General features: G+C 52.2%; 2 protein-coding genes across 3 annotated transcripts; one reads left to right on the forward strand and one right to left on the reverse strand.

The window, feature by feature from the left end:
- Positions 1-2081: 2081 nt before the first annotated feature.
- PRPF40B (pre-mRNA processing factor 40 homolog B) lies at positions 2082-22373 on the forward strand. The gene is made up of 26 exons (XM_080811060.1): positions 2082-2117; positions 8185-8265; positions 9034-9177; positions 9493-9558; positions 10225-10252; positions 10483-10508; positions 10646-10756; positions 11043-11163; positions 11248-11272; positions 11496-11699; positions 11927-12056; positions 12139-12203; positions 12724-12888; positions 12990-13098; positions 13487-13637; positions 14379-14512; positions 15159-15273; positions 15416-15507; positions 19626-19742; positions 19984-20121; positions 20330-20425; positions 20659-20745; positions 20977-21154; positions 21397-21458; positions 21572-21715; positions 21816-22373. Exons 1-26 carry the CDS (start codon positions 2115-2117, stop codon positions 21906-21908), a joined length of 2685 nt encoding a protein of 894 aa, XP_080667186.1. The 5' UTR covers positions 2082-2114; the 3' UTR covers positions 21909-22373.
- FMNL3 (formin like 3) lies at positions 22354-44487 on the reverse strand (the record flags this gene model as incomplete). 2 transcript variants are annotated; one of them, XM_080811058.1, is made up of 26 exons in its annotated part: positions 22354-23581; positions 24306-24422; positions 24554-24677; positions 24953-25045; positions 25380-25481; positions 25981-26141; positions 26711-26840; positions 26933-27013; positions 27115-27183; positions 27311-27545; positions 28307-28509; positions 28710-28834; positions 28920-28988; positions 29459-29738; positions 30971-31072; positions 31453-31599; positions 31918-32028; positions 32640-32714; positions 33800-33893; positions 34253-34329; positions 34493-34601; positions 35889-36041; positions 38754-38837; positions 41978-42054; positions 42336-42416; positions 44410-44487. In XM_080811058.1, the coding sequence occupies 25 exons, from the start codon at positions 44485-44487 to the stop codon at positions 24331-24333; spliced, it is 2952 nt and encodes a 983-aa protein (XP_080667184.1). In that variant the 3' UTR covers positions 22354-23581; positions 24306-24330. The 2 variants fall into 2 exon arrangements, with proteins under 2 accessions (XP_080667184.1, XP_080667183.1); XM_080811057.1 differs by lacking the exon at positions 24306-24422 and having other exon boundaries at positions 31453-31602.
- Positions 44488-69539: the final 25052 nt, after the last annotated feature.

The following is a 69539-nucleotide window of genomic DNA, read 5'->3' on the forward strand; positions in this document are numbered from 1 at the left end:
AAATTAGAATTTTTGGACTCCTCAGAGTCCATACTAGAAAATAGGAGCCCCCAGCCCCTGGATCTTGTCTTACTCCCTTCTCCTCTGCCCTTGCCTCTGTCCTACACTGAGAGAGCCTCACACAGGGTCCTGTGGAGACCCCAACTTGTGTTCTTGCCTCTCGCTGCAAATAACTGCTCCTTGGCTATCCCTCAAGCCTAGCGATGCCCATCAGCAAGGTCTTCCTGGGGAAGAGAGGTCCAAGGAGGCAAGCTGGGCAGGGAAATCCAGGGTCCTGGGTATTCAGAATATGGCTTATAAGGCGGTAAGTAGGCTTTGGATTGGCATATCCCCTTGGACTCATTACCCTGTGGGGAGGGATGCAGCTAGAGGAGGGCCAGGGTAATAAAAGTAAAATGCCAAAAGAAACAGCTTCAGGGATGCCTGGGTGGCTCAGTCATTTAAGCATCTGCCTTTGGCTGGGTCATGATCGCAAGGTCCTAGGATCAAGTCCCCACATGGGGCTCCCTGCTCAGCGGGGGGCCTGCTTTGCCCTCTGCCTGCCACTACCCTTGCTTGTACTCTCTCTCTCTGTCTCAAAAAGAAAAAACAGCTTCAAAGAGCTGAAAATGGCTGCCTCCAGGGAGGGAGAGATGATAGAGGCAGGGCTCTGCTGTTTATATTAACAAACCGTACACGATTATTTGACTCTTTAAAGTAGGTGCCTACCTAGGCTAAGAAATACTTCATTTGAAAAAAAAAAATTAAATGTGACTGGAAAAGTTTATGGAACCTCTGACCACTCCTGCTATGCCCAGAGGTCTTAGTAACAAAGTTTGAAAACCATAGGACTAGGCCTTCATTTGAGGCTATCTAGGTATTGTGAAGAAAACGACAGTGATCTACAATCGTCCCCAAGAACGAATCCCTCTTCCTTTCTCCCATTTGTTCCCTTTAATTCAGGAGTTCTGCTTTCTGCTGGTTGTTTTCCTACCTCTCTCCCGGTAGACACTAAGACCCTTGCAAGTAGGGACCCGTCTCACGGAGTTTTCAATCTCCAGCACATAGCATAGCACTAAGTACAGAGTACAGGCTCAACTGTTGATGAATAAAGAAAAAAGGAATCATCTTTATCCAGGCTTTGGAGAGAAGGTGCTCGATCCCTTTCTGCACCCTGCACCGGTATCAGGAGCCCTGTCAGTTACTAGTTCTGAAACCTTCGATATATTCATTAAATAATTTTGGGTTGTAATTCCCTTATCTGCACAACATAGTATTTAGCTCCTATCTCCAACGCCTACAAATGATTGGCTCGCTTTCACCGCTTGGTGGAAGCCAAATCTTAAAAAGAAGTTAACTTCGGGCTCACCTAAGAAGTACGTAAGCCTCCGAGAGCAGGGATTTCAGGAGCTCTCTCCGCTTTTTTTTTCGACTGCCATTTGTCCAGTGCCTGGAACAGTTTGAGGCATGTATCAGATGTTCAACAAATACCTGTTTAATGAGTGAACTTAAAAGTGCTAAAAAATAACTATGCAACCAATAAAAAAACTCTCAGTGAGGCGCAAAGATACCCCTACATTCTGAATGATCTTATGGGGCGTCCAGGGCTTCCAAAGGAAGCCAGCCCCATGGTCCAGCCCCTGGGTCCCGGGCGCGAGTGCGCGAGATCCAGGCGCTCCAAGCGCCCATGCGCGGCGGACGCGCCAGCTGATCCGCAAAGGTCGAGAAAGCGGGGGGCCCAGGTCTGGAGGCGGCCGGTGGGAAGGGCGGGAAGGCAGGAGAGTTGCAGACGCGCGGGGCCGGCCCCGGACGCGCGCTCTAGCCGCTTGGGGCTGCCAGGCTTCTGCGGCTCCGGCCGCCCGTCAAGAGCCCGGCAGCGCGCCCCGCCCCCCGTGGGCGGGCCCCGGACCTGGCGGCGCGGGGGCGGGGTCTGGCTGTCCGCGCCGGGGGCGGGGCCGGGCCCGGGCGCTCCGGGCCGGTGCAGGGCCCGGCTGGTCCGCGGGCGCGACCGGAGCCCCGGCCACCAAGGGGTGCGACCCCCCACTGGCCCCGCCTTCCCGGCTGCGGCTCGGCCAATCAGAGCGTCTTTTACTGGCGGGTGGGCCGAGCCGGCCCAGCTGCTCGGAGGCTCTGGCATGGTAACGTCCCCGCGCGGGGGTGGAGGGGCCCGGGGCGGTCCCACAGCGCCCCCGGCGGCCCGGGCCGGGGCCGGGGGGGCGGGGAGGCCGCCGGGGGTACCCGGGACCCCGGGGGAGGGCGAGGGGCATGAAGGGTTAGGAAAGGGAGCCCGGGAGGGGGAGGGGAGCGGGGATTTGGGGGAGAAGGGGCGGGGAGGCCATGATGGAGGATGGCGGGGGTGGGGGAGAGGGGGGTTGAGGGGAGCGAGAGTTGCGGGACTGGGTTGAGGAGGAGGAAGGGGAGAAGAGAAGGGTGGGTTTGTGAAGAAAGGTCAGGAAAGGAGAGGGGGCGGGAATGTGGGAACCGAGGGACAAGGGGAGAGCTGGGGGGCCAGTTTCCCCTTGTGGGGTATTTGGCGTGCAACACGCCCCTCCTCAGACCCAGTGCTTGTTTCCTTTGGAAGCCCTGGACGCCCCATAAGACCACTTGGAGACCCCCTCCTTCGTTTCCCCCTCATTGTGTCGTGAGGTGAGGAGAGGGCATTGTCTCCTGAGGAAAGAGAGGCTACGGTCCCCATCTAGTCCCGGATAGCCCAAGAAATGAGAAAACAGAGGACCCTTGATCCCAACCCTGGCTCTGCCATCAACAAACTGTGTTAACAACTCTGTGTGACCTTGGGCAAGTCATTACCTTTCTTTGGGCCTCAGATGCCCCACCGATTAAAAAAAAAACAGCAAGGAAAATGCATGAGAATGATACCACACACCCTTTCCAGCTTCGAAATGGGGTGACTTCTCAGGAGAGAGTTCAGGAGAATGGGTTCTAGGATGTGGGGAAGCAAGGGAAAGCAGGCTGACGATGGAGGGGAGGCCTTCAGCTGGGGCTGCAGAAAATCCCCAGGGATGTGGGGGATGGTAGGCACAAAGCCTGCAGGGCTGGAGCAGGCTAGCCAGCGCCTCTGGCATCCTATTGGAGGGATGGAAGAACTCTGGAAGTGGCCGAGGAGGTAGAGACCTAACCCAAGAAAACGAAGACCAGAATGAGGTCTTCGTTCTGAGGAGATGGCAGGACAGAGAGAAGCAGTGGAAGCTCTTTTCTAGTAAGACAGCCAATATCTTTGGGAAGAGGGAGGAATATACTAAGGCTGGTGTAGAGGAGTGGGGATTAGGATGGTCTTGAAAACGGAGGGCCTGGCACTATTTGGGGCAGCTGAAGTAGGGCAGCAAGTAAGGGTTGACTGCAGGGGAATTAGCTGGTCTCTTGACCTCCATGCTGTTTTTCTTTTTGATGACAGGTACCCTTTCTGTGAGGTACCTTCTCTCACCTTTCTGAGAAGTGTGCCTTCCAGCTTTCATTGTACCAACACAAATCCCTTTAGGGAATGAGTCAGACCAGACCATCCTTGGGATCACCTGGAGGAATTCAGGATAGTGTGTGGATTGGGGTGAAAAGAAAACAGGAGAGTCGGTTTGCGAGAAATAGCTGTGGCACCATCACCCTAGCTGGGAGACAGCTTTGTGGAGTAGTTGAAAGCTTTGGGGTCAGGCTGCGTGGATTCCAAACCTGCCTCTGCTGTTTAATCCTTTGGAACCTTGCTCAAGTTATTTAATCTCTCTGAATCTCACTTTCTTTATTTATAAAATGGGGACAATAATAACCTTTTAGATGGTTGCAAGGATTAAATGAGTGGCATGATATCTGGCTCATAATAAGCACTCAATAAATATTAGTTGTTAGCTATTCCCTCTTTCCTTGCTCTTTCTTCTGTCTCTCCATTCTTGTTCTTTTCCCCTTTTATTCTTTCTTCTGATTCTTTAGTCCTGAGCTGCAGCTTAGATGTAAAGGCTCAGAAGAATTGATTGCACCTTTGGTGGGGGGTGGGGGGGTTTGTGTCCTTCCACTGGTACAGGTGAGCTCATGATGATAAGATGATCAGTGGTTTCTTCGTCTCTCTCCAGGCCACAGATGTGTTTTTGTTCCAGGGAAGACATAGTATCTGCTCTTTCAGCCCATTTCCTGTATCCCTCTGTCACACGAGTTCAGTCTCGCCCCAAAGTGTAATGAGACCCGCACTTGTCCAGGCACTGCAGCAAGTGAGAGAGAGGCAGGGGTGTTTCAGGAAGAAAAGTATACACATTGCACAGGGGAAGCTTAGGGAAGGGAGGGCCACGGAAGTTCCATGGTAATTTATGTTCATTCCTTTGCTCTATCCTCTGCGGGAACTGTCCAAAACAGTCCAGCATCTGGATCCTGGCCAGGGGTCTCTATTCCAAGTTAAAGATGGTCAGTGCTTGCTTCGGCGGCACATACACCAAGTTAGAGATGCTCCTATACAGTTGAGTTTTTTACTATTTAGGTTTTCCCGTGCCAGTATTTGATTCCAGCTTTCTTTCCCCAGCTATACAGACAGCCTCTGGCGAGCTGTCCATCTCATTACAGGCTGCCTTTACCCAGAGAATTTTATACAACTGTACGTGGGCACACGGGTGCACCTGCACACATTTGCCTGTTCTGGGATATTCCAGGATGCAAAAATCGAATAAGGTCAAGGATGAGTCTGCATTCTATCACAGTACTTTGTATGCAGGGTCCTGACTAGACACTCAAGAGGAGGCTTAAAAGGAGAAAACATAATCCCCCAATATGGAGAAATCTCCTCCCAAGTAGGGAGACAGGTGGTCCTGTGGGAAACACCCAGAAAACATCCACAGAGTAGCATGTCATCAGTGCCTAGTAGTGCTGCATTTATGCCGAGGGGACACAAGGAGGTAGGAGTATGTGTATGTGTGGAGGATAATCATAAAGGTAATCTGAAGGGGGTAAATACTGGATCATCTTGAGCAAAGTGAGAGATAGTAGAGTAAGAGGAACACAGAGTGTAACCTAACAATTGCTGTGCAGAGAGGAGGAGGGAAGCCACTGAGTCAGGCTGAGCCAAGAGTAGACAGGTCTGTTGAAAGGCTTTGAATGTTAGGTGAGATTCTGTAGGGTGAGCGATAGGGAGCCACCACTAGTTCTCAAGGAAGGGTTTGGATCCTTGCTGATTTTACCACATGAGTAGCAGGGAATATGCTGAGTGAAAAAAACAGACCGCTTCCTTGTGGCAAGGACAGTGTTGAGGGTGACTGAAGAGCAGAATGGACCCAGTCCTGGCTCTGTCTGACCACGGTGGAGTCTGGGACTGATAATTTCCCTTAGTTTTCTCATCTGACAAAGGAAACTCCCTTGGGTGGTCGCCAGAGTCCCCTCCATCTCTGACATTCTGTGTTCTCTGAATAACTCCTAGGCCTTACCAGTGGCTGTGTTTTGTGGGACCTGCCAAGACCATCAAGTCAATAAATACTGACACCTTCTATGTTCCAGTCTGGGGCAGTGAGGAAAATACGGTGGGGCTAGGAGATCAGGGTGAGCCAAAACAGGCCAAGTCCCTGCCCCTTTAAATGTAAGATCTGGTGGAGGCAGCAGATATTTCATTGACCCTGAGACTCACATTTTAACATTTCTTGTCAAGACCTCTTAAAATCGTTGGAGTGTCATAATTTAAGTGGTGGCATTTGTTTTTTATGAGTGGCCACATAAAATAATGGGACAGTCAGCACCATGGGAGTAACTGTAAACTTCCAGTGGGTAATTGCTAAAGGGAAGGGTGCATGGTACATGAGCCTGTAAAAGAGGGCTCTGACTTAAGCCTAGACCACTGGCCTGGGAGGAAGCCTTTTCTGAGGAAGTAATGGCTGGTAGATGTGAGACCTGTAGGCTAGGTGTATAGGGTCGGCAGGAAGTTGTGGCAGGCAGAGATGAAGGCCGGAGGTGGGAGAACTGGGAGATGGTGAGTGTGGCCAGAGCACACACTCAGGAACTCAACATGGATGAAGCTGGCAAGGCAGTCTAGAAGCAGACCTCCCACAGCCTTCCAGGCCTTGGGGAGGAGTTTTGGTCTCTATCCTAAGGACAGTGGGAGCCATTGAAGAATTTTAAGCAGGGAGTAACATGATCTGAGGTGCATTTTGATGAGCTTGTGGATGTGGGGAGACTACTACAGAAGGTCAGATGAAAACGAGAGAGGGGTGGACGGATTCAAGAAATGTGTACAAGGTACAATTAGCAGGACTCAGTGACGTATTGACAAGAGGGAGGTGTGGAGAATGACTCACCAGTTTCTATCTTAGACAGCTGTATGGACTGTGGTGCCAGCCTCAGATGGGCAACTCTGGAATCTGGTAGGACCCAGAGATGGTTACGTAGCATCTGGGAGGTCAGAGAGGACCCTAAGGCAGCTTGAGGTGGGTAAGCATGGCACAGAGAATTGGATTTCCTCCCACACTGGTGAATTTCTGACTTTCCATGCTAAGGGCAGTTTCGGGCTGGGGCAGGTCTGAATACAGGGCTGGAGCAGATGTACCCTGAGAAAGGTGATTCTGGGTGGAATAGTGTGGCTTGCCCTTCTCTCCTTAGGACAAGATGGGTGGGAACAGAGGCAGGACAGATACTATGGGAGGTAGAGATTAGAAAGCATCTTTCAATGCCAAGCCTTCTCAGTGGAGGGGGTCACTGGGGAGGTAGGGAAGTTGGGCATCAGTGGGGTGTCTCCTTCTCAGCCAGCTACCACCTTTCTCTAGAACTCCTCCCCGATACCCTCTAACCATCAAGTGAAAGGAGGAAGGACAGGGCCTTTTAGCTGCATCTCGAAGCCTCAGTTTACTTAAAAAGATTTTTTTTTGAATGGGTAATATAGTCATATGGATGCATATTCAAAAGTTACAAAAGGGCATATGTACAGTGAGAAGGTTCCTTTCCCACCTCCGTCTCCCTTCTACTGATTTCTTTCTTGTATGTCCTCTTTTCTCTCCGGTTTTCATACAGATGATCACACTTTGCTGCACTTTGCATTTTTTTCCACTTGTTAATGGATCTTAGAGATTGTTCCTATCAAGACCATGAATGGCTTCATTCTTTTTTATGACTGCATAGTATTCCATTTTATGTTTGTGTATAATTTCACAGTTAGTGGTGGGTATATAGGCTGATGCCAGTCTTCTGTTTTTACAAATAATGCTGGACTGGAAACGTTGTATATGCATCATTCTGACCATATCTGTGGGATGAATTTGGCTATATTTATAGATGAGGTGTTAGAATTGGGAGTGTTTGGTCCTTTCTTTGTCCCTTCTTGCATTTATTCAATATTTATTGAGTACTCATTATGTGCCAGACACTGGGGCAGGTACCAGGAGTCCAGCTTTCAACAAGTCTGACACATCCCTGTCCTCATGGAATATTATTACACGTGTAAGGGGAAATGTAATAATTACGAAACTGTATATACCAGGAAACTAAGAAGGGCATCAGATAGAGAATAAATTCAGTGGTCGGAAAGGCTCTTGGGAGCACGTGGTATTTAAGGCAACAACTGCAGGATGGGATGTGGTGGCTAGTAGGTGTAGGGCAGGGAGACTAGGCTGTTCAAAGTCTCAGCCACAGGGAGAGGAGGTCAGGATCTGTAGGGGAAAGGGGTAAAGCTGCCGAGGAGCAGGTGATGGGGAGTGGGAGGTGTCAGAGTGAGCAAGGGAGTAAAGATGAGGCCAGTTGGGGGGTGCCTGCAGTGAAGAGAGAGGGAGGCTAGCGCTTAAGGTGTGGTGACTGTTTGGGCTTAGAGGGCTTTGTGGTTGACTCTAATGGTGAATTCAGGTAGGGGGACGGGAAAGGAGGTCACTTCCTCCCTTGCTACTTTAGGAATGAGAGACCTCTGTTTAAGGCTTAAGGGAGGCCCAGCCTTGCCCACAGATAGGAGAATGGATGCAAAGCCTTGGGAAAAGCCACACTGGGCCTGTAGTCCAGCCACCCTCATCTATTCTGGGGCTCTGGCGTGATAAAGACCATGTAGAAGGGGACTGGGCCTGGCTCTTGGCTGGTAGTAGAGAGCAGACTTAGCCAGGGCTCGGAGCTGGGTGTGGGCAGGAAACCGGGCCAGGAGACCCTTCCTCTGAACTTTGTGCTCCTTTTTCATCCTCATTGCTCTGCTTCCCTTTTGCAAAAGCCCATCTCTTTGCCCATCCTGGGTCCTATGACTTTTCTCTCCCTCAACAGTCGGTTCCCGATTCTGGTCCCCGGCCCCCAGCAGCGCCTGCCCCCTTCCCACCGGGGCCCCCCATGATGCCACCACCCTTCGTAAGTTTTATGTCTTCCCCTGGGCTTGGCTTTTCCAGCCTGCACCCCCATTTCCCCGGTCCCTAGCACTGCTGCATTGCCAGCACGGTTTTGTGTCCTGCTTCCTCTGCCACCCTTGAAAAAGGGGTGGTGTTGCTTGGGCGTGGGGGTGGGAGGAGCTGCTGTCAAGCTCCCTGTCCGTCAAGTTGACAGCTCCCCCTTTGTCTTTTTGTCCTTGGGACACTGGGGCTGGGGTAAGAGAAGTGGAAGGGAAGAGACCCTCTGTTAGTGTAAGGGCATGGTGGGGCTGCCTTTCTCTTTCACTACTCCTTCTCTGTTCTTTCAACGTGCCACTGAAGTCAGGCTGAAGTAGCAGCTGGTGGTCATTGAGCTGGAGAAAAAGGGATGGGAGGCAGGGGACTGGGGGGTCTGGGGACCTGGAATCCTGCCTCTGAGAGGCCTCTTTGGGGAGAGTTGCTCAAGGGATGGAGCCTTCCAGCCACGGTCTGGTGGCAGTTAGACGTTTCCCCTCTCCCTTCCCTACCTCTGAAGAAGCTGTGGTGCTTGCCTCTTAGACCCAGAAGATGCACCCCCCTCCAGTTTTCAGTCTTTTTCAGTGGTGGGGAGCAGGCAGTTTCATGCTTTGTGCTTCTTAAGCTAAAGCCTTGGAATTGCCTCAGAGCCAGGCGGTGCAGGGAGTTGAGAAGGGGGGGAGACAAGTGGATATTCCCTGACTGGTCCAAGGCGGGGTCTTCTCTGCTCAGTGTCCCTTCCTTTCCTCACTTCCAGATGCCCCCTCCAGGAATTCCCCCACCCTTTCCTCCGATGGGACTACCCCCCATGAGTCAGAGACCACCAGCCATCCCCCCGATGCCGCCTGGCATCATGCCCCCAATGCTTCCACCAATGGGGGCGCCACCACCACTCACACAGGTAATCCTCCCTCCTGCCCCAGTGCCTCAGAAGACCCCGTGAGTCCGGCTGGGGGTGGAGGGGAGAAGGGGCATCTGGACTTCAGGAAGTAGGGAGAGAAGGGAGGGAGCTTTGGCCAGGCCCATGTGGTATTGTCCACTGAGTGACGGGAGGAAACTCTCTGGTGGGGCTGAGAGCCTAGAACCTAGAGATTGTCTAAGGCGGGATGGGGGACCATGTGAAGGTCATGGCCCCAAAGGGTATCTCTAGGGAACCTGCCTTGCCTCTGCCTGCCCTCACCTCGGTAGTTGTTTTTTATCTTCTTTGTGTCCCCAGATACCAGGAATGGTACCTCCCATGATGCCGGGAATGCTGATGCCAGCGGTGCCTGTCACTGCAGCGGTAAGCACGAGAGGGGCTGGCAGGAAGCAGGCCCCGCAGCCCTGCGGGTCTGACTCGGAGGACAGGGATGCGGCCTCCATCCTTTCCCTCTTCTCTTTGGTTCCGTCCCGGTCCCAGCAGCACTCCCCACACTCAGGTCCTCCTCTCTGGCCACGTACTCTGCTCTTGTAGTTTCTCACTCACCCCCAAAGGCATGTTACTCTTGCTGGGCCCGGCTCCCTGAAGGAACACATTCATGGCTGACACTGCTTGCCCTCACAGAGCTGGCACTGCGGACACTTGAATACAGTCCCCCCTCACATCTTCTCTGTCTCTGGTGGAAGCAGCAGCACCTGGGGATCTCACCGGACCTTCTGGTGCCATTGCTCAGTGTAGTAGAGTCTGGGTAGGATGTAGTGGTTGGCATCCGCTGTGGAGGAGGGGCATCAGAGGTGGACTCGACAAAATACTCTCACTTGAGGAAAACCAAGAACAGCTGCTGTGCGATTCCCCTTAGGATCCTACAGCCTCAGCCCCAGAGGGTGGGGGATGCCTGTTAGGGGGCAGAGGTCCCTGGGAGCAGGACACACGGATCCTGGCCTGGCCTGCTTCTTCATCCCCCATGGCCTGGGTCCTGGGGGCCGCTGGGCTTGGCCCCAACCCTTCCCCCTCCTCTTTCTTCGGCAGACGGCTCCGGGTGCGGACACAGCCAGCTGTGAGTCTTCTGGGGGTCTGCTCCCCCCAGGCTCGGAGGTTGGGGGGTACAGGGGAGAGGGGACCGTGGACTAGAGCCCACCCTGGATCATGCCTGTTGGGATGCCAGGGAGCCTGGGATGTTGATGGGACCAGGGGATATTTATTGGGGATGGAGTAGGGGAGGAATAGGTGGGATAAAATGGGGATTGGGGCAAGGACTTAACATTTCCCTTGGCTTTTTTTTTCTAGCTGCTGTGCCTGGGACAGGCCCTCCGGTGAGTTCTTCCAGCTCAGGGGTCTCTGGGTAGAAAAGCTGAAAGTTGGGGAAGCTGATGGTTAAATCTTTGGGGTAAGGAGGAGAAGCTTTGGGGACGGGGCCTTGACCACCATTCTGTGCCCCCTCCCCTCCCAGAGGGCCCTGTGGAGTGAGCATGTGGCTCCGGACGGACGCGTCTACTACTACAATGCTGACGACAAGCAGTCTGTGTGGGAGAAGCCCAGCGCTCTCAAGTCCAAGGCAGAGGTCCTGAACAGAGCTGTTTGGCCCTTCCTTTCAGCTTCCCTGACCCTTCCAAGTCCTTGGCGTCCCCTGAGTCTTTAACCATACACATGGTTCCTCTGATCCCAAGATCCTTGACCATTGCCCCAGCCTCCCTAGGATCTCAGGAAGTCTGTCTTCCCCCATGTTGAGCCAGGCCAGGTGATAGCTAAAAACTCCCTGCTCACAGGATCCTCTTTGCTCCCCCGACTGTGCCTCCACTAGGGGGCATGCCCAGCCCACTGATGTCCTCTGACCCATCCTCTTGCAGTTGCTGCTGTCCCAGTGCCCCTGGAAAGAGTACAAGTCAGACACGGGCAAACCTTACTACTATAACAACCAGAGTAAGGAGTCTCGCTGGACCCGGCCCAAGGACCTGGATGACCTGGAGGGTGAGGAGTGGGTGGGGCCTGGGCTACGGTTCTGGGGGGTGGCCCTTGCCACCCTGTGACCATGTTATCTTTTTCCCATTGCAGCTCTAGTCAAACAAGAGGCTGCAGGGTGAGTGACCTGCCCACCTATCCCCCTATATGTGGGGCCAGCAGAGGGGTGGGAGTGGACCCTCTGTCTGTGGTCCCCACTCCGTGGAAGAGCCAGCTCTCAGTCTGTACATGGAGTGGCCTGCTCTGGCCCCAGTCCTTCACAGGACAGAGAGACCAGCTGGTCCCTGACTGTCCCACTCTCTGCTCCACTCCTGGACACTGCTCTTCCGGCCCGCCTGCAGGAAACAGCCGCAGCAGCCCCAGATCTTGCAGCCGCAGCCACCTCAGCCCCAGCCTGAGCCCCCACCTGGGCCGCCTGGTCCCACCCCTGTGCCCCTGGGCCTTCTAGAGCCTGAGCCAGGTGGGAGTGAAGATTGTGATATGTCAGAGGCCGCCCAGCCTGTGGAGCAGGGTTTTCTGCAGCAGCCGGAGGAGGGCCCCAGCAGGTGAGGGCTGCCCCTCTGAGGCATTCCAGATGCTGGCTTCGGGCTCCCTGCCTAGTTCAACCCTTGACTTCTGCCAGGCCTCTTGGGAAGGGTGTGAAGGTCTGGGCATAGCCTCTGGAGGGCAGAAGGGGGCTGCTCTGAGGAGCCAGGCTGTACTCCTGACTACATAGGCACTGAAAGCTGGGGGACCTGGGAGATGCTGTGGCTGAGTCCCCTTTGCCCCCCAGTGCTGCTGGACAGCATCAGCCGCCACAGCAGGAGGAAGAGGAATCAAAGCCAGAACCAGAGAGGTCTGGCCTCAGTTGGAGCAACCGGGAGAAGGCAAAGCAGGCCTTCAAGGAGCTGCTGAGGGACAAGGTGCGGGGGTGGGGCTCCCAGGGTAGGCCTGGAGGGGGCTGGAGGTGGGCAGGCCCCGTGACCCCTGCCTGCTCCATTCTAGGCTGTCCCCTCCAATGCCTCGTGGGAACAGGCCATGAAGATGGTGGTCACCGACCCCCGTTACAGGTAGGCCTGGGCAGAGGGAGCCAGGCCCTCCAGACTGTGTGTGAGCAGCTGGGCCAGGGCCTCCCTGAGAAGCCCCAGCTCAACACTCTGGCTCCAAGGGGGCCCGAGTCAGGAGAGTGATAGAAGGGCAAGGGCGCAAGGAAAAGAAGCTGGAGGGCCTCCGGGAGGAGGAGGGGAAAGGTATCTGATATGAGACATTCAATAAATGCTTGTTGAATTGAATTGATTCGAATTGAATTAATTGGGGTAAGGGGGCTGGATAGGGCGGAGGCCTGAATGCACCTTGAGAACCAACCCCAGAGCAAAAGAGCTCGGTGTTAGTGTCTTGGAGCCCCATCTTCCCCCTCACTGCCTCCCATCCTTCCCCTCATCCCAGAGACCCGTCTTGCCTCCCTGCAGCCTGCTGTTCCTATGCATGGACCCCTCACTCAGTTTTGTGTGCCGTGACCCTGCTTGGTGGGCTATGCAGGGTGACTCCTCTATTCCGCCCCCCCCCCAACTCCCACCCTCTCCACCCCAGTGCCTTGCCCAAACTGAGTGAGAAAAAGCAGGCATTCAATGCCTACAAGGCGCAGCGGGAGAAGGAGGAGAAGGAAGAGGCCCGGCTAAGGGCCAAGGAGGCCAAGCAGACCTTGCAGCATTTCCTGGAGCAGCACGAACGCATGACCTCTACCACCCGCTACCGGTCAGGGGGCCGGGCTGGGGTGGGGTCTGGGAACCCTGAGAACACATGGGCCCAGGGTCTCTGTCCCCTGCCCGCCTACCCATGACCCATATGCTCCACAGGCGGGCAGAACAGACCTTTGGGGAGCTGGAGGTGTGGGCTGTGGTCCCTGAGAGGGATCGAAAAGAGGTTTATGATGATGTCCTCTTCTTCCTGGCCAAGAAGGAGAAGGTAACATTCACTGGCTAGATCCGTCAGTCTGTCCTCAGGCTTTTCGTGTCTTTGTGTTCTTGTGGAGCCTGGCCATTCATTTCTCTGCTGCCCCAGGGTCTCAGCTCCTTCCTTGGAAGCTAGTGTGGCACTTGCACACCCCCTGCTTCTGCTCAGGAGTCAGGGCCTACAACCTAGTGTGGGAGGGCAGGAGGGCATCTGTGAGGGGCTGGTCTGTAACCCGTGCTCCTTCCCCTTTCTGGGGATGGGAAAGTCTTATGAATCTGGCCCTCCTAGGGTTCCGTAGCTGCCTGCTTTTCCCCAAATGTTCCTCTTCCCAGGCCCACCTGAGTAGCTCCAACCTGCCCTACCTCACCTTGACCCTGACCCTGACCCTGTGGCTCCCCAGGAACAGGCCAAGCAGCTCCGGCGCCGCAACATCCAGGCCCTGAAGAGCATCCTGGATGGGATGAGTAGTGTCAACTTCCAAACTACGTGGTCCCAGGCCCAGCAGTACCTCATGGATAACCCCAGCTTTGCTCAGGACCACCAGCTGCAGAGTAAGCCTGGGTCTCCACTGCCGCCCATTCCTTCCCTTTTCCTCACAGACCTGTGAGTAGGAGGAGCCCAGGGCCTGCCTCCTACTGCTCCCCTGCACTTACTGCCCTGTGGACGTCCGGGGCCCTCTGCATTCACTCCGTCCCTGTATCTCTCCAGAGTCTAGAGATGCTGGAATGCTGGGACACCCTTCCCCTCCCTCTGAGGTCCACTGTCGACCTGGACATTGTGTGTCCTTGGAGGAAGAGCTCTAGGATAGGCAACAGAGGACCGGGAGAGGATAATTTTTCCAACTCCTTTGAACATGGTCTTCAATTGTCTTGGTGCCAGGGGCCTCCACTGGTCATGTGTTGTCACGATGAGCTCTTGTTGGCCTGCAGTCACTGGCAATGTCAGAAATTGACCTTCTGAACTTGCGTCAAAGCCTGATCAATTCCCAGTTCCGTAAAACATAAAACCTCAGATCCCGAGATTGCTGGTTTTATACGATGCTTTCCAATAACTGAATTCACAAGAGCTGAATACTTGCTAGTTTTGTTCTCATGTATTAATGAACCCTCCCCCAGAACCACCATTTCAGTCTCCTCTCCCACAGAGGCTTCTGCTCCCTTGCCCCACCACCCAGGGTGACCCCGGCACCTACTGAGGCAGCACCCTCAAACACAGGGTAGGAGGGTGGGTGCTGGGGTCGGTGAGGGTGTCCCACTCCTGCAGCGCCTGCTGAGCCTCCTTTCTGTGCTTAGACATGGACAAGGAAGATGCACTAATCTGCTTTGAGGAGCACATCCGAGCTTTGGAGAGGGAGGAGGAGGAGGAGCGGGAGCGGGCCCGCCTTCGGGAGCGGCGTCAGCAACGCAAGAACCGGGAGGCCTTCCAGGTATCTTTGCTACCCGCTGGTTAGGTACTCATCTCCGGCGGGGCCCATAATCTCTTCGCTTGTGCCCTGCCTCCTCTTGGCTAGGCCTGTTGTTTCATCTCCACCCGGTCCTGTGCCACCTCCACGAGGCCGCTCTGCTTCTGCTGTGTCCCTTCAACCGGGGGCCATGCTCCTCTAGGGAGACTGGATGTATGCACCACCCAGAAACTGCCAGCAGAGAGCGCCCTAAAGGCACAGCTTAGCCGCTCGGCCAAGTTCATTTCCATTTGGTGGGGAGCCAGACAGGCAGAGCTCGATTGTCCCTCAGCTTGGAGGTGGCAGCAGTGGGGGTTCCTTAGCTCTAACACTTTGGGAAGCTGAGAGCAAACCCCGGGCAGGACATGCTGCAGACAAGTTCCTATTTCTCTGCCTTCCAGGCCAGCTGCTTGTCATGTTTGAGTCTATCCCTCTCTGTATTTACATTCCCTCTGTTTTCACTGCTCTCTGCCTCGCCATCTGTAGCTTTTCATCTCTGCCTCCTTCGCCTGCATTTCCTCAGGCGGGATTGTCCCGGCCTCTCCCTCCCATCCCCTCTTTTCCTCCCTAGTCACTGCCTCTGCCTCTCTCCGTGTTTCCCTCTCCCTATAATTGGCCTCTCCCCACTCAGACCTTCCTGGATGAGCTGCACGAGACAGGGCAGCTGCACTCTATGTCCACCTGGATGGAGCTGTACCCAGCGGTCAGCACTGATGTCCGCTTTGCCAACATGCTGGGCCAGCCGGGTAAGGCAGCCAGGCTCCCCCTTCTCTGGCCTGGCTTCCTGCCCTGCCAGCCTCTCTGCACCCCACTCCCTGTCCTCGACCCCTTCCCCAGGCCTCGGGAAGCTGCCGCCCGCCAGGCCCCCCCTCCCTCCCTCCCCCGCAGGCTCCACCCCTCTGGACTTGTTCAAGTTCTATGTGGAGGAGTTGAAGGCACGATTCCATGATGAAAAGAAGATCATTAAGGACATCCTTAAGGTGAGGGAGGCCCAGGGTTGTGGATGGATGCAGACTGGGTGCAGGGCGCCTCTCCGGACGGACTCCCTGCTAAGTCCTGTTTTGCAGAAGCAGTGTAGCTCCATTCAGCAGAGATCTGCTGTGATCCCTGACTGTGCACTGGGAACACACAAATAAGAAATATGAGGTTTCTGTCCGTAAAGAGCTCATGGCCTAATAGGAAGATAAATATGAGACCTGTTATAGAGAGGGGCAAATGCTATTAGAGACGAGAATCAACAGAATTGACACTTTGCACTATGCCTTTAAGAACGAGCAGATGGAGGAGGCTGACAGTCCAGGGTATGGGGTATTATAGGAGCAGAGACAAGGGTGTGGGAAGGGCATGGCAGGTCTGAGCAGTAAGGGGCACAGCTCCTCATAAGCTGGTGGCCCACAGATATTCCTTTTGGCCCGTACAGTGTCCTGGAAACATTTCAACTTTGTTGTTAACAAATTAAAATTAGGAGATTATACAGAAAAATCAGGGTCTTTTAGTTCTCCTAAAATTACGGCTTATCTAGCACCACTGGGCTGGTTTTGCAAAGCAGTCCAGGGCTTCAGACCGAGATGCCACTGCTTTTTAGAAGGGGCAGGCCATCCTTAACCTCACGCTCCCGCAACCCATCTGGTTTGGCAGCAAGTTCAGTTGCCCCTTACCGCTGAGCAGGCACCTTGCTTGTCTTAGACTGGAGAGAGAGTTCTCAACGTCTATGTCCATGAAAGGTGGAAAAGGGATTGCTGCACTAAGAGAGCCTTGTGTTTCAGAAGGAAAAAACAAAGAGAAAGCGTATTTCTTGGTGGAAGTGAAGAACGTGCAAAGGCTCTGGGGAGGCAGTACGCCCAGCAGTTAGGAGCAGCACTGTGGAGACAGACTGCTTGGGACACAAGTCCAGCTTAACCACTTACTAGTTGTGTCACCTTCGGCAGACTATTTAACCTTTCTGAGCCTCAGTTTCCTCATCTGAAAAATGGAGGATTTTCCACCAACCTACACTTAATTACCAAGGGCAGTAACTTGGTACTTGGGGCAAGAAGGGTCGAGAATAAAGCTAGGAATGGGCCACTGCACACAGAGCATTTCTTTGAAGTCCTGTATTTTGCTTTACAGATTCAGGTGTTGCATCTTCACACCCTATTACTTCTCTGTTTAATATAAATGTAATGTTTTAAAAGTCCTTACCATTAGGTAAGATGTGCCCTATTGTCCTGTGACTTCCTGTTTCTCTGAAAGGAAGAGCCCTAGATGTAAAATATCTTGAATGCTAAAATAAGAAGTTTGGGTTTTTATCTTGTAAGTAATGGGGAGCCAGGGAATGCTGTGGTCTTGGAAGAGCCACAGGGTAAGAGTATAGAGTAGCATCCCTCAGACTGAGTGCCTGTGTCCGTAGAGGTAGGTAGTTGGAGGACAGTTTTTGAAGCCTCAGGACACTGAAAAGTCACAGTGGCAAGTGATTCAAACAGATCTGGAGCTTGAGCTGTCCTCTTCTGAATCACCCCCAGGCTCTCTCCCCTGCTGTTAGGACCCTTTGGTAGGAAGGTCAGAGCAGCACAGGACTCTGGAGGACAGGTTAGAGGTACGGGAGGTGAGAAGGGAGGCCAGTTGGGAGGCAGTCTAGGTGGTGAACGAGCTTGGCGGAGGCAGCAGAGACAGCAGATGAGGGAGAGCTGTGCTCTAGCTGTGTTTTTCTGAGACCCCCACCTCCTCCCCCGAGTTTCCTCAGGGGAGCCTTGGGACAAGAAAGGGGGAAGCTACTGCTCCTTAGTCTGTTTTTAAGTATAGCAGCTTTTCTTTTATATACTGAGGTTCTCCGTAAGATTTTTGTGGAAAAAAAAGGTTTCTGCTGGTTTAAAAAAAAAAAAAAAGAGAACTTTAAAATCAGGAGGATGGAGTCACTCAGAAGTCAAGTGAGTTGAAGTTGGTGGAGGTAGGACAATGGTACCATTACTGAGGATTCGGCAGGAACAGGGCTAGAGAGAGAATAGAAATTCCATTTAGGGAATTAGTCTCAAAAGTAACCTGGGGCAGGGAGGAATACAGCAAAGACCACATTTTAAATAGGATATTTGTGTAAAGTATAAATATCTAATCCCAGGAGAGCTGTGTTTTATTGGATGCTTACATTTTAGCCACGGAGTGGCTGGTCCTGCCGACTGGCCTGCAGGAGTCTCATCCTTGCTGTGTCCTGTCTTTCCACATCTCCTGAGAAAGAAGCTTCTTTACACAGTTCCCCCACCACTCCCCCTTTTGGGCTCCTGCTTACAGAAGGCCGATGAGCCCAGGAGTCCCTGTAGCCATCTACTAGCCGGGCAGACTGTGAGGGCACCTCTCACCGCATAGGATAATGGCAAGAGCCTTGGACTTGGAACAGCTGGAAGCCAGAAGATCTGGGCCTGCGAGATCCATGGGAGTGGGGAGAGGGGTGGCTCACAGGGAATGAATTCTCTTGGGGTCTGCTGAATTTGAAATTTCTCTGAAATATCCAGCCTATTATGGGTCTGAAAATCAGGAGGGAAGTGGGGCTGAGGTCGCTAGGGACAATGTAGATTGAAAAGACAAAGTGCTATTCTCAGGGAGCAAGCACAGGCAAGAGAGGCAGTCAGAGAGGTCAGAGAGACCAAGAGGGCGGTTGTTGAAGGGAGCAGCATGTGTGCAAAGACCAGTCAAATGAGGACTGAGAAGGGGCCCGTGGAAGTTGTCTCTGAGCACATGAGCACTTCGAGGAAAGTAGCGTCTATAAAGAGGGTGGAATGGAGCCAGGTAACTCCTGGCTTAGACCTCTGCAAATCCTATCAAATTTGAGCCTCAGTTTCCTCATCTGTAGAATAGGAATAATTTACGCACATGGTTGTGGGAAGTGCTAATATTTGTAAAGTGCCGGGCTTATAGCAGGCTCACTAAATGTTGATTCGTTTTCCTTTGTGCTGCATTTAAAGATTTTGCACCAGAGGGAAAGCAGCACAAGTTGTTAGCTTGAAGAAGGTGAGAGCAAGGTGGACAGGCTGTTCCCAGTCAAGTGAGGTATGAGCTTGAGGGGAGTAGCCAGCAGAGAGGTGGGATGGATGCTTTCATTCTCCTGACAGAGACTGGGCTGTTTGAGAAGGGCTGGAGTGTGGGTTGAAGAAATGCTCTCGAAGATGACAAGAAGAGCACACTCCGCCACAGGCGGAAGGCTGGAGCAAGTTCGTGCTGTGTGGAGGGAGGGGAAGGGAACTGGGCCTGTGCCCCCACTGGCTCAAACTCCAGATTGACTTGGGCCCAGTGAGATACCTCTCCAAAGCCTCTGCTTTATTGAGGTGTTGGGAGGCATAGATGAGCAGCTCAGAGCCAGGCCCAAGGTGCTTCGAGAAGGAGGGGGGTATTTTTAAGTGTTCTGGAGTTGCACACCTGATGGCCTTGAATTCCCCGGAGGACTGAGGGATCTGCATGGGTGTATCTGCATTGCTTCAAACTATGGCTTTGGTGTTAGGACCCGGGTTAGAGTTCTCAGTCAACAACCAATTAGCTGTGAGACCGCGGGCAAGTGCGCAAGTTTCTCTAAACCTTGGTTTCTCCTTCCACATAAAATTAGGAGGCCAGGACCTATGCTTAAATTTCGATTCTGAGGATTAAAAGAAATAAGGTGTTTCGTGAAGCACTCAGCACAGTATCTGGCAGCCTAGTAAGCACCCAAGAACTAAGCCAAAGGATGGGACCAGCAGATGTTGACAGAATGCAAGGAAGTTACTGAGCAGCAGGAGGGCCTGACTGGGGCCCAGCCTTAAGCCAAAGGAACAAAGAATTACTTGTGGGAAGCTCAGGCGTCTGTCAGCAGACAAGGCACACGCACACGCCTCCTGCCCCCCCATGTGATCCAGTGCCCCCCTCCGCTCCCTGCGACAATCAGACCAAGGGTAGGCGTAGGAGGCTTAGGTGTCATATGGTAAGGACTTGGACAGTCTGGTTTCAGAAGTGCATCTGAGTCCTATGGGTCTCTTCTGGGGGCTGGGGGACTTCTCGAGCTTCCCATCCTGTAGTCCAACCCTCTGCCTGCCCCAGAGGCCGGCTTCAGGCCTCGGGCCCATGGTGGCCCCTGCTTCACACACTGCTGTGCCCACAGGACCGGGGCTTCTGCGTGGAGGTGAACACAGCCTTTGAGGACTTCGCCCACGTCATAAGCTTTGACAAGAGGGCTGCTGCGCTGGACGCGGGCAACATCAAGCTGACCTTCAATAGTGTGAGGGCCCGGGCAGGGCGGGGCTGCAGCCAGGGCTCCAGTCTCCAACTCATCCCCGCGTCTTATTCTGTCCCTTCTCACTCACTGCCCTGGTGTGACTGTACCCAGCGCCCCCGCTCTGTTCAGTGGGTGGCGGCAGGAGCCCCCAGACCCCAGCTTCCCATGTCCTGCAGTGTGCCTGAGTGGGGCCTGGGCACCCCCTCTCCTGGGTGACCCTGCTCTGCCTCCTTCCCGTCCTCAGCTGCTGGAGAAAGCAGAGGCGCGGGAGAGAGAGCGGGAGAAGGAGGAGGCGCGAAGGATGCGGCGCAGGGAAGCTGCCTTCCGAAGCATGCTGAGACAGGCCGTGCCTGCCCTGGAGCTGGGCACTGCCTGGGAAGAGGTCAGGGCTGCAGCCTGGCACCAGACACCACCCCCTCGGTCCTGAGGGCAGCGGTGCTTCTCCACCACCAGGGGCCCGCCCCAGTCATAGCGCAGCTCGCGGCCAGCTTCGGCCCCCTTCCTTCCTCTGCCCCAGCCCTGCCCTGTGCTCCTGGCGGTGTCCGTGACTGCCTGGGGCTGGTCTCATCAGCAGTGCTCTCCCGTTCAAGGTCCGTGAGCGCTTTGTGTGCGACTCAGCCTTTGAGCAGATCACCCTGGAGTCGGAGCGGATCCGGCTCTTCCGCGAGTTCCTGCAGGTACTGGAGGTGAGGCAGAGCTTCTGACCCCCTGTGTCTGTGCAGGGCCCATGAGCAGCCCGTCTGGCTCAACAGAGACCCCAGTGGCCGCCTACTCCCAGGGGCTGTCCTTGCCCTGAGGTCTGCTAGTGGCCTGGAGAGGCCTGAGGCCCTCATTTGAGGCAAAACCAGATTTTTGGGTGCCGGGTGCGTCCTGTGGCGAACCCTGGGGCCTTCCTTACCCCTCCCTCTGCCTCTACCAGACTGAATGCCAGCATCTCCACACCAAAGGCCGAAAACACGGCAGAAAGGGCAAGAAGCACCATCGGAAGCGTTCCCACTCGCCCTCAGTGAGTTGGTGGGCAGAAGGGATGCGGTGGCGGGGGGTGGGGGGGAGGCTGGACTGTCTTGGGGAAATAGAAACCATGTTGCTTGTTTTTTCCCTACACCGCTTCCCCTTGGAGCGAGATTTGAAAATTCCTTTGGCCCTGGATCCTCCTCTCTGTCCCCAGTTCCCAGACTTGAGGGCTTCTGGAGGCCAGAGAACCTGTACGCTGACATGTCTGTGCTGATCTGCCCAGGGCTCGGAGTCAGAAGAGGAGGAGCTGCCCCCGCCATCTCTCCGACCCCCAAAGCGGAGAAGGCGGAACCCCTCGGAGTCAGGCTCTGAGCCCTCTTCCTCACTTGATTCGGTTGAAAGTGGGGGTGCTGCCCTTGGAGGACGGGGCTCCCCATCTTCTCGCCTTCTCCTTGGATCAGGTGAGCCATTGGGAGTTGGAGTGGTTAACTTGGATGAGAGGAGACAGCGCCCTGAGGGTGGAGGGGATCAGGAGGTCTGTACCCATCGGAGTGGGAAGAACTTCCCTGCCCTGCTCTGGCAGAAACCGGGAGAAGGAAGGAAAACTACCAACAGAGACTTCCCCAGCTAGCTCCCTGTCTAAAGAATGAGCCACATCCCCTCCCCCCCGCCATGGGACTTACTGAGTATTTTCTATCTCCAGATCATGGCCTTCGGAAAGCCAAGAAACCAAAAAAGAAAACTAAGAAGAGAAGACACAAGTCGGTGCGTAGAGAAGGGACTGCTACTCAGGGCCCTGCTATGCTGAGAGAGCTCTTCAGCCGCCTCCCGGGCTATCCTTCACAGGAACTGAGCAGGCGGGCTCTGGGCTCTTACAGAACAGTCCTGAGAGCGAGACAGACCCTGAGGAGAAAGCTGGCAAGGAGAGTGATGAGAAAGAACCAGAACAGGACAAGGACAGGGAGCTGCGGCGGGTGGAACTCCCTAACCGCTCCCCAGGTTTTGGAATCAAGAAGGAGAAGGTGAGAGGCAGGCACCTGACCCCAGCCCAGTCTGCACCCTCCACAGGCCTCCGTGGCCCTCGGGGGAGGCTGTGGGTGAGCTGTGCCTTTGCTCCACCAGACGGGCTGGGACACGTCGGAAAGTGAGCTGAGCGAGGGTGAGCTGGAAAGGCGGCGGCGGACACTCCTGCAGCAGCTGGATGACCACCAGTGACCCGATGAGCCGCTCTGCCTCGGGTCTGTGTGAGGCCGTGGATCCTCGGTCACCCTCACTGTCTGCACTAGACTCCTTTCTTAGTCTGGTCTGTGTCCACTTTTCCTCAAGTAGCCCCGCCCCCAACGCCCCAACGCGCCACGGCTGGCACCTCCCTAGGTTGCTCGTGGTATTCCAGGGTCCTCCACTTCCCAGGCAACTAGTGCGGTCCTTGCCCTCAGCCCCAGACCAGAGATTGGGATGCCATGTGGAGCGGGTGGTGCCAGTAGAGAAAATGTGAGAAGGGGCCTCTAGGGAAGAATGACAGGTTGGTGACAGGCGGGGTCCTTAGCCTCTAGCATCAGTGCCTGCTCCTGCCTGCCTGGGCCCTCGGGCTCCACCACTCCTTCCTTCAGCCCCGGGACCCAGTGTATGTGTGTTTTGTTTTGTTTTGTTTTTGTTTTTTAAATAATATTTATAACATGGCCAGTGGCTCTTTTCTCTTCACCGTATCCTGCTGGGGCATGCTGGGGACTGGGCAGGTGCACACGTGGCCAGCAGAGAGCACTAGTGTCTCGTGGCAGGCCGGCCTCCCTTTGGTTGAAGTCCACCCAGCCTGGTTCCCCTTCCCCAGGCTCTTATGCTTACCTCCCCCAAGGAGACGGCAGGCTCCGTATGGCCTCCTTTCTGTCCCCATGGTTCAGGTCAGACTAAATGGCCACCCTAGGCACCCCGCCTCCACTCCCCCCGCAAAGAGGAGACAAAGTCAGGCCTGGTGCTTCAAGCCTTTGTTGGGAGAAGGAAGGTCTGGGATTTATGTACATGAGAGAAGGGAGGTGGTACATGTACAGAAAGAAGTGGGTTCCTGTATTCCCCTGCGGGGGCTGGGACAAACTTGCAAGAGACTCAGTAAACACCTAAGACCGCTGTGCCCCCGTCCCCTGCCAAAATACCCTAGTTGTGGAAAGGGGGTGAGGGTGCTGACGGTGCGCCCTTTCTCTAGCGATCCCGAGAGAACTTCTACCCCTCTGCCCACGCAACAAGGACAGAGTCAGCCTAGAGTGGAAGGGGCTAAGGGCAGTAAGCATGGTATCTCTCCTTTACCCTTATCACCAGGACCCAGCTGGGTGGGGACCAGGCTTAGGTGGGCCTTGCTCCTGGTAAAAGATGATCTGAGACTTGTAGGGTTCTGGGGTCCCCCGAGTCTGGATACTTCCAGACCACAGCTGACCATGAGCCTGCAAAAAGGAAGGGGGAAAAAAAAGAAGGGGTATCTGCATTCCCCTCTTGTCCCTCTGACCTAGTGACAAAGGGGGCTGTGGGCCCCTATACAGGTTAAAGCTAGAAGTGCCTTTTCCCAGCTCTGAGCTGACCCTTGGTGACCTTTCAGTTGGGAAATGAAGCTGAAGACCCTGGGGCCGAAGTGCAGTCCTGGAGGCACCAGGGAAGTGCCAGGCCCCAGGAGACCTCAGGCATGTGCAGCTTTGAGAGCTGGGGTGGACTCTGGGCAGAGAGCAGCACAGCCCTGCACTGCACCCTTGGCTAGTTCCAGGGCCCCAGGTCCAAAGGTTGGAGAGCTGAAGTGCTTCTGCCTTCAGGGGGTTCTTAGTGGGGGCCTGGAGCCCGCGGCGGGCCGCTGGGCGGTGCAGCACTCCTGGCTTGGTGGCGAACGACAATGGGCTGGTGGTGAAGGCCTGTGGGGAAGACAGAGGCCTGTGAACAGGCAAGGAGGCTGGGCCAGGCCCACCCTCTGTTAGAACATGCCCTTGAGGAGCAGCCCCATGGGCCGGGCCAAAGAAGAGCCAGTCATGAGGCCGAGGAAGGAGAAGCCTTAAGAGAGGCCAGAGGGAATGGTCAGGGAGCCTGCCGGGGCTCTGCATCTTCGGAGGACCAGGTTGGGGTGACTAGAGACTGCTGGGCAGCGCAGAGACAAAGTAGACTTGGCGATAGCCAGAAGCTGCGGAGAGCCCCCAGGTGGACTGAGTATCAGGAAACCAGTCAAGGGACATCAGTTGCCCCTGGGCAACAGCAACTGCCAGTATTCTTTATGGTGGGGGGTGGGGTGGGGTGGTGGTGGCACAAGTCACAAAAGATACCTAGGCCTGGGAATGGAGGGAGCCTCGGCCTCAGCAAGGAGAGGTGGTGTCCAGGTCCTGCCTGATGTGGAAGCTCCCTACCCCTCGGGGCTTAGTAGAAGCCAGGACAGCATTAGTGGGAGACACCAGTTCCCCAAAGGCACATGCAAGGGGACAAGCCATGCTTCTTGGAGTACTGGGCATGCAAGTGGAGAAGTACGTGCCCCCATCACCGTGAGGCTGCCAGAGGACGGTTCCAAGTCATGCAGGGGAGGAGGTGCCCGCGGGCCCAGGAGGAGCCCAGGGAGGTGGGCATGCAGAGGGCTGCTGTGGTGCCCGGTACCTGTCAAGAGCCCCAGCCTTGGGGGTTAACAGTTTGACTCATCATGGTGGGCTGCATCGCAGAAGAAGCGTGAGCCCCGCTTGGCAGTACGGGCCGTGAAAGGGACACTCTTCAACACTGTGGCCCAGGAAAGAGACACAGTGGTCAGGCCTCGTGGGGATGGGGTGGGAGGAGGGCCCAAAGGGGTGAGGTTGGAGTTGGGGAGCCAGGCCCAGTGGCCAAGCCCGAGGGAGGGACAAGGGCCCCACCTGTAATGATGTCCTCAATGGTACCATCCTTCCCCTCGTAAACAGGCCGATGCTCCTTGGCCTGGCGCCTCCTCAGCTCTGCGATTAGCTCCTGCTGTTGCCACTTGTTCCGCTGAGATGGGGTCTAGGGCCGAGCATTGAAGGGGAGGGGAGTCATCCCTACCTACCATGGCTGGTTCCTGCCCCAAGATGCGGTCTGAGGATGCCCTTGGTTATACACAGCAGCCCATCCCCCATCACTGCCTGGGAACCCCTTCCCAAAGCCCCTCTACCCATTGCTTCAGACTCCAGTCTCGGGCCCTTTGGGTGGTCTCTGGGCTCCAGTTTTCCATCTCTCGAGTTCTCCCTCCACCCCCTCCTAATCCTCTCCTCCAGGCCCCAGCTCTTGGTCCCACCCACCTTGGCATCCAGTTTCTTGGCTTCCTGAGCCAGCTGCTTTTCCCGCATTACCTCCTCCTGCTTCTTTCTAGCTTCATTCTCTTGTTCTGCTTCCTAAGAACCGTAGGGGGGTGGGACGGTGAGGCTCACACAGGCTGTGAGGGGCGGGGCTGCCACCGAGGGTGGAGAATGGGTGGCAGTGGGACCAGCAACCCCAGGTGGCCACCCTCTGGAGGGGCACTTCCTGCCCCAAACAATGACAGGAAGGGCCTGGGCCCCCACCCTGCCCACCAGTTCACAGCTGAGAGGCCTGTGGCCAGCTTCCATTGCTCCCTCCCAGGACTCCAAGGAGGAGACAGAAAAGGCCCAGACTTGGAGCCCAGCCCTCCCTCCCCCTACCAGTTTTCTCTCAGCTGGACTCCTTTGTAAAAGCCTCTATTCCGCTTACCTTGTAAGAACGAATGAATCGGACGAACACTGGGAAGAATACAGAAGGGGGTGTGGTCTTGGGACTCTCCCCGAAGTAGCGCACAACCGCATTATAGGCCTCCTGGAGAAGGGTTGGACAGAAGGAGTCGGTCTGGCAGAGCAGAACAAGCCTGGCTCTCCAGCAGGGACAGGAGGCCCACAGGAAACAGTGCTTGGGGCCAAAGGAGGAAAACCAGCAGCCCCCAGCCCCTGTGGAAGGGAAAAGAACCTGGGGCTCCCCAAAGTCCCCAGACGTGGCTGCTGGCCACCCTCAAATCCCCTCTCCCCCACATGCAGCCGGTCAACCACGTGAGAAATGTTCTTCAGTCCAGGGGCACATGGGTGGCACAGATCGTCATGTTCAGAGCGTGATCTCAGGGTCTACTTAAGACTCTCTCCCCCTCTCCCTCTGCCCCTCCTCCCTGCATGCACTTGTCCCCTCTCTCTGTCTCAAATAAATAAATCTTAAAAATAAATAAATAAAGTTGTTCTTTGGTCCAAGAAGCAGAACAAAGCCCATCTGGAGGGGCACAGGGCCTTGGCCCTCCCTGGCTGTTCGCCTGCCTCCACCCTTCGCCCACCTCGGCCGTCTTGGCGTCACGCTGGAGCTTATCCAGTTTGCCTTCGTTAGTGCTGAGGAAGTTCCGAAGGACGCTGTTGTCGTGGATGCCGCATTCCCGCCGAATCAGCTCCATGCCCCGGCCCAGCTCCTTCACGTCTAGCAGCACGTTCTCCAGGGACACTGTGGTCACCAGAGCCTGGGCTGAGGCCTGCTTGGCGGCAGCCTCGGGTTCTCTTGCCCCTGCTTCCTGAGCCACCTGGTGGCCACCGAGAACCATACACCCAGCTAACCAGGGCTTGCACAGAGGTAAGGGAAAGGAATGGGGGTTGTGAGCTCATGACCCCGAGGACAAGATAGCACAAGAAGGCAAGCCAGAGAGGCTGCTGGTCTCCAAAATGGAGCTGCCTCAGGCCTGGGGCAGACATATCAGCTGCCTTATGTCTGTGGGGACCTTATGATTTTTCTAAGCCCTTCACACATCACAGAGAAACAGAGTGTCTAGGGCCAGCCCAGGGGACTTGGGAGCAGAGAGCTGCTTCTGTCCCTCTGCCTGGGCCAGGCAGGGGCCTGCAGGAAGACTCCCTCTGGGGTGGTCCCTACCCATGGCCCCAGCGGAAAGCTTTGAAGGGGTCAGAAAGGAGATAACGAAAGCCAGAACCGAAGGGACCCAAGTGTTCCCTCTCCTGAGCTTCCTGGGATTGTCCTGGGCTAGACACGCAGGCAGGCTGGCCAGGCCAGGCTCCCCTCACCTGCCGCGGCCTTCTCCACGAAGTGTAGCTCATGCCAGAAGTTGGCCAGGTCTGGATACTTCTCCTTCACCGTCAAGGCGATGAAATGCAGCAGTGTCATCTTCCTGTCAGTGGACTTAGTGTCCAGCAGCTGGGAGAGGGGGGTGAGGGGTGGTGAGAGACAGGGCCGAACGCCACAGCTCCTCAGGCTTCCTGGCCCCGGAGTTGCCCCCGACGTCTTACCAGATCCAGGCTCTGGAGCTTGAAGCCGTACACAGCACCTCGCTTGCTGCTGTTCATATAGTTCCCCAGGGCAAGTATGATCTGTCCGAGAGATGCAGGGGAGGAGGTCAGGCCAGGCCCTAAAGGCTCCTCCCTCCACCCAGGCCGGCGGGCGCGTGTGGGCGTTCGCAACCCCTCCCCACCTCCAACATCTGCTTCAGCTTCTGGGAGGACTTGACAGAGGCAGAGGCAGCAATGATGGCATTGAGTTGCTGGAAGACGAGATGAAGAGTCGCGTCAGCCCAGGCTGCGATGGGGCGAAGTCAGCCTGACAGGGCGGGCGGGGGAGGGGACTCGCAAGTGGGGTTGGGGCCTGGGGGACCTGGACGGAGGCTGTACCGGTGTGAGCATCTGCAGGTTGTCCTGGAAGTTGCCCAGGAAGGCCATGCCGGCCATCCGCTGTGTCAGCCGCTCCACCTTGCTGAAGAGCAGCATGAAGCGGTCCTCGGCCGCCAGCTCGTCTAGCGGCTGCCGCTCCCGCTCATACTGCCGCAGCAGCTTCACCTCGGCCTCCGTGGGCAGGAAGCGCATCAGGCACTCCACGAAGTCTACAGGCAGCGTCTGGAGGTCAAACCTGTGCCGGAGGAAGGAGCCACCTCAGGTCTTGTGTCTGCCCGGTATCCAACACCCCTTTATTCTCTGGGCCCTGGAAGGCCTGAGGGTGGGTTCTGTGAGCAGGAAGCAGCCAGAGGCTGAGCGCCCATTGCTTCACTATCAGAGCATGTCTAACCATCCTAGGGGAACATTCCATGACCTATTTAAACACCCTTCAGTGTCTCCCCTCTACCCCTAGGGAGAAATCTTTACACCTAGGCGTGACTTATGAGGCTCAGCCTGCAAGACTTCTGCCCACCTGGGTCCACCCTGCCTCTCCTACTCTCCTCCTACACTGAAGTCATAGTCGATTTCCAGTCCCTAGGGCATCATGTTCTCTCTCCAGGCACTGAAATGGACTTCATCTACTTCCTCAGGTCAGGTCACAGGTGAGACTTCACCTCCTCCGGGAAGCCTTCCCTGATCACTAGGCTCAGCTACCTGGCCTTCTCTGTTCCCCCAAAGCTGCCTATACCTCCACCACCTGGGTGGTTATCACCCGGTGCTACTGGACTATTCCCCAGAGACTGGCAGCAACTTGAGTAAAGGTCTGGGCTGAATCTCCAGCACCTCCCTATGTGCCTGGCACACAGCACAGATGCATTGAGTTCTGGCCAAACCAGGGGATGACTGAGGGGTGTGAGATGTTGATGCCCTGGAATCCAGGGAAGGCCAGGATCCTGGGTGGAGAACTGGGTTGCCAGCTGACTGGGACCAGGACAAGGTCAGTGGGAGCCTCACGTGTGGATGGCCCTGCAGATCTCCTCTGCCGAGCGGCCAGCTTTGCGGAGGGTGATGGCCAGGTTCTTGGCACGATTGGCTTCCAATAGGGTCACCTTGCTGGCGGCCTTTTGCGCTGTCTTGTTCTTAGAGCAGATTAGGTCAAGAGTGGGGCCCTGGGCTTTCGTCTTGAACAGTTCTTCAAATTTGTCCAGGTCTAGGTCCTGGCAGGGGGTGACGAGAAGGGAAAATGCAGTGGGCTATCTGACTAGAAGACCCCCTGGGCAGTGCACCCGATGTCTGCTCAGCTCTGGTGCACAGATGCCTGAGTCTGACGGCATTTCTAAGACCAGAAGATCTGGCTAAAAGCGTGATCTGGTCCCCAGCCCACAACCCCACCGCTAAGGGCTCCAGGCCTTGCTACCTCCAAGATCTTCTCATCATCAAGTTCACTGAAGACAGTGCCGCTGATCTGGTTGGGTTTCAATGCTGTCCAGTTGAAGACAGGCAACCGGAACTTGGTCTTGATGGGTTTCTTGATGCGAATGGCTAATTTGGAAGGAAGATCAGTGAGGGCTGAGGACACTCTCCCTCCGTCCCACTAAGCCCTGCCCAGAGCTCGGGGGGCACTCACCTGACAGGCCTACTGTCAACACCACAGAGGGAGCAGCGCCAGGGAGAGGTGGGGCTGGGGGACACTTATCTGGGGGAAAAGAAATGCCACCGTGACGCAGGGCCTAAAAGACTCTTCAGAGATCCCTTCCCTGATGCCACCCCACCTGTGTGCAAAGTCTCCAGGGGAAAGAGAATGTGTGAATCCCTGCCCCTGTGGCTCCCAGGGGTCCTAACTCTGGTAGGGCAGGTCTCGCAGGCCTCTGGCCCACTATTTCCTGCTCTGGTCTGAGCCCTCTCCGTGGCCATCCTCAGAAGAATCAGGAACGGCTCCTTTACGATCCTTACAGTAGACCATGTCTACCCTTAGACCACGTCTACCCTTAGATACCCCTTCCCCAGTAACCTGAGACTCTTGCCCTCCCTCAGCGCTTTCCCACCCCACTTCACATCCTTCCACCCATGTCCCTGGCTTCTCCCTAAGGGAGGCAACCGCCACCTGGGGTTTCAGTGTGGCCCTGAGATGGGGCAGCCCCTTGGGGCTCCCACAGTCTTCCTCACCTGGTAACGGGGGCGGTGGCGGGGGCAGGGGAGGAGCTGGCGGTGGAGGCAGTGGCAGGGCCTCCTCGGGCGGAGGGGCTGGAGCCAGGAGGTCCAGGTCAGAGGGCAGCAGGCCCTCACCCAGCTCTGCAGGGCCTATCCGGGCCAGAGCCTCACTGCCCACTGACTCCAGGCCCCGAGCCCCAGGCTCCAAGTGGCATCGGCGCTGGAAGGCCTCCTCCTTCTCTTTAATGAGCCGCCGCAGCGTGTGTACCTGGTGGCTTGTGTTCTCGTAAGTCTCCTAGTGGGAGACAGTGGGGAAAGGGTAAGTGGAAGGCACACCTGGAGTTGCCCCTGAGAGTGGCCCTTCCAGGTTTCTCCACTGGGGTCTCTGGGAGGGTACCCAGAGGCAGAGAGCAGCAGGAACCCAGGTGGGGGCCGGGGAGCCTGGACTGCACAGAACGAGAGGTGAGCTACAGAGCCGCTGGCCCAGAAGGTACCCTCCAGGGTGCTTCCTCTCGGACCCAGCCTTAGATTCACTGGTTTCTCAAGGCCGGGGCCAGAAGCTGCTACTAGGCACACCTCCTGGGCCTGACTCCAGCCGGCCACACCGCCCTCAGCCCTCTGGGCCTCCACTGTTCCCACTGCATTTGACCTTGTGTAATCACTCCTGGGCAACCCCCTGTGGACAATACCCTGCCCTAGCCATCTCTGTATCCTCCATACTCCCTAGAACAGCACTCTGGACTCTCAGTAGGGTCCTGATGGATGTGTATCAAGCCCCTGGCCTCCCAACTCAGGATACCTGGTGGATAGTCTCTGAGCTACTCAGCCTGCCCATTACACAGGGGAGGGAAAAGCAGTAAGAGGGGCTGGTAGGAGGAGGCCTGGATGCCAGAGGTGCCTGCGGGTACCCTCTTGCTCCCACCTTCCTCTGTGAGCATCCGGCCCACTCTGGACTCAGGTTCCTTCGCCAACTAAAAAATGGGGTGAAGTCATCAGCCCACCCTCCTCTGAGTACCTCAAGTATGATCAAAGATCTGGATTTTCAAAGATTTGACATGACTCAAGACAAAAAAGCCAAATAAAAAACTATGATTTTCAGATGCATTTCTTACAATAGGATGGAGCTGACTGTATGAAAGAACAAAGAGGAGGCGTCTGGGTGGTTCGGTGGGTTAAAGTCTCTGCCTTTGGCTCAGGTCATGATCCCAGGGTCCGGGGATCAAGCCCCACATTGGGCTCTCTGCTCAGCTGGGAACCTGCTTCCTGCCCCCCCTACCTACTTGTGATCTGTCTGTCAAATAAATAAATAAAATCTTCAAAAAGAAAAGAAAAGAAAAAACAAAGAGATAAAAAACAAATTGATAAGAGAAATATTGAAAAAAAGGAAGAAGGAAAGGAAGAAAGGGAGAGGGAAAGAAAGGAAGAAAGGAAAAAAAAGAAAAGAAAAGAAAAGCCAAGCCAAGCCAGGTCCCCAGGCCCTGGTGCCCAGCACCAGTCAGGGCCTCCCTTCCCCAGATTACTTGGTACCTTGATGCTCTCTAGTTCCTTCTCCCGCTGCAGCAGCTGCTTCTCTAGCTCTGCCACACGCATCATGTTCTCATTCTCCAGGTCCAGAAGCTTCTCCGTGAGCTGCAGGATGGGAAGAGCAGGTCTGGCGCTGGCCCTAAAGCCTGGGTGCTTTGCACAGCTGGAGCCTCCGTCAGGACCTGGGCCCAACCCCCGCATGCGGGGCTCCTGAGGCCGAGGGGCCCGGTGGCTTCCCTGCATCACTCCCATGGGCCCAGGGTCTGAGACTCTGTGAAACAGACCACATCTGACTCTTTCAAGCCTGAGGCCACCTCATGCCCAGTCCTAGAGGTCAGTGCGTGTCCTAACCTATGAATTATCCCGGGCCTCGGCCAGAGTGTGTCAGGTTCTGAGGCTTCCCTGGGCCTCAGTATAGAACTGAGACGGCCTCGTTCTCTTCCCACCCTCAGCGGTAGTTCTGGCAGCAAAAGAGGACTACTTACGTGGGACACATGTTCCTCCAGCTCCTCCACCTTCTCCAGGGCCACGTTCTTTGTCTCCGCGTCCTCCAGCAAGCCTCCCACATCGAACACATTGTCCAGGTACGCCTGGATCTGCACCTGCAGCTTCTCGCTCTCTGTGTGCCTTGACTTCTGGGAAGAGCAGACACGGTAGTAGTTGGGGGAGCCTTCCGACAGAGACATGGCCCTCATCACCCTCCATGACCACTTCCTAGACGGGAAGACCCAGGGAGTTCCTTCTGCAGCCATGCAGATTCTCACCCCATGGAGCTGCCAAGTTAGACAGCGCCCCCTGCAGGAGGGCCCCAGGCCCCCAGGCGGTGGAAAGACAGGCAGGGTTCCAAGAGCATCCACGGCTAGGCTCTCGTAGAAGAATACTTGGTGATAGGACTAAGCCGATCCTCTGCCCCCAAGTTCGTCCCCGGCGGAGGCTTGAGTCCAGCTCACCTGCAAGAACTCCTCCAGCCCCAGCTTGGTGAACTCATACTGCAGGTGAACCCGGAAGTTCATGTCCTCTACTGAGTGCACCACGATGTTGATAAACTGCATGCAGGCCACCTGGGGAGAAGCCGCCCAGAGGGTCAGAGGCAGGGCAGGCCAGAAGAAACCCCAGAGCCCGGGCGTTAGAACCACTATCCTCACAGGGGTACTCAAAAGAGTGAATTAAAAAAATCTTTCTGGGAACAATAAGAGTATTTTAGCTTAAAAAATATCAAACTTAAGATTCAGTATACAGAAAGAAGTAAATTACATGAGAAATAGACAGAAATGAAGATACAACTGATTTTCTTTAAAGTTCAGCAGGTATTTCTGGAGACAACACTACGTAACTAAAGATTGGAGGCTGAAGGGAAGAGAGGCTAGAGGAAAAGTTTGGGCGAAGCAAAGCAGCTTGAAAGGAGCCAAATCAGGCGCAGTAAGGCCACACAAAGGGGGAAAGGAGGGGAACCCAAGACACAAAAATGTTACTGTCCTGAAGTTCCTAAAAGGTCTCTGGGGTAGGTGAGTAGACAAGGAGCACTTACTGAGTGGAGAGAATCATTCTAGTTTCTAGACAGAATATCAAGATAAGCTGTTTCTAGACAGAATATCAAGAACAGGCTTGGGCCTGTTCTCAAGGAGCATGGGAGCCTGCTGGGCATGAGCCTGACCCAGGCCCAGCTCCTCACCATGAAGTCGATGTTGCTGTCCTCATTCCGGAAATACTCCATCAGCTTCTCAAAGCGGTGTAGCTCCTTGCATACCTAAACAAGCAAACTTTCTCAGTGAGAAGCTCTAGCCCGTGCAGAACCGAAGCCCTTGAGCCCTGCTCCCAGGAACATCACAGCAAAGGGACTGGTTCAGACTAAGCTTAACCATGACTCTTTCTAGGCAAGGAAACATTTGCGACATATAGAAGAAAGCCTGTAAGCGTTAACAAGCTCTCCAAGTAAAAAAAGCCTAGGACCTGCCATTGCCTTGGGTCACTGGTCTTGCCGAGGGTACCCAGTAAAGCCTGGGCCATTAGTCTGGCCTTTAGGGGCCTATGGGGGGTAGGCCAAGAAGAAATACAGTTGCTCAGTTATTGAAGGAAGGAGGGAGGAAGGAGGGAGGTGGGAGGACATAGCTGAGGTCCTAGTGGGGACACAGGAGAGGGTCCAGGGTGCAGGAAAGCCCCTGTGCTGAGAAGGGTCCAGAGACTCTGCTTAGCCTCTGGCTTCAAGGAGGAAGAGCCATTTCCTGGCTTGAACAATGGATGCTAGGGAAGAGGTCCAAAGAGGAGGAAGGGGTGGGACCAGCAGCTGCGACTGGACGTCGAGGAATCCTGTGTTCAAGCAGATGAGGGTTTCAGAGTTAGGCCCAGAAGCTGGGGAAATTCCAAGTAGGAGCTTCCTCTCCCCTCACCAATAACAGCCAGCAACTCAGGACAATCCTTGCTTGCCTTCTCCCCACACTGCAAACATGCCTGCCTTGGGTTCTACCAGTGGGTTCTCTGCCTCAGAGCCACTTGGGGGGCCCTCTTAAAGCACAGGTCCTCAGCCCCCCAGGAGTAAGTTTAACAAGCTCCTCAGATAGGCAGATGCATGGCTAGGTTAGCGCCACTGGACTGCAGCCCTCAAGTGAGGGCCTCTTCAGGGGGCCATTCGGGAGCTGTCTTGCCATAAGATCTGGTAAGGCAGAAGTTCCAGTTTTGGTGCAGGAAAAAAAAAAAAAAAGTAGACGGGGCAGGCTTCTTAGTTAAGCACAGGCTGTGAAAATCATCACTGGGCTGTGTGAGATCAGAGCAAGGGGGTGCTTCCCTAGCTGGCTCCCCACCTCCTCAACACACGCACAAATGTAGGAGACTGACCTCTTTGAAATTGTCAAAGGCAGCAAGAATGATTTCGTGACCTCCCCGCACCAAACACACAGCTGCCAAGAGCTCCAAGACAAGGGCTTTGGTCCTAAGGGGTGAAGAAAAAGGATTAAGCTCCTAGCTCCCCACCCTGGCTGCCACACAGTTTGCCTCCATGAGGAGGTGAGCCCTTTCAGAGCGGAGACAGCCTCAGAAGTCAGGGGAGTGGGTTTCGGAAAGAAAGCAGGGGAAGGAAGTCTTGTCCCTCACTGAGCTGTGCAGACCAGAGGGAAGCCAGGGACATTCCCCGTCCTCTGGCGGGGAGGTGAGGGAACAGAACCAAGGCTCTGACCTAGGCCACAGGCCCCCGGAGGCCAGGCAGGCATGACTGCATGTCAGGGCCAAGTGGAGCCCAGATCTCTAGAGCCCTGTGCACAGTCAAGAGGAGAGGGGAAGGAAGGAACTCACCTTGGATTCTTGTTGTTGAGGCTGAGTGCGATCTCATTGACAGCGTGGGGGTGGGACATGACCAGGTTGAAGCCATACTGTAACAAGGGGAAAGGACAGAAGGAAGGAAGACCTTCATGGTGGGGAAGGCAGCTCCCTGCTGGACCTCCTGGACTGTTGGCCTGGTGCCCTCCCTGCTCTTTGAGTTCAGCAGATGAGGCAGGATGGGTAGAGCTTCAGCGGCTAGTGCTGCCCACTTACCTGATAGTTCATGATGGCTCTGAGGCAAAGGATACAGACGTGGACATCATCCTTCTGGCTCACCAGGCGGGAGTTCTTCAGGGCCCTGCGCCCAGGGAGAGTGCTGTACCTGGGAAGAGGGAGCTGCTGGTGAAGGGTCTAGGAGTGCTTGCCATCACCCTGACAGCCAACAGCTGGCTGTGCCTCTGCAGCGCCCAGAAAGGGGAACAGGGGGCCTTGAACTGACAGCCTCGAGAGCGATGGGGGAGGGGCAGTCAGGGTGCTCAGTTGTTTTCATCTCTCTGCCGTTGGCCTTTGGGAATAACTATCCAGGATCCCAGTTTTATAATCAGTGCCCAAACCGTCCTGAGCCCAGGGGCCCTCCGAAATACAACGGCAGGTGTGCAGGCCTTCCTGGGCCTCAAGATGGATCCAGGGAGATGTTCATCTGAGCCTTCCCTCCTCTTCCTTCCAGTCGCTGCATCTTCCACGAATTCCCTGGGGCAGGAGCATCTTGCCTCCCATCCCACTTCTATGTCCCAGAAAGGCAGACCAGACCCCCCAAGACAATAGGAGGGCCAGGGGCTACCTCTTGATTGGCCCCCAGAGATGTTCCATGAAAGAAAGAGGATGCACAAATGATGTGTACTCAGGCATGACGAGAATGACGAGCAGGGTCAGAGGGACAAAACCCAAAGGAAACCCGGAGAAAAGCATGGCCACAAGAGGGACACAGACCACAGATAGGGGCACAGGGCCCAGAGGACAGCCTCCCTGGGTAGGAGGGGCTCTGAAAAGTCATCTGGTCTGTCCACCTGCCTCCAGGCAGGACAGCTCCTAAAGTACCAAAAAAAATAAAAATAAAAATAAAATAAAATAAATATCTATCTATCTATCTATATATATATATATATATATATGAACACAAGGCAGGCTTGGAGAGAAAAGGAAGAAATGAAGGGAAGGTAAGCAGTGGGCAGGTTGGGTGGGAGCTGGTCTCGGAGCAGCTGATGGCGCAGAATGCAGAGCCAGAAGGCAACAGACATGAGGGCAGGAGCTGGATCACCGGTGACGACCAGGGAGCTGCAGGAGGGCCGGTCCCATCCAGGAGGCCAGCAGGAATGGTAGAATGAAAAAGAGGAATGGGGGGAGCTCCTCGAGGGGGAGTGTGGAGAGGGGAGAGCTGGAACCCCAGATGGGGCGGGCACAGCCGAGGGCGATATACTTACCCAGGACAGATTGCTGGGCAGAGTCAAGGAGACAGAGAGGACAGACCAGAGACAGACTGGCAGGCAGAGGGCAAGAGAGCTGAGCCTGGAAGCAAGAGTGGAGGGAGGAGCAATGAGCACTCACCCCTGGCCCCCAAGACCGGGACTGGGGGCTAGGCAGCAGGCGGGCAGAGCGAGAGCACACATACCGGAGCACAGACTGGCGCGCAGAGCGAGCGAGGCTGTTGGTGAAGGGGGCTGACAGGGCGCTGGGTGGCTGCAGGTCCTCGATGGACCTGCTCCAGGACCGGAGCTTGTCAAACGCACCATCGTCACCACTCTCCAGACCCTCAAAGTCAAACCTGGAGCAGAAGAGGACACACAAGCGCACACACAAGAGAAATTCAGTGCTAAGCCCCCTGGCCTGACCACCCCCACCCTGTAGACCTCAAGGACAGTAAGAAGCAAGGATGGCAAGAACAGAAAGCGGAATTGGGCAGCAGAGACTCAACCCTGGTCGGGAGAGCCACCAACACAGGACAAGGGCAGCAGAGGCACAGGGAGCAACCTGGAGAGGGACCTGCAGGGATGGGAGTGCTGACAGGGGTGAGCTGTGGCTCCCCGCTGACCAGGCAACTCCAGGAGTGATCTCTTGGTGGGCCCCAAGGGAATCTTTCTGCACTCCCAGCCTTAAAGACCAAGTCTCAAAGAAGCCATGGCTCCCTGTGGAGAATCCGCTCTGTGGAAGTGTGGTAGAGAACTGGCCAACGTTGGTCTTGCTGGTTGGCTAATGGCAGCGGCCAAAGGGGTCTCTCAGTGCCCTGAAGGGGCCTGGCTGGTTCTGGATTGGGCTCACAAGGGCAGGTCTGAATGAAAGGAAATGGGGGTCCCAGCCAACCTAGAGTGGGAGAGGCCACTAGGTTCAAGAGTACCATGGTCCCATCCCAGCACTGGGGTTTAATGGCTGGGTTTTCTGTGGTTCTACTTGAGACCACTAGGTTTTCTGGAATAGAAGCTCCTTGGGCTCCAGCTTCCCTGGGGGAAGAAATCACAGGTCGAGGGAGTGGACTGGGGTCCTTCATCCCTACAGGAGTTGGAATGATTTCTGTCACCTTGTACTTCTCTGACTGCCACCAGCCATTTGGGAGTACGGCCAGAACAAGGAGGATGGCTTGAGATCACCAGGACCTAGTCCATTACAAATCCCAAAATCAGGGTATACCCACTCTGGGAAACCAGCCCCACTTTTCCTTCCTGTCCTCTTCCCCCAAGTAGGTCATTAAGGACTGAACAAGCAGGGGCCCTCCTACAGGCTCCTCCTCCGGGGAACCTTCTGCTCAGACATTCATAACCCCAAGGTCAAAGGCAGAGAGGACAAGGCTTTCTGAAATAGGAAATGATATCTGCAGATGATTGAATGTTCCAAAGGAGCCGGGGCAGCCTACAGAGCCCCGAGGATGAGAAGTTTAATGGGGCTTTCAAGTAAACACCAGAGGAGGCTCCCTGACAGGGAACCTTGCCAGCGGCTTCCCTCAGTCAGTAAGAAAACTCCCTAGCACCGGTACACGCAGTTTACAAATCAATGTCTTCACCCAAACTCTGCTTGGCTTCACCCTTTTCCTTCCAACCCTTCCCAAAACACACTTTCTCTCCCCTTCACACCCTCTCTCTACCCTGAATCTTTCTTTCGAAAACAGAGTCAAGAGCACAGCTGTGGACACTGCAAGACTGAGGATCCAGCGTATTTTGGTTTCAAGCAGCTGGGATTTGTTTGCTTTTTGAACGAGAGATAGGCTTATTTGGAAAAATGATCTACATCTTTTTACTATAAAAGCTCTCAATTTTTAAAAAAATCACTTCAGCAAATGTTTTTCATTTCTTTCTATAAAAAGAGTCGTTTTTAAAGGGAGAGGAGGATCACGAGGCAGAATTCTGCAGGGATGGGAATGGGGAGTAGGCCACTCTTGGTTTTAAGGAGGGATGACCTGGGAAGAGTGACAGGCCAAACTGAGGAGAGGCGTTACTTCGAACCCCTAAAGAGCTAAGACTGAAGATCTGGGGACAAAAGAGAAGGGCCATGGGGTAAGGACAGTAACAACAAAAGTGAAAGCCAAGGCTAGGACTGAGTCCCAGAACTGAGGAGTTCCCCAGGACTTGGGACTTTTGGTGCCAAGGCTGGGAAAGGTCACGGACAAACTGGGATGATCAGTCACCCAAGGGCTGATTGAAGTCTTGGCTCTAAGTCTGAAGTATTCCCCAGTCATCACGTGAAAGATCAGTATAAAATCTCTCTTTCCCTATATTCAGGTAATTACGGTAGGTTACACCACCTTGAATAACAATAATTAACCATAAAGCAGCTAGGGCAGAACAGACTTCCCAACACTACTGGGGCTTTACACACATTATCATCTCAATCTTACAACAACCCTGGAACACGGATCCCCTTTTCTATAAGAGGATGCAAATGTGCTTGAGGACACCCTGAGAGTCAAGGACATAACTGAGACCCACGACCAGCTTTGTGGCTGTCCTAGTCGAAAGTGCTCCTTTTCACTACCTCATGCCACCTTCTCATCCACCCATTCCCCCAACTGATTGAAAAGGACTCCGAATACTTCATTTTCAGTCTGGGTCAAAGGTCATGCCCACTGCTCCCCGGGCTCTGCTTCAGCAATGACCTGGAGTAACCCTCTCACATCTGGAGACCCAAAGGAGATTCAACTCTCCAAAGGCAAATGAATGACTCCCATGGGGCGTCTCTCTCAGAAGCCAGGACATTTCCTTGGACTGCTCTCAGCTTGGAGTCTGGATCCTTTGGGTTCGAATCCCAAGCTCCCTTTCCATATCTCCCTCCTTCTGCTTCCCAAAATGTACCTTCTGCTCCAGCCACCTGGCCTGCTTCACGGATCCCAGACATCTCCTTGGCTGCCTGCCCACTCCCACACCACTGCCTGGGCTCTTGCCTCCTGGCCTGGGACTCCCATACTGCAGTCTCACCCTTCCTCAGCAAATCAGAATAGGACTGTGTCCTCCCTCGCAGTCCCCAACCCCAACCCCAGGGAGGTACTCACATGACCGAACATTGGGCAAAGGACAGGTAATCCACCAGCACATCCAGGCCTTTGTTTTCATCATTCAGAAACTCCCGAACCCATCTGCAGATAGAGGACACATAGTGGAGGGGTTTGCTAAAGGGGGTCGAGAGTGAGAAGAGTGAGGGGTCTCTGACCTAACACCCACTCCTGAATCCTCTGGAACTTAGCACCAGGCTGGGAAAACTCTGAGGTTCCAAACCCATGGCAGACCCATCCATGGTGACATCAGGGGCCTAGACCTCTGCTAGGCCAGGGAGCCAGGGATGGGGAAATGTACAAGGACTTCCAATACCATGTCAGGCACACAAGCTTTCAGGTATGCTCTCCTAAACGGCCAGGGCCCTGGCTCAGTCAGTTTAGGTGTCCTTGGTGTCTAACACAACACCGAGTGTGCTGTCCCTACTTGGTGTTTATTGGCGGAATTGTGGGGAGGTGGGGAGGCTGATCAAGAGCATTTACCACAGACCCTTGTGCACAGCTGTGCCTGACGAGGGCTAGCACGTCTCCAACTGGACTGAAGTCTTGGTCGAAAAACAGGAAGGAATGGCCAAAGAGAGCTCTGGAACAGAGACATGTTGGGCCAAAGGGCCCTTCTACCAAGTTCAAGGAAAGATAGTTTGGGCTAAGAGGGATATGCGGGAATTCTGTGTTTGGTCAGGGTGAGTTTGACAGAATAAGAAAAGGATGGAAGAGTCAGGGATTCGAGTAATTCCAGAATGACTATGACCACTCAGAGCCAGACTGAGGACTCAGGCCCCTTCAGCCAGAGAGGCAGGAAGGTGGACAACAAAAACCCTAAAGACAATGGCCCTGGGCATTTCCACCCTTAGGCCTTTAGGCCTCTTGGCCTCAGATATCCCTGGAAGGAAATTCAAAAGCCAGTCCCAGGAGGGCTATTACAGGACAGGTTCATTCCACAGCACAGAGAAACACAAAACTCTTAGGATAAAACCCTGACTCTCCTCAGTGCTCTGTTCCCTTGGCTATCTGGGGGTCTTCAGAGGCAGCTGCACCCAACAGCCCAAGAGGGCTGCCTCTCCCCCGAGGCTGGGAGACCAGCGCCATGTTTGCCGGCCACACCCTGGGACACAGTAAGAGCTTGGGCTGGGAGCACCAGGCTCAGCTGAGGCTGACTGACACCGGAGCTGCCTGAAGTTAGCTTCCTCTCTGGGGGCCGACAGGCCTCCCGTTTCCTGTCTGTCTGCTCTCCAGCTCCCCACCCCCTTCTCATTTCCTGTCTGAGTCTACACTGCTATTTTCGGGATCTTGACACTTTGAGGAGAGGTTAAAGGGCACTTCAGCAAGGCAGAGAAACCAATACAAACCCGAGAGAGGAGGAGCTGGTAAGGCTCTGGAATCCCACTTCCCAGCCCGTCCAGCTCCAGGGCCAGAGTTCCCATTGGGCTGGCCCTACACACCCGGCTTCGGCAGGTCCTGGGGTGGATCAGGCTGGGACAGAAGCAGGAGCTTCCTCTCCCCCGCTTGCCCTGGGCTCCTACCAACCTGGAGCACCCACACTCTGGCCCGACAGCCTGACAAACTCTTCTTGCCTAGGAATCTGGGAAGGAGCCTGACCCTCCCACATAACTGCCCGGAGAAGCAGTTCAGACGACAGGAGCTCCTAAAATGCCAGACGCTAAACTGTTCCCTGGGAACCGAGGGCCAGGTCCAGACCTCTAACTCGTGTGCCAGCTGCCAAGAGGCCCCAGGCCTGGGAACCACGCTGCTCTCGCCCCAGCTCCTGGCCGGTGGCCAGAGAGGCAGGCCCCAGGTAGAAAGGGTGAGCAGAGGGGAGTGTCGCACACAGCTCTGGGGTCCTCTCCTGTGAAGAATGGGCTCCATCCTCTTGTGGCCAAGACTTAGTAAGAAAGAACAGAAGGCCTGAGAGGGAGGGGAGGGGAGTAGAAGGCCCTGCGGGGTGGTGTGAAGGGCGGTAGGTGGGATTTGGAGTCACTCTCTGTCTCACTGCCCCATCCCCTCCCCTCTCACACACAGGGTAGCTGAGAAGGCCCTGCTACTCCTTCTGTGAGGACTCACCACATACAGCAGGAGGCTGAGTTTCATGTTTGCTAGCATGTCAACTTCCACTCTGGTTCATGGATGGGGTGTGGAAGCCAATTCTGGCCACCAGGCACAGCTGCTGAGGCTAGGAACTATCCCTTTCCTGTTCTGTCCTGTGCCATTTCCCCCATGACTGCTGCCTCGGCAGCTGGCCGCAAACAGGTAGCCTCTCTGAGAGCCCCAGGCAGGCCCAGCCCAGCGTGGACAAGTGGGCGGCCGCCACGGGCAGGAGGGGAAAGGCAGATGACGTCATTTGGCTCTGTCCACCCCTGCTCTCAGGAAGCCCAGGACCCTGGGGACGGCACCTGCCCAGCCACCCTCTCCCCCACCCCAGGCTCGACTTCTCACTCCTGTGAGCTCTCAGTATCTGTGCCAGACTCCCCGGTCAGGATTGTGGCCCCACCTGCCGTCCTCCATCAGGTTTCCCTTGCTGTCCTCTGTGTACACTCTCTCTGTCTCTATCTTGCTCTCACTTTCACTACATATACTCTGACTGGTTACAGTTTTAGAAAACCGAGACCACTTGCCATCTGTCACTGTACCTTACGCATTAGCCTTCGGCTTGTTCAGCAAGTTCTGGTTCCCCACTCAGAGACTAGCAAACAAGACCCATGCCGTTCCTAGGGACCTGTCAATAGGCTGGCGATACCACGGTCTGTAGATGCAGAAGACATTCAATTCCTGGCCCCCACTGCCTTTGATCTACTTTCTTGGTGCCCTAGGAAGCTGCTTCTGCTCATAAACTGAGATGGTCTTGCAATCAAGAAAATAGTCTTCTGGGCACCGCACAGTCTAGGAACGAGGTCTCAGCTACCCAATGTAATATGCTCCCCCATCCCCAGCACTCTCTGGGCTCCCTTGGCCCACCCCCAGGCCACAGGCAGACTGGAGTCTCGGCTGCGACGAGAATGTCGTCTACTTAAAGCCACAGGCTGAAGACCCCAGGAGAGGCCCCAAGCTTGCCAGCAGCATCCAGTCAGCAGCTGGCAGAGCCAAAAGGGAGAAAAGCCAGAAAAAGAGCACTCTGAAGCTCTGGGGAACCCAAAGCCATTCAAGGGGCGACCGTGCCTCATGACCGGGAAATCAACAAGCCACCCATCCTCAGAGACGCCGGATCCTGATGGCCAATTCTGACTCACCCAATGTGGTTGGTGCGAAGTGAGATCTCCAGCTCCCTCAGTACTTTGGTTGACTCCTGCACTCTCCTCCTGAACTTCTGTAAACATGGAATTTCCTGTCACTATTGGAGGCCCCCGATCAAACTTTACAGCACAAACAAAAGGGGTAGAAAAGGAAAGGGAGGGGACTTGAGAGGGCAGTTACAAGCCTTCCCTCTGTGAGGAGCCAGCCACTCCAGGCCCATGGCCTCAGAACCCAGAAACCCAACTCCCATTGCTCAGAAGCGGATGTCCCACCCCCCAGTCACAGGGTCTGCCCCCCAAGCCCCACAGGACTATAAGGGGCAGCAAGGTGGGGCCTCCCTGCCTCACGCTTCACCTTCCGGGTTACGCTGGGGTCCAAGAAGCTCTGGAGTTTCTGGATGTAAGTGTGGGGAGGATTCTTCACCTGGAACCGTTCCTGTGAGGGAAACACGCATGTGCTCACAGACACCCACAGTTTGAGGAGAGTGTCAAGGAAGTCAAACCCTGATGGCGTTCAGTGTGAGGGGACCCAGACTCCTCAAGTTGTCAGCTAGTCCTTAACATCATCCAAGCCAGAGGCTCTCTTCCTTGACTTATTTTCAGGCGCTTCTCATCTACTGCCATCTTCCCCTTCTCTGATTAGTGATCTCTGAGCCTAAAATATTTTTCTATGTCGAAAATTATTTTAAGAGCCTGCTGCTTGCTAAGATGTGGGTATTAAAGAGCTGCTAACACCAAAATAATGGGGCAATTGAGAAATGGTGTTCACTGCCTAGCTAACTGATGGTCTGGGACTAGGAGGGCCATGGAGAGAGGAGCGAGGCTTCGTAGAATGCAACCTCTTCAGCCCTAAACCCAGACTTGGGGTTGCACTGGCTTTGCAGTACTAACACGTTCAGGGCTGGAACACACGTTCTGTTCCTTGCCCAGACCTCAGGCCCCAGGCCCCAACCATCGAGGCAACCTCAAATGCTGAACCTGCTTTTGGCCAAGGTCATCCTTCAATCCCCTTCCACGAAGGGCACGGGATCATGGGACTATGCCTTCCCCATTTTGGTCCAACCCCCGCATCAGACCCAAGAGAAAACTCGAGGAAAACTCTTCAGTGTTCTGGTCCTATTAGGGCCTTCACCACTGCGATATCTGCAGAGTTGAGGGGTGGGGGGAGCTATGCGGGGCTCAGGGAGAATGATCTCATGTTAGCAAATAGAACCTAAACACAAAATGAAGGCAAAAAGTAAGGTGTGAGAAAGAGTCAAAATTATGTGACCTGGAAAAGACTGGGAGATCATCAGTTAAAGAAACTCAGTGCCAACAGGTGACTGTTGTCCAATCCCAAGCAAGGGTCACCAAGCTTGCCAGCTGTGCTTAATGCAGAACGTGAGGAAACGGGCCTTCCCTGGAGAGGTGGGGAACTGGACTAGGAGCTCTGAAGCATAATTCCACCTTAGGTCAAGCAGCCTGATTTGGGGGGCAGTGGAACATAACAGCTAGCACAGATAGGGTCGGCTGCTTTGCCCTGGTACCAGTGTCAGGCACGGAACTGAGCCCCAAGTTCTTCATCCATAAAATGTAACAGCACTTCCCTCAGGGGGGTTTTGTGAGGATTAAACGAGATATTTCAGTATATATAAGTCCTTGGTCCCCCGTAAGTACTTAATAAATGCTAGCTATTCTGGTTCTGTTCGGGGCTTGAAAAGAAATCATAAATCTGTGAGCGTGCCAGGCGAAGCTTCCATGCCTCCCGAGAGGTAAGGAAGTAAAAGTGAACTCTCCTAGCTATGCAGACAGGCCTGTCGGAGTTCAGAAACTCATGACTTGTGAAATTCAAATGCATGCAAGGTAAAGAGCCAGGCCATGGGTCTCAATTCTGCGCTAAGTAATAATCTCTCTAGTCTCTTCTAGCTCGAAACACTGTTCATGTAGGGAGAGCTTCCAATCCTCATATTCTGAGATTTGGGAACAGAAGACAACAGGGTACTCGGTCTGCTCATTCTTAGATGCCTGTCAATAATGAGAAAAACCTGAGGTGCCAGGGCTGGGGCAGAGCGAGCGAGAGAGAAGGTCCTTTGCTCTACCCTGCCAGGCAGGGCCCTCACCCTGGGGAAAGGCAGAAACAGGCTCTGTTGGGAAAGACACCCAACTCCTCTGCAGACAGCCAGCTGGACCTACACAAACTTCCTTCAGGCTGCTGCCCATCAGGAAGAAACCAAGACAGGTCTTTGCAGGAGTCAGAGGGGAACTTGGCCTGCCAGCCCTGTGTCTGTGAAGAGAGCCCTCTTGGTACAAGAAGTGAGCACTGACTGAGGCCAAGCCCAGGCCAGGGTTTCTCAAGGGACCTCAGGGCTTCGGTCAGTGCCTTTGGCCCTGCTGCCTTGTCCAGCCCAAGACACAACCCCTACTCCTGGGCCTCGCCCCAAGCCCCGTACCTGGTCACAGATCAGATCCCACTTCTTCTCATTGTCATACTGCCGCAGGAGCCGGGCCTTGTCGGGAGGCAGGTTCATGGAGCTCTGAGGAGAGAACCTGAGTCAACAGGGTTGAAAACTCCCTGCACCCAGAGGAGAGAAAGGGAGAGCATGCAGGCCTTTCCCCTCTTGGGCCCTCGGCTTCACCCTGACACTGTGGCTGATAAGGAAGGCTCGGAGAGGCGCGACGGTCCTGCCTCCCCTTCATATTTAGTTCAGTTTGATTGAGCAATGTTTTCCAATTTAGTGAGTTGAGATTAACTTTATTTTGAATGAAAACAAACATTAAAACGGAAGAGGCTAGAAGATACGAGAAATCCCTCCAAGTAGGAAATACAATGTTTCACGAAGCTTTTGTTTCTTTCCTACTTTAAGCATATACATATACATAGGGCACACACACCAGTCATGCCATAAAATGTGTTTCTTAACTTGGGACAGGGCAAAAATGTTTGAAAGCTACCGTCTAGAACAGCAACTTTCAATCTGCTTCTCCCCCACAGCCGGAGGGATGCCTGGCCTTCCTGTATCACACACGACCATGGGTGGACACCGAGCCAGCCACAGCCTATGTGGATGCCACGAGTCTACCCCTTTGCCCCATATCAGGATGCAAGTACATGAGAAGGATACTGACATAAAGATAACAGCTCATTTTTTTAAGGAAATAATTTATAAAATTTCAGTTCTTTAATTTTTTAGTAGCAAGTTACTTATGACACACTTCCCAATTAATGAAGACACAGGAAAGTGTCCCAATCCCTTCCTGAAAGACACTCTAACCTGGAATACAGAAGGGCAGACCAAGAGTCATCTTATTTTGCTCACTACTGTTTGCTGAATAAAGGAATAAAAGCGGGCATGAGTGAGGGAAGCCCAAGGCACCCATGGGCTAGTCCTATGCAGGCCAGCAGCCCTACCTTCCCCTCCTTGATCCCCACCCAGCCAAGCTTCTCTTCTAGCCAGTGGGGCTGCCTTCGTTGCAGGTCACAGCCTTTGCCTCTAAAGGCAGATCGCTGCACCTGCCCCTAGTGCCCATACTCCCGAATCAAATATGATCTCCTACCTGAAGTATGATAGCTATCTGATAACCCACGTGACTTCCCACAAATCCAGCCTCTCCCCTGAGCCCGCGGCAGACCACCTGGAAGGCCTTCCCCTCATCTCTCTCTCTCTCCCCACTACTCCAAGTTCAGCTCTAACTCCCTGGGCACCCAAGCATGGCCAATGTTTACATCTATCTGCCCACTCCTTGACATTCTCATCCCTGGGGACATGAATTGTGTGCACCCAGGATTCCGAGGAGACACATAAGCCCTGTGTTATTCCAGAAGTGGAAACATGCTGGGAGTGGGCCTTGCATTTCCTAAGAATCTGAGAGACAAACCTTAAATATCATTTATTTCTGTTAGACATATTATGCATTTGTCTACACACATCCTATTAACTAGCTATACACTCATCTAGCCCTCCAAGGATGGTGTCTATTCATATGGTCTCCAAGCCCTGATGATGTCTAATACTCTGATAGGCCTCTAGTGGCGAGGAAGTAGACGGTAAATATAAAGTTAAGGCATCCTGGTTCTGACTAATGGGCCGAGCTCTGGGCCAGAAACCTGGTCACTAAAGCTCAAAAAAGGAGAATAGTTGGGATTTTTGCTCAGTTTTTAGGTATAAGCCAAAATGGGGCAAGGGAGAGAAGACGAGAAGGGGAAGAGGATCCCACATCACACCCCTCTTCACAGTTTCTGCTGCCCTGTGAGTCTGCCTGCACTCCTGCAGGAAAGAGGGGCTAATCAAATCCCCCACCACTCCTGATGCAGTAGGGATGGCTGGTTGGGCAAATACAATCCCGAATGTTCTCTCTGAAACTACTTGGCTAAGGGCCATTCTCAGCCTGTCTGTGTGGAGAAGAGGACAGGGGCAGGAAGCCACAACAAAACAGGGACCACAAAGTCAAAGGTGACCCCATACCAAGGTCTCTCTCCTAACCGTAGCCAGGCTGCTGCTGCTGGCTAAGCCCAAGTGAGAGCAGAGAAGACACACACCTCGGGCCTGGATCTGGCTCTGTGCACATCTCAAGCCCTTCATTGTCTTCTGCCTATTTCTCCCAAGTCTGTGCCATGGAAATAGAAATAGTTGTCCCCCCCTGGAAGAAAGCGACTGGCGGAGAAGAGGGAAGCCTGTCGCTGCTGCGGCAGACATCACATCCGGTCTACACCAACTTCCTCAGCCACCGGCTGTCAGCTGCTGCAGCCTCACACTACCCCACAAGGCGAACTGGGGAGAAAACGTCTCGTGCCCCAGGGGCTTTGAAGATAGAACAAAGTCACTCCCTTTGGGAGCCCTAGCCCAAGAGCATGGAAAAGTGGAAAAGGCATAACAGGGTTCAAACTTGAGATGCCCAGGAGAGATGCCCCCTGCCCAGGAGTATGGACAGGGGAGGCAGAAGTATGAATCAGCTCTGACCACAGGCCCACAAGCTCCAGGCTCGAGCTTTCGGTGATACTTTTTGGGCAGTGATACTGGCTTCTCTGTTTCTTTGGGGCCCAAGTGTGACGGGGAAGGAAGTGGGGAGGGGAATTCCCCACCACCACCACCACCACGAGCACGAGCACACAGAGTCAGTCCCCACCCGCCTCGGGCTTCTCTCCGTGACAGACAAGGGCCCTGGGGCTTCTGCAGCTACCGGATAATACCCGATAACAGGCATGAGCCCAGCAGGGCTCTGACATCCTGAGTTCCGGGGACAGCCAGTGTCACGGGGACAAACGTGACACATTCCTGTCTCCATCAAAGGTGCGTTTTCCTTGATATTTTTGTTCAGTGGTTCCACAGACATGGTGAGCTCTCGTAAGGGTAAGGAGCCAGGCTCAGTCCTTGCTAATTGCTCACTGAGACTCTTGCTGACCAGAAGGGGGCGGCGCGACTGTCTTGAAGCAGAGGCACTGAACGCCAGAGTCAGAGGGCCCAAGATCAACCGTGCGCTCTTCAAAGCTCATCCATAAAATGGAGATAATCTCACTATTTCACAGGGGTTTATGAGGATTAAATGATAAATATTTTATATCTGGATGTGTCTGGAACACCATGGGTGTTCCACTGTCTTCTTCCCCTTCCTCCTGTAATGTTCTTGCTTCCCAAGGACCCCTCCTGCTTCTGGGTTGTCTCAGTCTCTGCCTCTGTCCCTCCTCCAGCGCTGCTTCTCAACCACTCAGGACACAGCCACCCATTGCCCCTACCCCCAATCCCCACATCCCTCACCAACCCTAAGACTAGGAGGTAAATACCAACACCCTCGAGGAAAGAGACCCCGGAGAGATGCGGGGTGAAGGGGAAGATGAACTTACACTGAAAGCAACTCTGAGACTGATTCCTACATCAGAACAACCAGCCAGAAATCTAATAATAAAAACCTATAACGGGAAGCAGCAGAAAGGGGAGGATCTGACGCTTCTCCAGCAGGGCTGTTCTGGTTTACTGCCAGTTTGAGGTCAGGCACAGAGCCCTGCTCAGTGCCTAACCCCCTCCTGGGTTCTGTGGGAGCAAGGCTTCCTTACTCCCCACCCAAGCCCTGTCAGCCCCAGTGAAGCCAAGGAGGAGGAAGGTAGCTCTGGTCACAGAGGTTCCCTTCCCTTTCCTGCTCTGTACCCATAGCCTGTTAGCCCCTCCTCATTTCCTTCCCATCGCAGGGGAAGGGAAATGCCGGTGGGGTTGGAGTTTCCTTAGAAGGTGTGGGTCCCTGCTCTGAAACTCACCCCTGTCAGCCTCCTCCGGCTGGGCCTGGGGAAAACCCAACCAACAGAAGTAGGAACCACCAAAAACTCCCAACTGTTTCTGTTGGTCCCAGTTAATCACGATGAGTCTTAGGAACAGAAATGGCACGGCTCTGCTGAGAGGCAGGGAGAGGGATGTGTGAAATTTTCCCGTGAAGGGGATTCTGGAGGCTTTAGGGAAGGCAGGCGGGGACTGTTTATTCTGAGCAAATCCAGAATGTGAGTTGGTTTTCTTCATATTTTCCCCCTCAAAACCATCTTCCCACCAGGTCCCTTATGGCTGACATGTCTCCCACGTGTGGTAGGCCCAGTCCCCATGCTCAGCCTGTGGGGGTGGTGAGCCTGGAAAGCTGAATCTAGAGCTTCCCAGAGACTAAATGAGATGCCGTCCTGGGCACCACCTGCTGCTGAGCCCCTGGCCACAGCTGCCAACAAGTCCTCTTGGGCACCCACAGATCAGCCCATTGTACAGATGGGCAGAAGCAGAATGTGGTGAGGAGGCACAAGGTTGGGGAGCCCAGGAGACGGCTGTAGGTGGAGCTGGAGCCCTGTGTTCCCGCCCTGCGTTCCCTCACAAACCAACAGTCCTGCCCAAGCCAACAGCAAAGCAAGCAACACCAGGCACAAAGGCCGGTCCCCAGCTGCCAAAAGGACAGAGTACTAGGAGTGACCCAGCCCGCCCTGCCCTCCACGTATCTCTACTGGTGGGCAGGAGGCACAGCTGTGGCCAGCTGGGCACTGCTCCCAAAGGGCAAGAGCTCAAGGAGGTGGGAGGTACCAGCTCCTGCCGCCTCGGCCCCCTCGGCGGCCACAGCCAGCCCTGCTGCAGTAGCAGCTCCCAGACAATGAGAGTTATTTTCAGCCAGCGCTTTAACACAAGCCAGCTGGCCAGGGTGCAGGGCGGGAGCCCTCCGCCCAGGCCGCCCAGACAGCAGCCGCTGGCCCCGCCCACTGCCTACGCCCAGGCCGCCTCGGCGTCACTGTTTATCTCCTTTCCGCGCAGCTACTCCTCGCGCCCCCCCCCCCCGCACCCCTCCCCCTCGCTAAACTGTAATCCTGTCTAAAAGAAACCAAAAAAATCAGAGAGTTTGATCACAGATCCAATAGCTGACATTCATTAGGTCCGGATCCGGGAAGCACAGCAGGCCCTCCAAACACGCCCCCTCTTTTCCCCAGTCCCGTGACTGGCAGGAGTCTGGCAGGGGAGGAAGCGGAGCTAGAGGGGGCCAGGTCACCCTGCCAGCCAGAAAATGAGGCTCAGAACGGCTATCCCGACCTCCCAACCGTCTTTCCTTAGGTTCGGAGATGATCGCTTGAGACAGCCTGGAATGAACTGGAGCCAACTGTGAAAGGTTCCGGGAGAAGAACCATATCCTGTGGCAGAAAGGCAACCTAAACCGGGTTTAGGACACTTGGCTGGAGGGAGAGGCAGCCCTCCCCATCCAGATGGAGTGGGGACTATCACTTCCCTCGGCCCCCTGCACATCAGACAGTTTCAAGAATGGGAAGGGGTGGGCTCCAGGCCTCCAGCCCTGGTGCTGCCGCACCCCACAGCCTCAGCAGCAGGGCTCCCTCTGTTCCTCATCTCCCTCTGGCTGCAAGCCCCTGCACAGGACCCAACTCTAGCCACACACAGCTTCCTCGAGGCCTGAGCTGCCCTGTTACACTTATGGGAAAGGTGCTGGGGTACCGCATAACAGAAGACATCAGAAGAGTGGGTGCTCCTTGACTTGAGTGTCCACAGTGGTTAGGCCTAGCCTCCTGTTTTTGTTGACTTGGAGCTGTCACTCTGGGGACAAGCTGCCAGGGGAAAGCCAGCTTGCACAGACTCAGAGCCCTGTCTGGAGAACGTGCTTCTGTGGTCACTGATGACTCTATAACCAGAAATGACTTGCTGAGCAGTTATGGGCCAAGTCCCTGAGCAGCCTGGAGGCAAAAGAGATGGATTCACCAGATGTCTCAGGCTGAACTCTGCAACTCACACCAGGGAAGTCTGAGGAAGGAGAGGCCCTAGAAGGCCAGCATCAAAGAGGTGGCTTTTTCCCAAATACGACCGTATCCCCGAGGCCTCTTCTTCACCCTGGAGGACCCTTCCAGTGGATCCTGAGAAGGCAAAGGAAGTTGGCCATCTCCCCAACGCCAGCAAAACCCCCAGGTCTACCTCTATCATACCGGAGGCCTCACACCTGATATCAGATAACCTCTGTAGGTAACCTGGCCCCCAGCTGCCGGGTGAGGCCATCCCTTCTGGCCTCCTCCATCAGGATGCACACAAGCTCACACAGAGGAACTCATGTTAGCTCTTCCCAACTGAGCCCCCAGGCCCTTGCTGAACAGCCACTACCACAGCAACCTGATCTGTCTGCTGGCTCCTCAGCCCCTCCTCGAGGTTAGCCAGACCCACACACTCCCCAGTTACGCAAAATGGAAACTATTCTGCTGGGGGCAGCCGGGTTTCCAAAGCTGAGGAGGCTTGGGGCAGAGCCTCCCATTCTCTCTGTGGCCAACCAGGGTCCCCCCTTCTCCTCATGATATTCTCCCCTCCTGCCTGGGGAGCCCTGAGAGGCAGCGCTGCCTCTCAGAGGATACAACATCCCACAGGAGCATTTTCCTCTCTCCCCAGACCATCGCCTGTTACTCACTGGGACCCAATACGTGCCCCTCCCAGGGCCTCGCATCCATACCTTCCCTTCCATTCCCATTGTCACCATCAGATAGGCCCTTATTGTTTACTCCTGACGTTCTAGGATAATCCTCCAGCTAGCACCCCTGTTTCCTTCTTCCAGCCCTCTTTCCCACCAACCTGCACATGATGAAATTTCTCAACTTCTCAGCACCTAAGAGAAATCACCTCTCTTCTCAGTTCTGACAGAACTCTTCTCTGACTCCTTAATCATTTACACAAAAAACCCTCTGAACTCCTTGGCCTGCTGTTCTTAGCATCTCAAAATAAGAAAGAGCTTCAGAGATAAGATTCTCCCGCAGGCTGGCCCCTTGTCCTCTGACCAGCCTTGTCGTCTTCTGGACCTTTTCCTGGAACGGCCACTCTTGCCATAGGAGCTGCTTGTAACTGATGTTTCCCCAATCTTCTGAATCCCTATCTATCACTGACTCAAAATCCATCAGCTCTGTGACCACCCAACCTAAAATCATCAGCCCCTCTTGTGAGCTCCAAAGCCTAGTCATACATGAAGAATGAAATGGCAGAGACCTTGTTATCCCCCACCCTCTTGTCCTCATCTTCCTGAGTAATGAACCTCCGATGTTCAGTTGAGTACTTGGCAGCCCAGAATTAATGTATTTCTCATCTTCCCTTGAATTTAGGTATGGCTATGTGACCATATAGGACAGAAACAGAAGTAGTGTGTACAATTTCTGACAGGTGTCATTAAGGGGAGGGAACATACCCTTCTTTTCCCCTTTCTGTTTCCAGCTGGGGAAGGAGCTCTGAAATGCAGAGGTAATGGCTGGAACTTCAACAGCTATTCTGGACCATGAAGTGACCTTGGAAATGAAGTCCAGATAGATGAAGCAACAAGAAAGAAAATACTTGGTCACTGATATCATGGACCTCAGCCCAAATTAAATGTCTTCCCTGTAGTGTCATTCATGTGTGTGTGTTTCCTCTATTCACAACAAGGACCTGAATTCCTTGAGGGTAGGGGTCATGCCTTATCCCTTTTTGAATCATGTGCAGGTGCTTAATGAGTAACTGATTGATCCTGCTACTACTTCTCCTCCTACCACCAAGTTCTTTTTTGGCCCCTGGTTATTTTTGGAGGGGATTACCCAATTTCTCACTATTGTCCTTTCTATTTCTGGGCTCTCTCTCCTACCATCTAATTTAGTGTAGCCCAAATCACTTTCTTTATTTGCTGCATCTCCCTAAGCAAGCTCCCACTCCTCATTCAGAATTTCAACTCTGTCCTTCAGTTCATGCCATAAATCTGAGCCACTCTCCTGCCCTTCTTTTTAATCGGCCTTATCTTAGAGCCTGCTAGACCCTAGGCTCTCCAGCCCTGGGATTACCACCAGATTATTTACCACTGTCGTGCTCTATAAATATTGGGCAAGTTGAACTTCCCCATGCATATATTCCTCTTCCTCCTATTTTTAAGTGTTCTGCTCCATGACACCCCAGAGAGATCATTCCCAACTGTCAGCAATGCCTCGCCTTCAATTCAAAATAGGTTAGATCCTACCTTTTCCAGCAAATCTTTCATAAGTGGTAAGATTCCCAACCCCACCCCCTACAGCGTCTCCACACATTTATTAAGCCTTCAAAAATGTATTCAGAGAGCTGTGATTTACGGCTAATGTCTTCTTGCCTTTTCTTGGACATCCAATAAATATTCTATCATAACCTCTGAGTGTGGTTAAAGCAGTGACTGATGGGCCATACAGCCCTGGCATGAATCCTGACTTTACCACTTACTAGTTATGTGGCCTTGAGAGAATCATTTAACCTCTATGAGCCTCAGTTGCCTCATCTATAAAATGGAGGTATCTCCTTCATATGGTTGCTCTGATGATAAATCTGTTAATTTATCTGATGATAAAATCTGTTAATATACGTAAAGTATTTATTTACTATATGTAAAGCACTTAAATCAGAACCTAGGTAGTAAATGTTACACAGAACTCTAGCAATGTGTTTTTGTTTGGGTTTTTTTATTTGGCATATAGCTGGAAAACAACCATACACCAAGCGCTAAGCTAAGAGCTGGGAATATTAAAATAAATAGGGTGGGATCCCTCCATTCAGGAAGTTTGTATCCAGAGGGCAAGGTGGATGAGCAAAGCAGGGGTGAGTGTAGGTAGCAATGCTGGGAGAGAGCGGCGCATGGCCCTGTGGGGACCTGGGGAGGCAACATCTAATTGGACAGAGGAAACAAGGAAGGCTTCCTGGAAAAGACCCTGGAGGATTTAATCTTAAACATCAGGCAGAGGGGAGTCAGGAAAAGGCAATGAAGGAGGGGAAAATGGTGATATTCTAGGCAAGGAGACAGCATCTCTATGACATGGAAGTGCAAAACATCCTAAAAAGTCCAGAAAGCCCTAAGTGATTTGCAGAGATGAAATGACAGTGTATAGGAGGAAATTACAGTAGGCAGGGAACAGTCTGAAGACAAAGGGGCTTAGGAGCTAAGGTAAGCAGGTGGCTGTGAAGAGAATAATGATACCACTATTAAAATGAAAATAGTAATAATGACAAAAGCTACCATTTATTCACAGAACTAAGATAAGATAAGATAAGTGATAAGAGCTATCTGTGAATATCTGTGACTATCACTACTCCCATTTTAGAGGTGAGTTAGCAAAGGCTTGGGAAGGCTGTGGAACCTGCCCATGTTCACAGAGCAAATATGGGGTGGAGCCAGGATTTGAACCCAGGTCTGACTCCTAAACCTGAGCTTGTAACCCAACACAATGAGGCAATGAATTACATTAGGCCTTCTCTGTGCCTTTTCTTTTTTTTTTTTTTTAAAGATTTTATTTATTTACTTGACAGACAAAGACCACAAGTAGGCAGAGAGGCAGGCAGAGAGAGAGGAGGAAGCAGGCTCCCTGCTGAGCAGAGAGCCCGATGCGGGGCTCGATCCCAGGACCCTGGGATCATGACCTGAGCTGAAGGCAGAAGCTTAACCCACTGAGCCATCCAGGTGCCCCTCTCTGTGCCTTTTCAAATTGCATGCACCCTCCGGGATTAACACAATCAACCTTCCTCACGGACCAACCCCCCAACCATCCAGAGTTCACACGCTGCTCCTTCCGCTCCTTCCTCTGAACTTGCAGGTTTACTGCCCTTCACCTCCTATTGGCAATCGTATTCAATCACACCTTCAACAACGTTATGTTATCACACACTGTGCCAACGGGAAGACACGTTTTGCTTTGTGGTCACTCCTATATATTTACAAAGAAAGGGGAAATTGCAGTTTATAAACACCTGTTCTGGGCCAGGCGCTGTGCTAGATCCTTTAATTACAAGATATCATGGAAAAATCACTTCTGTCTCATATTGTTATTCACCTTTCATATTTTGTGCTATTTCCCAAACTACGCTGTAAGCTCCACGAGGGCACAGACTTTGCCTTGAACACACTTTTCCTAGACAAGAGTGTCTGGCTCCCAGAGGAAGCTCCATAGACACCACGGGCCAGCCATGTGGACAACAAAGCCCAGCTGGGGGGCAGCACGCCATCTCACCCAGTACACGGGCGAGGGACCCAGCTCTGGCTTTCCACGAGTCTCATTATAAAACCAGGAGCTTATTATCAAATCATAAAACTTAATGAATCCCTTCCTACCTTCAGATGATATGTGGGACAGGTACGACTCCTGCTTTATGGAAGGATAAACTGAGGCCCAGCATGGGCACACATCCGTCACAAGTGATATGAGCCGGGAGAGCACTCCAAGTCTTCCGTCTCCTTGCTTTCTCATTTGCTCTCAAATGTGGGTCTGTCCTCAGGGCTGCCGTGTTCCTGTCCTCTTGGGGGAGGAACCATAATGACCCCAGTCTGCTCTTCCCCCATGAGCGGTCTTCCCAACACGGTCCCCCTCATGCCTTTAAGGATGGCCAGAGCTTGACACAGGTGTCATGGGTGCCCACACCCCGATTCCATCTTTGAGTGTCCCAGATTTTTATGTCTCGTTTGACCGTCCTCCCTAGAAAAACAGCAACAACAGCAACTCTCTGGGGTTAGCCTTCTGAGAGTTACCACCCCACGACCCAAAGAGACCTTGATTCTTCTCTGTGTTTTGCAACATCTGGCCCCCTCAGAACCATTTCTACTCAGGGCGACAGATGTGGAGGAGAACATTCCTGAGCATCTCTTACACACCAGGCACTTTTACTCACATAATCTCCCTTACTGCCTTCAACAACCTCTGCAGGGAACTGTTACGCCTGTTTAATTGGTGAGAGGATGAAGAATCTGAAACGAACTGGTTCGAGATCACACAGAACGTGGCAGAACCCAGATTCAAATCCAGATAAATGGCCTCCAACATAACTTTTGCCAGATTGTGGCTCTTTCTACCATGTCCTGCCATCTCTTTACCAAAATAAATAAATAAATAAATAAAATCTCCATTTCTAACTTAGGAAGGTCCACCTGGATTCATCAGACTGGCTTTGGTTGATCATTAAACAGTGGTTCCTTGCCCAGCACAACTGGGGTAAAACCAGCTAAACAAGGTGTGCCAGGCACCTCAAGTTCACGGCTTCCATCTCAGAGTAAGAAGGAGACCCTGCAGAGCAAAGAGACAAGGGAACTGCCTTCTTGAACACCACATGGTGACAATGCCCTCGTATAAATGGCATCTTAAACATTCAGAGTACTATGGGTAACAGCAAGGACTTTGGAATCACGATGACCTAGATTTGAATCCTGGTACTTTTTATGAGACAGTGGGAAAGTTACTGAATTTCTTTTTTTTTTTTTTTAAGATTTTATTTATTTATTTGACAGACAGAGATCACAAGTAGGCAGAGAGGCAGGCAGAGAGAGAGAGGAAGGGAAGCAGGCTCCCCGCTGAGCAGAGAGCCCAATGCAGGGCTCCATCCCAGGACCCTGAGACCATTACCTGAGCTGAAGGCAGAGGGTTAACCCACTGAGCCACCCAGGTGCCCATTACTGAATTTCTTTGAACTGAAGTTTCTTCATCTATAAAATGCAGATTATGGTATCTACCCCTTATAAGAATTAAGTGAAGGGATGAATGAGTGAAAAGGATTTTGCATGGCACCTGGCATGGGAGAAGGGCTCTATAAACAGCACCTGGGGTGAGTCACAGCTGACTTGAGGTGTCATAGTCCCTTAAAATACATCAAGGTGAGAGTATATTGATAGAGTGGAACAATACAGATTAAATATATTTAATATTTAATATATTATTTATATGTTTCTTAACTCTCTAGGTTAAAGCAATTGCACACACATCCCCTTTGAAAGATCAGACTGAGATACCAACGACCACCCAGGAGATTCACAGGAAAGCTGGGACCAGAATTTGAGTCATTGACGAAGGTGCCCTGCTGAGTGATCTGGGACAACTCCTCTAACCTTTTAGAGATTTTGCTAAGCTGTCTTTAGTGTTTGATCTCATTGCAAATCCCTTATTTCCCCATTATCTCCTGACTTCCTCAGGTTAAATCTGCAGCCTGCAAACCTGAGGTCTGATTTCTACTGCAAATCTCTATTTTTGGCCCCCTCAACTAACCACTCCTCTAGCAAGTCTGTCCTCTCCTTGGGATTGTGCCTGCCCTCCCAGTCACTTGAAGGGCTATGCTGTCTGTGGGGACAGAAAAAAAGGCAAGAGAATGCTTCAGCCCCCAATTTTATTTGACCAATAGACACTGATGACTGTCAAGTATTTCCTTCGATCCCAGACTTCTCCTTTGAGTTTCAGCTTTAAATACCCAACTGCAGGGGCACCTGGGTGGCTCAGTTGGCTAAGTCTCTGCTTCGGCTCAGGTCACGGTCTCAGGGTCCTGGGATTGAGCACTGCCATTGGGAATCTCTGCTCAACAGGGAACCTGCTCCCCCGGCCCAACCCCGCCTGCCTCTATGCCTACTTGTGATCTCTCTCTCTGTGTCAACTAAATAAATAAAATCTTTAAATATCCAACTACCCATTAGACATTCCCCCTTGGACTTCCACAATCTCCGTGACCTCACGTGCCTCAAACTGGCCTCATCGGGTTTCCTTCTATGTTATTTTTTCTCCTGCATTCTCAACCTCCATTTAACTCATCCCAGCAAGCTAGAAACCTGGGGTGGGGCAGGGGCATCCTGCATTCCCCCCATATTCCTCATCTCCATCTTCCCAAGGTCAAATCTAATCAGTTGTCAAATCCCCCACATTTCTTTTTGTAACCACCAGTGACTGTTGCATGGTCTCCATCATGCACTCCAGCCCTTGTTCAGGCTCCCACTGTCATCACCACACCATCCAGGCCTCCTTGACCACTCTCACTGCACCCCCCCCCCACCACCACTCAGCCTGACACCTCACACTCCAACAACCCTGAGCCACTGCACAAGGATTCTTGACGTATCTGCTCTGCCTCACCTTGCTGCCTCTACTCAAGCTGTCCCCTCTACCCAGAACGCTTTTTCTCTCCGACACATCTCTCCAACTCCTAATTATCCCTTTAGCCAGCCTTGATTTCCTCCCATAGGCAGGAGTCCCCGAGCCCCACCTCTCCTCCGTGCCCCCAGATGCTCCTGCATCATCGATCCCGCTGCACTTCCCAAACTGTAGATTGCAATTACATGTTTAGTGTGTTTGTCTCCCTCTTTAGACTGCACTCCTGGGGGCAGACACTGTCTTAGTCATCTTTACTTTTCTGGCACTTAACATAATTCTAAGTGCTCGGTAAGTGCTTATGGAGTGAATGAAGGCTAGGCTGCAGTCAGCAAGTCTCTGAGGGCTGGCGCTGGGTCCTTCTCTCCCTCTCTAGCCAGGGAAGATGACACCTTAAGCATTCTCAGCTCACAGCCTCAGGCCCTCCAGAGTACTGATGTGACTGTCACCTGCCCTGCCATAGAGTAAGAAGGGAGTAACTGTCTGCCCTCTTGCCTCCAGAACAATCGGAAACAACTGATGGTGTTTTCATACTGTTATGACACCACCGTGATATTTCCCTGGGCCTCTGCAGCAACAGGTACGGAGAGGATTTCTTTACGATTCTTGGAAAGAATCAACTGAGAAGCCAAATGGCACCATACACTGTCTAGCTGGCTACCCCTCACCTCCTGAGGTTATGCTCTAAACATCTAACAAGGATATTCTGGAGAAATGACAAATAAGTGCTCTGGGAGCCCACCAGGACCAGCTGCCCCATAAAAGCACAGATTCTTAATTCCTTAGTCACCCACGATGCCAGTAGTAATTAGCCAACCCAAAGGGAGAAGCAAGGGCTGCTATTGGACCATCATTCTGGAACTCATGCCAGATGCACTGGAAAATAATCTGCAGACGTGAGCACTTTACAAGGGATTCACCAAGTGCCCTGGCTGCCAAGGGCCTGAGGATAATGAGTGCTTGTGTGATGCTGATTCCGCTGAGCAGTGAGTAAAAACAAAATAACCACAACCACAAACAAGAAGCCTGCCCAAAGTAAGGGGCTCAGGCATATCCTGGACACATAAGGTTCAAAGACACTCTTCCCCAGTTAGCTCTTATCCATCCATCCATTCTAGGACATTGTCTGGGCCTCACTCTAAGGCTGGCATCAAGGGTAGGGGAGTATGTGATCTCCAATCTGCAAATGAACCCACATAAGAGTAGCCCCTACACCCCAGGATTCACTACTGTCCAGGAGCACACATCTGGACCTGGGCAGGCCTATGCTAGCTCTTCTGGCCTTGGTAAATGCCCCAGTCCAGAAGCCTCTTAACATCCAATCCTTCTGGGGCACCTGGGTGGCTCTGTTGGTTAAGAGTCTGCCTTTGGCTCAAGTTATGATCCCAGAGTCCTGGGACTGAGCCCTGCATCCAGCTCCCTACTCACCAGGGAGTCTGCTTCTCCCTCTCCCTCTGCTGCTCTCTCTCTCTGTCAATTAAAATAAAATCTTTAACATCCAATCTGTCCACAGCTATACAAGAAATGAAATGTGCTAAACGGTGGGCCAAGGGTTACGCCAGTTCCTAAGGGCCCTAAGGCCTGTGGGTAGGTCAACTGGGAAAACAAGGGTATGACAGTGCGGTGTTCAGTTCAGTGATCTGACAACTTATGGCACATAAAACCAGTCCCTACTCATCAACGGCAATTCATACGTCTTGACTATTCTTTTTGGGCTCCTTGATACTAGATACCTGACATGAAGAGGTTAGTGGTCTTAGAATATTTCTACTTAAAATTTACTAAGTGCCCATTATGCCAGACACAGCCCTGGATTTTTTACATCCTCACAAAATCCTTAGAAGCCAAGTATTATTATCCTGATTATACAGATAAAGAAACTAAGGTTCAGGGAAATGAAGGCACTGGCCCAAGGTCACAGAGATAATAAATGGCAGAGCCGGAATTCAAATCCAGATTCACAGAGTCCCAAAGCTCTTGAACATGCAAAAGGAATCCCTGAGCTCCTTGCAGTTTCCCAGGCCAGACTTCTTATTCCTCCACCAGGCAAGAACACAGAGTGACTTCAGGAGATCTTGAGAGCATCAGGCTTGAGGAGCCCTGGAAAGATAAGTATTTAAAAACTCTACTTCTATCCCAGTGGGCTACGTAAATAACAAGACTGAATAATACTGACTTCACAGGAAGCCCTACAAACCTGTTGTTGGACCCTAACATGCCTCCCAAAGAGCTCCCTAAAGTCCCGCACAGCTCACGTTCAGGCCTATGAACCCCAACCATGCCCAGAGCAGGTACTAGAGGGAGAAAATGGAACAGCGTGTGGGGAGGAGACACATTTCTCCTCCACTTAAATACAGCCCAGGACCTCTGCAAATTAAAAGCTCCCTCTTTACTGAATCCACTCAGCTTTAGTTATAGGTCGTACTTTTTATTTTTGTAACCAGCCAACCCGCCAAATTATAGGCTCGGGCCACTCGTAGGCACGCCAAACACTGGGGCCGGCAGAGGCACTGCCCTTTCTGGCCTGAGGGTAGGTAGAGGAGTGCGGACTGAGCACCAGTCAAACCTGAAAAGGCAGAGGCATGACCACTCCGCTGTGCAAAGTTGAGTGAGGAGCCTGGCCTCGCTTAGGCCACTGTGCTGCCCAGAGGGGAGCAGGATTCCAGGGGTCCCACACAGCAGCCATAGTGAACTCTTCTCCCATCCAAGTACTAACCAGGCCTGACCCTGCTTAGCTTCTGAGATCAGATGAGATCGCGCGCGTTCAGGGTGGTATGGCCACAGACCATAGTGAACTTTTCATACTATATAGCAGATCGAGTCATTCCCCGAACAATCATATCCAAACTCCTTACCAAAGCTGATATGGTCTCCCATGATCTGGGCCCCGCTCAACTTTCTCCAGCATCCTTGTCAACCCATCTGGCATTCCCTCAGGTCCTGAACTGTGCAAAGCTCCTTCCCACTCCACGGCTTTGCACGGGTTGTTCTCTCTTTCTAGAAAACTCTTCCCTGATGTCTTTGCATATGGCTACGTGATAGATCAGGGCAGGTGGGTCTGCAGAACCAGAGTAGAGAGACCACGAAAGGATCTGTGATAATACCCCAGGCAAGCGATGACCAACTATGGTGGTAGTAGTACTATGGAGAGAAGGTGGGAGGAACAGTAGCCTAGCGTGACTGCTGGGGGTCTGGCCTGGACAACTCACTGAAAGAGGGTGCAGTGTCATCCTTCTGCCCTCTACGCCAGTAGCATGCAAAAAACACTAGCAGGTAGAAAGGGGCTCACAAACTCTGGACACTATTACTATGTGACATACAAATGACATTTATTAAGCACCTGCCATGAACAAGGCATTGCTAATAACACAAATTATTTAGTGCAAGACAATATTTCACCCTAAAGGAAGGCAAGATAGTCTTGGTAAAGGAAAGAATTAGCCCAGAACCTAGTAACTAGAAGCAGAGTCTCCTAAATTTTTGGACTCCTGCAGTTCAGGGTAACGTCCGGATCATCTACCCAGTTTTGCTTACATCAAATTATTCTCATTTTGTAACCTTTAAGGACTGAGTTGGCATCTATTTCTCCTATATTACCATCGTTCAATTTAAAGAGCAAACCCATGAATGGCCATGAACCAACTAATCTCTATTCCCTGTTGGAAGCCGGGCAAGAAGGCCTCTCCGGCCTTTTCTAACAATCAGACAAAACTCTCTGTCAACTGCCCATCTGTCCTGATCCACGCTCACCTCCCTTGTCTGCACCTGGGCTCCTCTGTCCCAGCAGCGGGGCTCCTGGCTGCCCCCTACATGGCTGGCTCATTCTTCTCTTTAGTCCCCTCCCCTATGCTCTGGCCGGCAACAGCCTCATTGCTCCTCAACCATAGCTGCCACCTTTAAGACCCAATGGAAAGTCCATGTCCTCCTTAGAGCACTGCCTGATCAGCAGTCCTCTGCCACAGTGATCCTTCCCTAACTCTCCAGTCCTTCTGTGCTTGTAGCTGTGTGACACCCCATCACCTCGGGATCTCATTTGGTCTTCCCAAATGCATGGGACGGGGCGAGACAAAGAGCATCCCCAGGTTATGGATAAGATAACTGAGGTGCACAAGGAGTCTCATAGACAGTCTGAAAACACATACTTGTTTTAATTCTCTGGCTGTTCAAAGTACAGTTCTAAGTATATAGTTTTGTCTCTCCAACTTAGATAGTGAGCCCTGCCTTCTATTTCTTGGTATTCTCCCAAGTACTCAGCAAAGTGGCGTGTTTACAGCAGGCACCTAAGACCTATTTCCTTAATAAATCAAGAAAGGAAGAAAAATGAAATGAAAGCAGAAAACCTCTCATAAACTTCCAAGGCTATTTCTGGCCTTCATTTAGAGGGAGGCTTTGTTATGCTCTCTCCTAACAACTTGTTCTTTGCCTCCCAAGGACATATCGTAATTTGCAATGAAGTATTTATTTGCTTAATATCTTTCTTTCCCTGTAAACTCCAAAAAGCCGGAGGTGATTATTTGTTTTTTCACCATTGTATACCCAGTGGTATTGCTGGCACGTAGTAAGTAAAAAACAAAACAAAAAAACCCTCCAAAAACCGAAAATCAAAACCAAAACACTTGAATAGCCCATGTCCTAGTCGGGTAAATCTGGCTGACTCCAAAGTGCAAATCTTCCTACCACATCTCTTGGCAAAGGAAGAGTTGTTCTGGAACCTCCCGTCTATTCTGCCATAGCCTACACAATCCCCTCCTAAGCAGCAAGGTGGCTGACCCCGAGGAGGGAAGGAAACCCTAGCTCACAATGTGGGCTTGGAGTCAGATGGCTTGGATTCACAGCCTGACTTCACTGCTTACTAACTGTGTGATCCTAAGTGAGCTACTTAACCTTCCTGGACCTCGGTTTCCTCATCTACAAAATGCAGATAATAAAACTACTTTGATAAAGTTGTGACGATTAAATGAGATAATATGTGAAGAGCTTTGCAGGGTGCCTGGCATACCGTTAGCACTGGAAATGTTGGCTGTGAAAATGATTAGCTATCTGTATTCCTGGGAGATAAGAATCTAGAGAATGTGGCTTCCACGGGGATCAGGGCTGCTAAATGGACTTGACTTTGAGAAACTTAACAGCAGTGAAGCCCAGAGCTCACATATATTCTCTTTGCTCACTTCATCCGCTACAGCTCTGCTAAGGCTGGAGGTGTGGCTTTCACCGGCCTAGAAATAAAAGAGGCTAAAAATAAACAACTTGTGTCTGGGGGACCAAGATCATGCCTACATTAAAGAATTTAAAATGCAGCCTCAGGGCAGAAGAGCATCTCCTAGGATTCTTTCTACTCCAAAAACTAGGGCCAGCTCAGCACAGGGCAGGGAATGGGTTGTGGCCAGTTGTTGACCCCACTGGTGTCCTTTCTCCCTCTTGCTCTCCTCTCTTGGCTTAGTGCAGAGAATAAGAGGAGTTTTTTGTTTTTTGTTTTTTGTTTTTTTGCAAAAAACGTGCAGTCCTTCTCTCTTATTTTTTTCCCTCCGAAGAGGAATAAATACATGAGTATATATTGTTAGAAAAAATTAAATCAATGCAAAAGCTTACAGAATAGAAAATGAGTCACTCTCCAGCCCCCAACTCTATCCATTGCCCCCCAAGGGTTACCACAAATAAGTTTGGTGTGGATTCTTCCGGGCCTTTTTCCTATATGTTTACATATAAACATATGTGGCTTAAAAAGCATTATACATAGGCTTCTTCTTTTAATTGCTTTTTTAGATGATTATATTTACACACACACGTCCTGGAGATTCCCATCAGCCACAGCCATTAATATTGAGTGCCTACCCAGTGCCAGTTATTTGGCTGAACAGTGATAAGCACACAGAAAGTCTCCACCTCCCTGGAGTCAACAGTCTCAGGAGATGGATAATAAACAAGTAATCAACAAATAATTTAAAAATGAAAAATAATACAAAAGAAATAAACAGCATGCTAAGATAGAGAATAATAAGTGAGGGAGGCCTGAGAGGTGGGATTTTTTTTTTTTTTAAACTGAGACCCAAGGTCTAACCTGGTCAAGCCACTTGAAGATCCAGGAAAAAGGCATTCCAGAAGAGGAAACGGCTTGTGCAAAGGCCCTGAGACAGAAAGGAGATTGTACTGAAATGAAAGAAGGCTAATGTAGAGCTTGGTAAACAGGAGGGTGAGTGAGGTTGAAGAGGTCAGCAGGACCAAATAATGTACAATCTTAAGGGCCAAGGCCAAGAGTTTGCTCTTTTTTTTTTTTTTCTCCTGTATGTATCAAAGGAAGCCATTAAAGGTTTTAGGCTGGTGGAAAAAATAAAAAGTACAGGTTTTAAGTGGTTTTAAATGCTATGTGATTTCTATTTTGAATTTGTTTTGTGGAGAATGAATGGGGAGATGGAGAAAGGGGAAATAGAGGAAGCCAGTTGGTTGGATATAATAGAAGCAAGAACTGATATTGCTTGGACTAAAGCCATGGTAGTAGAGATAGAGAGAATGGGTAGATCTGAGATATGGAGATGAAATTGGCAGGGCTTGCTAATAGGGCATGGTAAAGGAAGGAGGAAAAAAATTAAGGATAACTCCCAGCATTTGCCTTGAGTAGGTGAATGGAGAGAAATTGATATTTGGGCACAAAATAGACTATCAGGTTGTTCCCAATTTTTTACTGTTGAACAATGCAGCCCTGAGGATCCTTTATATGCAACCCATGCACGTGTATTAACAGTTCTGTAGGATAGTTTCTTAGAAGATGGCCTGGTCAGAGGATATGGACATTTGAAATTGCTGTACACTATAAAATGCCTTCTACAATGCCTGTACCAAGTTGCCCCATTATTAATAGTGTATTAATGTACCATTAAAGACACCCACACGGGCGCCTGGGTGGCTCAGTGGGTTGAGGCCCCTGCCTTCCACTCGGGTCGTGATCCCAGGGTCCTGGAATCAAGCCCCGCATCGGGCTCTCTGCTCCGCGGGGAGCCTGCTTCCTCATCTCTCTCTGCCTGCCTCTCTGCCTACTTGTGATCTCTGTCTGTCAAATAAATAAACAAATAAAATCTTAAAAAAAAAAAAAAGAAAAAAAAAGACACCCACAGACATTATCAATCTCTCAAATTTCACCTAGATGATTAGCATTAAAAGTACATAGTTTAAATGTTCATTTCCTTAACTTCTAGTGAGATTAAGAATTTTTTCTTTTTTAAAAATTTTTTATTTTTTATTAACATATAATGTGTCATTAGCCCTAGGGGTACAGGTCTGTGAATGGCCAGGTTTACACACTTCACAGCACTCACCATAGCATATACCCTCCCCCATGTCCGTAAACCAATCACCCTCGCCCTCCCCCCTCCCCCCAGCAACCCTCAGTTTGTTTTGTGAAATTAAGGGTCTCTTATGGTTTGTCTCTCTCCCAATCCCATCTTGTTTCATTTTTTCCTTCCTTACCCCCCAAGCCCCCCACGTTGCCTCTCAAATTCTTCGTATCAGGGAGATCATATGATAATTGTCTTTCTCTGATTGACTTATTTTGCTCAGCATAATACCCTCTAGTTCCATCCGCGTTGTTGTAAAAGGCAAGATTTCATTTCTTTTGATGGCTGCATAATAAAGAATTTTTTCTTTAACTTTTAATTACATAATTAATGCATAAGTACATTCTCCTTGTAAAAAATGTAAACTTTATAAAGCTAAATTAAATTCCTTTGACTTTCCTATTCCTCCAAATATGGTTCCCTCAGTCTCCATCCCAGAGGTAATGGCTGTATACTTCCAGAAATTTTTCTATGCATTTAAAAATCTATATATGCAGGGCACCTGGGTGGCTCAGTTGATTAAGCGTCTGCCTTTGGCTCAGGTCATGATCCCGGGGTCCATAGGGGGCTCCCTGCTCAGTGGGGAGTCTGCCTCTCCCTCTCCATTTTCCCCTTCCCTTGCTTGTTCTCTCTTTCACTGTCTCTCAAATAAGTAAAAATAAAATGAAATAAAAATCTGTATGTGCAATCAAGGATTAAGCATTTTTTTGAAGTTGTATTTCTAGCAGTCCTTTTAGCATGAGCAAAAAATCTAACTGAAAATTTTTACTTAAGGCCTAAGTAAGTGACATTTCAGTTGAGACCTTCTTAAGGTTAGTTAACTGCTCTGAGCCCTGATTTCCTCACCTATAAAATAGAAGTAGCACAAAGGCCTCACAGAGTTGTTGACAAGTTAACTGATTTACATACGTAAAAAAATGAGGCATCTACCCAACAAATGTTAATTCTCTTTCCTTAACCTCTACAGTTAAATTGAGGCATTTGGTGGAGACCAGAAACTGACCCATTCCTATAAGGATGAAGTAGAAGACTTCACTCAGAAAAAAACATTTTTAATGTTGTCTTGGAAGAAAACTTTTTTTCGTAGTAAGGCCCCTAAAAGCTGAATTTTCCTTCAAAAATTTCAGTATGAAATATTCTGAGCAGTCAAAAAACATATAGGTTCTTTAAAAATTATTATTTGTTTTTTTCAGTAAGGCAGAAAGCAAGAGGATTTAAGCATAAAAGCAACTGCTAGAGACTGGTTGTTCCCAGTTCCCTCAGGCATACCCTGGGAAGTGGACTGCCTGGATATTCCCAGAGAATTTAGGTCTGCAGGAGACAGTTACCGCTTGAGACAGGTGGTACCTCCAAACACAGGATATGACCTAACGTTTGGGTCTCACTGCAAGGATGCCACTGGTTCCCCTGGCTTGTCAAAGTACATCCTGTTATCCCTACCTAGATGTTCCTGGAGGTTGAGGGTATAGTTCAAAAGGGCGGACCCCATCACAAAGTATCCCTAATTTCAGAATGAAATCAAAATGTCCAGGGACCAGGGACCAGGGACCAGAATATCTCCCTCTGAATGGGAGTCAGCCAGGTTTCAACAAGCTCTCTTGTTTGGAACCACCACCAAGAGACATCATTTTATCTGAACTGATAACCAGGGCTGCTTCTCTCGATATTACAAAATATCGAGATTACTTGTATCAAGGAGCTCTTGCTACCTTCTCACCCAGCTCTACCTTCTCACTCCTCTAGGCTCAAAGCCAGAAATTTCCTCAGCAGATGCAAGAATAAGCTTTTTTCTTTTTTAAAGATTTTATTTATTTATTTGACAGAGAGAGATCACAAATAGGCAGAGAAGCAGGCAGAGAGAGATAGGAAGAAGCAGGCTCCCTGCTGAGCAGAGAGCCCGATGCAGGGCTCAATCCCAGGACCCTGGGATCATGACCTGAGCCAAAGGCAGAGGCTTTAACCCACTGAGCCACCCAGGCGCCCTGCAAGAATAAGCTTTAAACCCCCAAACACTGCGTGTATGTGTGTGTGTGTGTGTGTGTGTGTATGCATTAGGGCAGGGAGAATTAGGGGTCACAGGTCTAATCAGATATTCAGAAGGGTCTTCTACCCGAAAGATTCAGAAGCATTGTTCAAAGATTTCTCAAACATATTCCCAACCTGAAAGAATTTTTACCTTGGCCTGAGGAGCTAACCAAGGGTGGGTAAAGACCAGAAGTGGAGAATGCAAACCCCAAACTGCTCCTTGATAAAATTTACCATAGGGCCCAAAGTACAGAGGGAATCAGGGAATCAGGCCTTAAACCTAAAGACAGAAGTCATAAAAGAGGTCCCTCTCTTGCCTGAGGGTATAAGAGGAAATGGGGAAATCAAGAAAGTACCAAAAACCGATAGTTCTGCCTTCACTTTTACTGCTCCTGGAGCTTGTTCCCCAACTGGGACACAGGATGACAGAGGTACAGATTAGTAGAAGATGATTCTCGGCAGGTAGACAGAACCATGCTTTACAGTGTGGGACTGACCCAAACACGAGAGGATAGTTAATATCCCCCTCCCTCAGGCACAAAGTACCAGCAGCACCACCCAGCCAGCATGATAATCAAAACACCCTCTCTTCTTTCCAAAAACTTTCTCCTGGGATCATACCTCCCCCACACAGCAACCACTTTTATTTATGGGAACAGAGGTTGGTGTAGTGGATAATGTGGATAATGTGTATGGCACAAACATTTATTGGTAACACCTTTATAGGTTACAAGGTGTTTTCACTATGTTTTCTACTTTAAACATCCTCAAAACCCTGTAAGATAGATATTGTCATTACCCATCTCATAAGAATGAAATTTGCTCAGAAAGAAACATTTTTTAAAGATCTTATTTATTGGAGCACCTGGGTGGCTCAGTGGGTTAAAGCCTCTGCCTTCGGCTCAGGTCATGATCCCAGGGTCCTAGGATTGAGCCCCGCACCAGGCTCTCTGCTTAGCGGGGAGCCTGCTTCCTCCTCTCTCTGCCTGCCTCTCTGACTACTTGTGATCTCTGTCTGTCAAATAAATAAATAAAATCTTTTAAAAAAATAAGATCTTATTTATTTAGAGATAGAATGTGTGTGTAGGAGTGTGGGGAGGGGCAGAGGGAGAGGGATCGAGAACCTCAAGCCAACTGCACTGAGTGCAGAGTCTGACATGGGGCCTGATCCCAAGACCCTGAGATCATGACCTAAACCAAAATCGAGAGGGATTTTTAATCGACTGCGCCACCCAGGCACCCTTGTAGGCAGTTAGTTCTTAAAACAAGATAGCCATCTCCTAAAGTAGGAAACCACGCTCATCCCCAGCTCTTCCTTAAAGAGGCACTGGTTAACTGGAGGAGGGAAGACATTCTCTAGTCTAGACCTGAGTAGATGAGCAGGTAGGGAAGGAAGAGAATACATACCAGCTCTGTTAATGGTTTTAGGAACCCAGGCGCAAGATGACCAGCCCCAACTCCAGACCCCCTGGCGGTAAATCTGAGTGAGGGTGGGAAGGTGGTAAAAGAGATGGGGAGCGGATAGGAGGAAGAGATGAGGACAAGAACTGAACCATCACATTGTAAACACTCTAAACCCTTCTCCTGGCAAAATTCATCATATAAATAATTCTGCTAGCCCCTTGTAGTTCTGAATATTATTTACAACACCATTCAAGGACCTCAAAGTGCTTAATAAACTGAGAAGAATATTAAAATTTGTAAAGCTGGTCAGGGGCGGGGGGGGGTGCTCCTTCCAAAACACCCTACCTACCCAGGTCCTCTCCTGCCCAATACACAACTTCCCAGCCTGTGGATTTGCTGGGAAGGGATGGAAGACAGAAAATGTGAGAGAATCTGGAAAGAGGGCATTTCTGAAAGAGAGCAGGGTAGGAGGCAAAGACAACCAGAGTATCTCAAGGGCAGAGAGACAAGCTTGACAGTTGGACATCTTCCTTGGGTCATTCATTCGCCCATGTGGATGGAAAACAACACACAAAGATGTGCCTTTGCTGAGGGAGGCAAAAGAGAGCCTGAAACTGAGAACTTGGGAATTCTAGCTGCTCAGGTCATCTCTATCCTGGAATACACTTTTCTTCATGGATGACGATCTTAAAACCCTCAAGTTCCCGACTGGTACTGTTCAAAGAGGGAGCCCTAAAGTACCCAGCAAAGAACAGGAGGTGGGGGTGCCATCTCCACATGGCACCCCCTCTTATCTTCAAAGGAAAAGGTCCTTCCTCTTCTCTGAAGTGCATTTCCGAACTGGAACCCCCGGCCTTTCCCTGCTTCAGCTCAGCTCGGATTTGGGAGAAATGTTTCCCCCAGAATGGAGGTGACCAGCCTGGTGGACCAGTTAACTCACTGACGTCAGGCAGCCAGCGCTGCTGTCCCCTGGGCTCACGGCAGCCGGTTGTGGAGCGGAACTCCGGTCTTGACCACAGAACCAAGGCCCTGGCTCCAACCAGCCTTCCCAGGCAACCTCAGGGGGCAGGGGAGGATCTGTGGTCTCATTTCCTCTCCACCTTGGCTTCTTTTTTCACTTCATTGAAGATTAGCTATTTCCACCACGACCAGTTCCTGTTCTCAGCAGCTGCAGCGGTTGTTTCCCCCCCAGACAGAGCTCTGAAACACTGCTGTGGCTGCCACCTGGACCGTCCCAGCTGCAGACTTGTCCCAGGCCCAGCAAGTCCTGACCTCAAGGGTTTCTTCATCCCAGATAAAATAGCAGGGAGAAGAAATTAAGGGACAGGAAACCAATTACAAAAACTACACAGTAGATACACCAGTGTCCATTTTTTAGATTATTTTAATCTTATATAATATGCTCCTTCCTATGTGAAAAAATTTTATAATAAAAATGTGGAAATGTATACATTTATTACCT

The sequence above is a fragment of the Martes martes genome (genome assembly GCF_963455335.1).
Source record: "Martes martes genome assembly, chromosome: 8".
NCBI lineage: Eukaryota > Metazoa > Chordata > Mammalia > Carnivora > Mustelidae > Martes > Martes martes.

Excerpts from the sequence above, each read along its gene's own strand:
- PRPF40B (XM_080811060.1), top strand. Across the intron at positions 12,057-12,138 it reads AGGAGCTGCTGAGGGACAAG|GCTGTCCCCTCCAATGCCTC; the intron begins GTGCGGGGGTGG and ends GCTCCATTCTAG. Across the intron at positions 20,122-20,329 it reads TGGGCACTGCCTGGGAAGAG|GTCCGTGAGCGCTTTGTGTG; the intron begins GTCAGGGCTGCA and ends CTCCCGTTCAAG.